Consider the following 72,089-nt stretch of genomic DNA (forward strand, 5'->3'; position numbering starts at 1 on the left):
AGAATTGGACCCACAAACGTATGGCCAACTAATCTTTGACAAAGCAGGAAAGAATATCCAGTGGAATAAAGACAGTCTCTTTAGCAAATGGTGCTGGGAGAACAGGATAGTGACATGCAGAAGAATGAACCTGGACCACTTTCTTACACCAGACACAAAAATCAACTCAAAATGGATGAAAGACCTAAATGTGAGACATGAAACCATCAAAACCCTAGAGGAGAAAACAGGCAATAACCTCTTTGGCCTCAGCCACAGCAACTTGTTACTCAACATGTCTCCGAAGGCAAGGGAAATAAAAGCGAAAATGAACTATTGGGAGCTCATCAAGATAAAAAAGCTTCTGTACAGCAACGAAAACAATCCATAAAACTAAAAGGTAACCAATGGAATAGGAGAAGATATTTGCAAATGACATATCAGATCAAGAGTTAGTATCCAATATCTATAAAGAACTTACCAGACTCGACACCTGAAAAACAACTAATCCAGTGAAGAAATGGGCAGAAGACATAGACACTTTTCCAAAGAAGACATCCAGATGGCCAACAGACACATGAAAAGATGCTCAGCATCACTCATCATCAGAGAAATACAAATCAAGACCACATTGAGATACCACCTCACACTGGTCAGAGTGGCGAAAATGAACAACTCAGGAAACAACAGATGTTCGTGAGGATGTGGAGAAACGGGAACCCTCTTGCACTGTTGGTGGGAATGCAAACTGGAGCACCGCTCTGGAAAATAGTGTGGAGGTTCCTCAAAAAATGAAAAATAGATCTACCCTATGACCCAGCAATACACTGCTAGGAATTTACCCAAGGGATACAGGAGTGCTGATGCATAGGGGCACTTGTACCCCAACGTTTATAGCAGCACTCTCAACAATAGCCAAATTGTGGAAAGAGCCTAAATGTCCATCAACTGATGAATGGATAAAGAAGATGTGGTTTATATATACAATGGAATACTACGTGGCAATGAGAAAGAATGAAATCTTAACATTTGCAACAACATGGATGGAACTGGAGGGTATTATGCTAAGTAAATAAGTCAGTCAGAGAAAGACAGATAAATGTTTTCACTCATATGTGGAACTTGAGAAACTTCATGGAGGACCATGGGGGAAGGGAAGGGGAAAAAATACTTTTAAATGGAGAGGGAGGCAAACCATAAGAGACTCTTAAATATGGAGAACTGAGGGTTGGTGGGGGTGGGGGAGAGGGAAATGGGTGATGGGCATTGAGGAGGGCACTTGTTGGGATGAACTCTGGGTGTTGTATGCAAGCGATGAATCAAAGGAATCTACCCCCAAAACCAAGAGCACACTGTATACACTTATGTTGGCTAACTTGACAATAAATTTTATATATATATATATAAAGAGTTTATCTCCCATTCTCTGCAGTACATGTATCCTAAAGGGAAATCGAGAGTAGTGGCCACTTCCTGCTGACCAGGTCAATTAATGTAATGTCATCAACATGGTGAAGAGTATGATGTTCTTCACAATGTCCAGATGGCCAAAGTCCTTTCAGGCTCTACTGTCAGTGAGGACAAAAAAGTCAACGTTATCTCTAAAACACATATCCAATCTAATTGTCCTTATTGTTGGGTGTTGATAAGAATGCATTCTTATCAAGAAGATCAATGAGTGCATAATAATGGCCAGTGCGTGTGTGTGTGTGTGTGTGTGTGTGTGTGTGTGTGTGTGTATCTGTTTTATTAAAGATGCTCTATCCGACCGCACAGGGATAATGGTGCTGCCATTTGGTGAGTTTGTAGTAAGCCGCTGTCACCCACCGCAATCCATCTGATGTTTGCAGGAGCCAGACTGGTGAATGGAATGGGGATATGATGGAAACCGCTATCCCTATACCTTTAAGTCTTTGAGGGTAGCATTAATCTGCCACTTTAGCCGTAATGTGGTATTGATTCTGATACACTATTGTGGCTGGGAATTCGGGGCAGCTTAATGGGCCTTGTAGCCTTTTAGACAATGGAGCCCAGTCAACAAGTCAGGAGACACTGTGAGAGAGCTTCTCGGTTAATGAATGTGTGGAGATCTGGGGGCATTGGCGCCCCTGGAGAAGGTGTGGAAGCTCCATACCTTTTCCCAGATCCTGCCCTACACCTCTCTTCCACCTGGCCGTTCCTGAGTTATATCCTTTTATAATTAACCAGTAATCTAATAAGAAAAAAAGGGACCAATGTGAAAGCTTTACCAGCTGCCAAGAATATTCTTCTCAGTTTTGCTCTGAGGCATGGCAGGTAATGACCACCACACAATCTGTGGACCCACTGAACTCTGGCAGGCACAATAACAGCTCCTCACAGATGTCACAGAATCTGTGAATGCTCCTTTGTGTGAAACAAGAGATTTCGAAGACATGATTAGGGATATGGAGTTTGAGATGGGGAGGTTACCCTGAATTATCTAGATGGGGCCCAATCATGTCACAGGAGTCCTTAAGAGCAGAGAGTTTGTCCCAGCTGTGATCAGAGACAGTGCAAGAACAGAAGAAAAGTCAGAAGGACAATATGAGAAAAACTCAGCCAGATGGTGGCTTTGCAGATGGAGCGAGAGGACATGAGCCAGAGGGCACAGGCCTCCTCTAGCCGGTGGACCCAGCAGGGACACACATTGTCCGCTGGAGCCTCCAGAAAGAAACAGAGCCTCACCAACACCTCGATTTCAGCCCAGTGACTCCCATGTTGGGCTTCTGACCTCCAGAACTCTCAGTTAATTAATTTGCAGTATTTTAAGCCACCAAGTTTGCAATGATTTGTTAAAGCCACAATACAAAACTAATATAGACCCATTTTGAGATGGACCTGGGCCAGGACTCCATGCATCCATTGGCCTGTATGTGTCTTCACTCTAACAGAGGGCCCACAATGGCATTTTGTGCCTCTTGGTGTCAATGTTGTCTCGGCCCCATAGCCAAAAATCCTTGAAAACTCTTGAGAGTTTCCTTTTGCCCATATTCAGTCAGTCTGGCAGTTACCACTCAGGTAACCCTGCCATTCAAGGAGGGACCTGGGACACTGCTGCTGAACACCAGACAGACCACAGTTGCTACAAATGCCGTGGGGGGCACTGCCTTCCTCAGTGGGAACCCATCTCTTTCTAGTCCCGTGAGCTCCCATTCTGCGTGCTGGGTCGTATCCGCAAACTGGCAACCGATTCGGATTTCACCAAGTGGAGGCAAAGTGCCGCTACCAGTCCCTGGGGGTTAAGGGCCCCTTGCCAAACCAGCTGAGCCCAGAGTTGGGACAAGAGAAGTATGAGTCTGGAATAATTGTGTTAAAATGCAAGAAAGTGTTGGAAGAATGATAGGGACAGGTCAAAAAGACACAGAGTGGTGGTGACGTAAAATTTTAACATTAGTGGAAGCTGGGTGAAGGCACACAAGCTCTGTACTATTATACTGCACCCCTTCTCCAAATCTAAAACTTTCCGGGTAAATGTCTAGGGACGCCTGGGTGGCTCGGTTGGTTGGGCATCCAACTTCGGCTCAGGTCAGGATCTCATGGTTCGTGAGTTCGAGCCGCACGTCAGGCTTTGTGCTGACCGCTCAGAGCCTGGAGCCTGCTTCGGATTGTGTGTCTCCCTCTCTGTGTGCCTCTCTCAGAAAAAAATCAACATTAAAAAAAAAACAACTAAAAAACCAAAGTAAATGTTTAAAATGGACACAGAAGCCAGGCTGGAGGAGTTCCTGCTGTACAAACCTGGGGTAATTTTAGCATTTAAGTAAATAATGACATTAACATGTTGTAACCAATTGAATAAATAGGAGTCTATATTGAATAGAAGAAAGAAAGGGGTGGGGGGGGAGAAAGATGATAGAGAGGGAGGGAAAGAAAGGGGAAAGAAAGACAGAAAGGAATAAAGAATGACTTTTTACCTTAAGTAAAATGTCAGCTCATAACTGTTGAAAGAATAGTGGAATTAGAAAACCATAGTTGTAATTAATTCAGCCAATTATAAGTATTAAGTAATAAAGTAGAGAAAGTAATGAGGAATGGGATATTTACATTTACTGTCCCATAAAATACTTCCTTTATTTATTTAATTTTTTTTTTTTTTTTTTTTTTTTTTTTAGAGAACCTGAGGGAGACGGGCAGAGGAAGAGAGACAGAATCTTCTTAAAATTTTTTTTGGGGCGCCTGGGTGGCTCAGTCGGTTAAGCGTCCGACTTCAGCCAGGTCACGATCTCGCGGTCCGTGAGTTCGAGCCCCGCGTCGGGCTCTGGGCTGATGGCTCAGAGCCTGGAGCCTGCTTCCGATTCTGTGTCTCCCTCTCTCTCTGCCCTTCCCCTGTTCATGCTCTGTCTCTCTCTGTCTCAAAAATAAATAAATGTTAAAAAAAAAAAATTTAAAAAAATTTAAAATTTTTTTTAAATGTCTATTCATTTTTTGAGAGAGAGAGAGAGACAGGGCATGAGGAGGGAAGGGGCAGAGTGAGAGGGAGACACAGAACCCGAAGCAGCCTCCAGGCTCCGAGCTGTCAGCACAGAGCCAAAGTGGGGATCGAACCCATGAACCATGAGATCATGACCTGAGCCAAAACCAAGAGCCAAAACCAAGAGTCAAATATTTCTTTTTTTTAAGTTTATTTATTTATTTGGAGAGACCAGATGCTTCTTAAATTACAGGGAGAAAGAAGTGTGACTTTACGGTGGAGAAACCTTGAACAGACCACCTTAATCAAAGGATCAAAGTTCATACACCTGTTATGAGCCACACTGACACCATGTGCCTTCCTGATAAGATGCGGTGAGAACACAGCATCAGCTCTATGATATTTCTGCCAAAGATGTGTAAACTACCTCATCATAGGAAGTATCAGATAAGTCCAATGTGAGGAATTGGGGTTATTGCAAAAACTAACCTGTGTACTCCTCAAAGGTGTCAAAGCCATAGAAGTCAAGTAAAGACTGAGGAACCTTTCTGGATTGAAGGAGACTGAAGAGAAACAGGAAATAAACGCAATACACGATCCTGGATTGGATCCTTTTGCTACACACACTGCGGTTGGGACAACTGTTAACACTTGGAGTGCGTGAATTAGGTCATCGTAACGTGTAGATGTAAGCTTCATAATTTTGGTGTCTGTATCGTGGTTATGTAGGAGAATGGCCTTGTTTGTGGGAAGTACACGAAGGTTCTCGGGTGTGATGGAGCAAACCACTCTCAAATAATGCCGGAAATAAAGTTATCTACTAATCTTACAACTCTTCGGTAAGTTCGAAATCATGACAAAACTTAAACCTCTAACACCTAAAAGAGCGCTAAATCTTTTGGGATGGTCTCAGGCTTAGTTGGGTCTCTCGACCTCAGAGATGAGCGACAGGAACTTGGGATCTTGCTCAAAGTGAACACAAGGCCCCCTCCCCTCCCTCCCACGCAGAGTCTGAAGGAAGCACAGATGGGAGTTTTCTTACATGTGTCCCACCGGTCTTGCTTTCTGGACAGAACAGCAAACTCGTCTAATTGCTTCAGTGGAACTTGCATTCCCGAAGGCTTTAGTGACGAGAACAAAATATTTTTAGATCTCCAATCTGAGATATCCAGTAAGAATTTAATGTATAAATGGTCTTTATTACTTCAGAAGAGTCCTTTAGGAGTCTGAAGATGTGATCTCAGACTCCTGGCGTGAGACGGACTGAAGCCTCAGGATGGCTTCACAAACGGCAAGGGTACCGATTTAACAGGAATCCTGGAACTGTGTTTGGGCTCAACACAAGTCGAGGGTCAAAGGGACTGAGGTCAGGGTTGTAGATGTAAATTGTACACTTGTCTGGGGCACAGTTGCTGTCTCACGCTGATGTCCTCGTAGAATTCATCTGCAAGTTCAGAAGTTACAAGGCAAAGTCACAAAAGGGCAAATACCTTCAAGAACAGAGCCCAGCAATCAGCTTCCTAGAACTAAAACTGATTTGCAGAAGAGAGAAAAGAATGAGAAGACAAGAATTAGAACAGAAGTAAATCCTGACAATATTTCCTCATGGATGCTATAAGAGGAGGCAGGTAATATTTAAATTATATATTTTCTAACAGTAAATTAACGTTTTTACCCTGATCTACTTTTCTGTTAACCATAAAAATACGATTGGCAGGCACACCTACTGATTTTGTTAATGGTCGTGTTTTCCTTCGACAAACTTGGAAAAAGGAGGGCAGTGTGGATAATCACCAGAGGAAGGAAATGATGGACCTGACTTTCATTACGGTTGATAATGTCAAGAAAACAGATAATCGTAGAAGTAGAATTCATGTAACAAATGAAGGAGTAAAAATTCACGCTTATAAAGTTCCAGACAAAGTTCAGATTTCTGGATTCTGACACAGAACTTCTACTCAAACTTCCAGAATTCTACATACTCATCAGTTGTTAATTATGATGTCAGAGATGTATAGGTCCACTTACTTAAACCCCTTAGCTTTCTTTATTTGTAGGCCATGTTTAGATATTGCTAATAATTTATAAAATTCTATCATTTTTTTTTTATTTTTTTTTCAACATTTATTTATTTTTTTGGGACAGAGAGAGACAGAGCATGAACGGGGGAGGGGCAGAGAGAGAGGGAGACACAGAATCGGAAACAGGCTCCAGGCTCCGAGCCATCAGCCCAGAGCCCGACGCGGGGCTCGAACTCCCGGACCGCGAGATCGTGACCTGGCTGAAGTCGGACGCTTAACCGACTGCGCCACCCAGGCGCCCCATAAAATTCTATCATTTTTATATAACCTGTATGGACAAAATATGTTTCAAAATGTTTCCTTTACCATGGAATACTATTAAAATATTAAAAAACTTCCCATAAATAAACTTCCTATAAATAGATATTTGAAAAATCCTTCACTAATAACCAATTCATCACATTGGATTAAATTTCCATCAGTCTTAAGATTTCACTAATTCAAACTACAGTGGAATCTGTTTCTTACTTGCTACTGGAAAATTCTACTAAATTTCTCGGACCTCATTATTCTTACCTCTCAACATGGGCTGGTATAAGTTTGTCCGTATCAGCCTCAGTTTTGAGAACAAGCTGACTATCTTAAACCTCTTAAATAGATTGATAATTCATGCGCCTCATGTGATCAGTGACTCTAAGCATAAACAAATGCAAAACGAAATGTTAATAAAATAAATGTTTTCCCAAGTCTTTATACCACGTTCTGTGTGCCATATTGCCTTAATTTGTGCCTGGATGGATTAGTCCCTTTAATGTATGCTAAAAACTCTGAAAATTCCCTAGAAGTTTTTTTCCAGATGACACAAAATTGTATGCATTATGTACATATGTATGTATGTATCATATTTGGCAGCAACTGAACGTGAGTGATTCGATAAGGTGGGGAGGTTGCAGATGTCCATCCGCCTGACGGACCAGCTCACTATGAGGTCCCCGAGAAACTTCGCGCTCTCTTAGTCCCCTAATTAAACCCAGATCTCCCAGAAGCGCTTCCTCTCCTTCCGTCCCCCCCGCCACCCCCACCCCAGGCAGGCACAGACTCCGCCCTCCTGTCTCCCGGCTGGATCTCTCAGGCTGGGCCGCTGTCTCTCTCCCCAGAGCGGGTGTCCCACCTGCTTCGTCACCTGCGGCATCTCCGACCCCCCGCCCGCAACCCCCCCCCCAGAGCCCCTCCCTCCCCGCCAATCCTCTGCTCGCAGTTCGGGAGCGCGTCTCCTTTCAATCACTCAGTGCTTCTCCTTTTTGTTGTTTTTGGGTTTGCTTTTACGTAAAGCCGGATCTGGCGCAGGAGCTACAAGGCCGCGCGCACGCCGGTCTCTACTGCACCTGCAGCCCGAGCGCCGGTCCCGCACCCCGCAGTCTGGGGGCTTCCCGGCTCCCCCCACGTGCGCCCCAGTCACCGTAGGGCTCTTCCGTGAGGTGCCACTTCTGGGAACACAGCCCGCGTGCCCCGGGCCCCAGGGAAGCGCCCCGCCCGCGTCTACACGCCTTCCCATCACCCGAGGGTTCCCTCTTGCGGTACACTGTCCCGTGATGACCCTCCACACCCCGCTCTGGCCAGTAAGCTGTGTGAGGGCAAGGGCCTTCCGCACCCCATCTGTCACACTGCCCCCAGAATTTCCCGCCGTGCACCCATTCTTCACACTTTCATTCCGTGCAAGTAGGACACCAGCCGTTGGCGAACCTACCGGAGGCTTTTGAATAAAGACTAGACTGGAGAAAAGTAAGGAATTAGAAAGAGGGACAAGGCTATTGATGAAAAATCAAAAAAGACGAGCAGTATTACCTACTGCAGTGGGGCAGCCAGTTATAGGGAAAGGACTTTGAAGTAGACATTCTCTTCATGTCTCTACTCCCAACATGTGTAGGCCCAAAGTCACCCCCTCTTCGTACAGGGCACCGTGGACCTCACAGCTCTCGTGTCTTCCAGAATGCTGCCTGGATGAAAGAAATAAACCCCACAAAAACCACAGGTAAACACGACAAAGCAAACCTCCTTTAAAGGCCAGCAGTTCCTGAACCACACATGGCCAGGAGCTCCTACAAGGAATACAACCGTTGTGATAATAATAAATCTTTGAGTGAATGATGTTATTAGGCAGAATTATAAACATTTCACAAGTTAGCGTCTTTACCTTGACACCCATATAAGGGATGGTGTTGCTATTGTCACCCCACTGGACAAATAGAGATCCTCATGTGCACCTGACTCGGCTTGGGCCACGGACCTGCACACTAAGCTGAGCCTTCAAGCTCACATCGTTCTGACCAAGGGGGGCTCGCCCATTACTCTGCGCTGCCTTCCGGGAAACCAGAGGCACGTCAGCAGTGGGAGAACATCATCAAGCAGCATCGTCCAACCCACGCTCCCAAATTTCAGACCATATTTAGCCTCCAAATCTTGAAAATTTGTCACCAGTTCTAGGCCTGACAATTTCCCACAGCCGTTACAATCTGTTTGATAACTGAAGCTTTATCGGCCCTGGAATTGGCATGTGTCTGTGCATGTCTAGAGTCAGTCTGCTTGATAGACTAAAAAAGTCCTGGTGAATAATTCAACAAAGTAAAAGTACACATTTATTTTCTTTGGTGTCTGTCTTCTTAACCACATATAAACAAATTAACTCATTTGATCCTTCCGACAGCTCCCTGAAGTGGGAAAGTTATTATGCCCGTTTTACAGATGATAAAGTTGAGGCACACAGTGTTTAACTTGCACAAAGTCTCTTATACTCACTAGGGTTTACTAGGATATGTAACCATGCTCGAGACTGGGCTCCTTGCCACTATGTTGACTCTCAGCTAACTGTTGGTCACTGAAGTCAAGATATTCAGAAGTTGAAGGCACAGATCTGTATGTCAGAATAAAAATTTAAGAGCTAGTGACTTAGTAATCATCAACATATGAATGGCATGTGAGTCAAGTGTAAAGAACGTATCACTCAGAAAAGTGTTTGACGTAAGTGGGGTCCAAATGAAAAGAAGTACTAACACCCACCCGACGCTTGTGTTGGGCAGTATGAGTTGTTGTTGATGCTGTTGTTGTTACTTCTTTTGTGTGACATATTGGCAGCATTTGATGCTTTTGTCCATACCAATCTTGAAATTCTTGGATTCCATTTCACAGTGGAATAGACAAGACTTAACAATGGAGTATAAAGAAAGATAACAATTGAATGAAAGTCATACTAATAATCAGAACAAAACAATAATAGTCTCTATTACATTGTTAAGATATGGTTCAATATGCTATTCAATATAATTACATACATGACTTCATCCTTACAATATTCCTACGAGGCATACGCTTTTCTATTCCTATTTCACGGATAAGAAAACTGAGAACAGCGTGGTTAAAAATCTTGATTAATGTTATGTGACTAGTAAGGGTAAAGCCAGGACTTGAACAATTGTTGTCATATATTGCTTTGAGCTGTATGTTTGGTATTTATATTTTTTAAGTAGTAGATTGTAAGTTTCATTTAAAAAATATATATTTGTATCGAAATAACATACCCAAAAGTTGAAGCGATAAAAAGTACAAAAAGGTCTCTCATAAAGAGCGAAAATAGTTTCACATACTATCTTCCAGCACTAAAGTGCATGGTCCAAGATGGCACTCTTAACTCTTCCTATGTCAGTTTGTTCTAATCATTCTGAACACGTACTTGTATCTTGAATCCTTGATCTACCAATTTTCATATCTGTTGATGGTGCTTTAACTGATATTACTGGATCTCTTGAATCATTATTGTCATTCTTCCATTGACTGGGTGACTTTTAGGAAAAACTCAGACCTCTGTACTTTGTTTCACTACATTTGCAACCATTTCTCGTTCCTCTCGCCTTCCTTCTACCCCTCCTCTATCCTATGCCTCCCAGCTCTTTCCAGCAACTAACTCTTGCCTGTCAAATTTGACTTAAGTTTTCTAACACCTCCAAGCCTGTAATAGGTGAAGGAGGATCAGATTAGCAAGATCACTGAGCTCGGACAGAAAATCACAGACCTTCCCAGGTGTCCAGGCATGTTCCCACCCACCTGACACCTAAAGAAAATTAATGCTCAATAAGTAAGAAAAAACTAAACACATAAAGCACCATATATTTAACGACATAAAATAAAATAATTAAAAATAGAGTATCTGTCAATATAGACATAAAATAATAACTAAAAGTATAGATATAGAGAGATATAATATATATAATATAACATATATAATGTAGATAGATGATAGATGGATAGATAACATAATATATTCTGGCTATAATTATTGATTTAAATATTTGCAAAATGCATCTAAATTTTTTTGCATGTTTAACTTGTTTCTCTGTGATCTCGGGAAAATAAATTGTCACATTGTCCTTCTGATAATTTCAATCATAATCCTTTCTAAAAATTGTTTTAGGTTATATTTGCAAAATCTGGTTTACAAAAAAGGTTATTTTTAACTATTTATATTGGACAATAATACAGTTATGTTTGAATTTATCATTTATTATTTTATTTATTTATTTTTTTTTTAATTTTTTTTTCAACATTTATTTATTTTTTGGGACAGAGAGAGACAGAGCATGAACGGGGGAGGGGCAGACAGAGAGGGAGACACAGAATCGGAAACAGGCTCCAGGCTCCGAGCCATCAGCCCAGAGCCCCACGCGGGGCTCGAACTCCCGGACCGCGAGATCGTGACCTGGCTGAAGTCGGACGCTTAACCGACTGCGCCACCCAGGCGCCCCTATCATTTATTTTTAATTTAAAATCCAGCAACTTGTGAACTAATGAATAAATATGTATTTTTTATTTGTTTAAGAAAACTGAGTTTTGGTGACATTTCCTTAGCTTGATTTGTCTTACATTGACTTCTTTGACATTCTCCTTCAGTTAGGACCAAACTAGTCAATTGCATCAAATGGAAGGTTACTGAGGTCATGGGCTAATGCATTATGTTTCTGTTTCAGTCCCATGGTGTTTAGAAACTTGGCTTGACAGTCAAACAGGCCTGGACCCGAATCCCACATCCATAGCTTCCTAACTCTGCACCCTTGGTAAGTTATTTAGTACCTATATCCTCAAATTCAGGTATGAGGATGAAATAAAACAGTCCCCCCCCCCTCCCAGAAATACTTAGCACAGTGCTTGGCACTAAGTCAATGCTTAATAATACTGTTAGTCATTATACTTTCATTGTGAGTTTTTGATGAATGTCTGTTTCTCCCACTACACTATAAATCAGTGAGGTAAATTGCTATCTAGTTGCTTTTCTTTTTTTTTTTTAATGTTTATTTATTTTTGAGAGAAAGAGAGAGACAGAGCATGAACAGGGGAGGGGCAGAGAGAGAGGGAGACGCAGAATCCGAAGCAGGCTCCAGGCTCTGAGCTGTCAGCACGGAGCCTTATGCGGGGCTTGAACTCACAAACTGCGAGATCATGACCTGGGCTGAAATCAGACGCCTAACCAACTGAGCCACTCAGGCACCTCACTATCTAGTTTCACAAGCAGTGTATCTCTAGGATACAATCCAGTGGGTGGCATATAATAGGGGCTCCATGAATATTTACTGAATGCAGAATTACTTTAGTAATTTTTATTTCACAGATGATAATGTTAACTTCTCTGACTTAAGGTTGTATCAACATACAGATCAGCAGAGCTCTCCTCAAATCACTTAAAATATGACGTCCAGTCAAAAGTTTTTTTCTCAAATCATCTATACAGCTATAATTAAGACTGTTTAGTCTTTGCTGATAATACTGCTAAGATATTCCAAATAGCACGGGAGAAGTTCTCGTCTTGATCGTATATAACACAGACCTGGTTTTTCCTGCTTATAATAGTAATAACTAGTATCTATCACATGGTTTACTAAATGCAAGGCACCTGACAAACGTGATGGTGTGCAAGACATCAGTATGTCTGAGCTACTGGTGCAGAGGTGGAGGCGGAGTTGTGGCTCCTTCACTCTCCCCTGCCTCTCCTGGATCTCCCCGGACCACCGGCTATAGTAGGAACTAGCTGTGTAACTAAGCAGTAACTGGCAGAGTCACAAAGCTCTTTACAAGAGGGTGGCTCACAGGACGACCCACAGAGCACCAAGTCAAGGTCTTCTGACTCCATTTTCTGTAGATCGAGCACCGGAAGCATCTCTAATAATTCCAGGTGCTGAGAAACGTCCCTTACGTGACAGGCCATAAAATCATCTTTGAATGTTTTAAAGTGTGTAATTTCGGCAGTGCCTTTGACACATTAAAATGAACCTAAAACTTTTACTTCTTTAATTATATAATCAAGGGAATCTTTGGGTCCAGGAAGTATTGAAAGGATTTTGAGAATTTTCTTGTGCATAGAAATGTTTTTATAAAGAACCCATTTATGACTTTTGAATTGATCGATCAGTTTGAAATATGAGAAATTGTTTCATTTAGCTTTTTTTCTTCGTTGGCTCTTTCTTGGCTATTAGAAAGAGCTATTAGAATAGCTCTTTCTTGGCTATTAAAAAAAAAGCAGATTTATTTTTAAAACAACATGATAGCATTCTGTGTCAATGTATTAAAATTTCTAAATTGTATAAATAAGCATGTATATAAATTTCTAAATTGTATAAATAGAATTAAATCATTTTGTGTTTATGTCATTCATAGTTTTATCGCATCATTTTAGTGTTATATAAATGTTTTATGTTTATGGAATTATTTTTAATCATTTTCTAATTTATGTCATTTTAGAATTTGATGTGATTAACAACTATAAGTCTGTCTCAATTATATCCAGTTAAAAAGTATAATTTTGAACATCACTCATACAAGGAAGAAATTGTTAAAATGCCATTGACATTGAAAACTTTACATGATTGGGCCCTTCATACAAGGAAACTTTATGAACTATGTGGATATATTTGTAGGTTAGGAAAACCAGAATTTCCTAGAGAGGACACAGTGGAAGAAGGATGTTGTCATCCACAAAGGATGTGATAGGTCGTTACAGATTCAGTTGCCCAGTACAAATGGAAAGGTTGTGCCTCGAATTCCAATGACTAAAAGAGGATCAGCCTTTACTCCTGCTTTCGTTCCAATGCCAAGGGTCATTTTCTAATTCTGTTGGAAATCTTTTCTATGATCCGGACAATGTAGCTCACAGACAAAGAAATGTTTTTGCAAACGTGAAAAGCTCACGAGCATCAAAAAAATGAATCAACTCCATGGCTGATAGCTTCAAATTTAAAAACATATGAGATTTTCGTTTGTTTGTTTTTGAGCAAACAATTGCCAAAGACTTAAGGAAAAACATGTCAGTTAGGGTGCAGTAGAAACAGATGTTTCCACAATCTCTCTCAAGGCCTTAAAAATATTGAAATATCCTTAACGACTAAAGGGAAATGTTTGGGGAAAATGATGACACAGCTATAGGCATATTATGCAGACATTCATGATTAGTTTTTGTAAAATTTTAAAATCTAGGCGGGGCACCTGCGTGGCTCAGTTGGTTGAGCATCTGACTTCAGCTCAGGTCATGATCTCATGGTTGGTGAGTTCGAGCCCTGCATCCTACTCTCTGCTGTCAGCCCAGAGCCCACTTAGGATCCTCTGTCCCCCTCTCACTCTGCCCCTTGCCCACATTGCCTCTTTCTCTCTCTTGCTCTCTCTCTTTCTCAAAAATAAACATTAAAAAAAAAAGTAAGGGGCGCCTGGGTGGCTCAGTTGGTTGGACATCCGACTTCAGCTTAGGCCATGATCTCACGGTCCTTGAGTTAGAGCCCCGTGTCGGGCTCTGTGCTGACAGCTCGGAGCCTAGAGCCTGCTTTGGATACTGTGTCTCCCTCTCTTTCTGCCCCTCCCCCGCTCTCTGCTCGCAAAAATAAATAAAATATAGAAAAGGTAAATAAAAAAGCAAAACTGAGGCAAATTTTCCCAATATAAAATTGAGTGAAAGGCAATCCACAATATAATATTTATAAACATACTGAGATTTAGGTTGTATTCAAGAAAAGGCCGAAAGGAAATAAATCAATATTACAATAGTGGTTGTTTCTGGGGTGTGGGTAACCTTTTCCTATATTTTATATATGTCTGTGTTTTCCAAAAATTCTACAATGATCTGTACTTTTTTTTTTTGATATCCAAAAAGAAATCGAAGAAGCCAATAAAAAGAGATATCCTTCCTAAAACATGCAGTCAGTGTCTGTACAGAATGTTGGAATTTACGTACTTGTTTGCACTTGCTATGACCCAGGTCTCCATCAGTTCCTTAGCCTACTTTACTAAGAGAGCAGCGTGCACCTGTCTGCCTCCTTGCGGGCCTGTACTGATGGTCCGTGGTCATGACCAACCAGAGCTGCCAGGAACAGTTCGTCTTGTTGGGTTTCTCAGACAGACCCCAGCTAGAGCAGACCCTCTTCGTGTTTGTGCTCATCTTCTACCTTGTGACCTTGGTGGGCAACACCGTCATTATCTTGGTGTCCCGCCTGGACCCCTGCCTCCACACACCCATGTATTTCTTCCTAACCAACCTGTCCTTCCTGGATCTCTGCTTCACCACCAGTTCTGTCCCCCAGCTGCTCTTCAACTTGGGTGGTCCAGACAAGACCATCAGTTACACAGGTTGTGCCATCCAGCTCTTCATGTTCCTGGGGCTGGGTGGCACAGAATGCGTCCTCCTGGCAGTCATGGCTTATGACCGCTTCGCCGCCATCTGCAAGCCCCTCCACTACTCCATCGTCATGCACCCTCGGCTCTGTTGGAAGCTGGTATCCGTGACCTGGGGGGTCGGACTCCTCAACTCCCTGGCTATGTCCCCAGTCACCATGAGGCTGCCACGATGCGGGAACTGTGAGGTTAAGCATTTCCTGTGTGAGATGCCGGCTCTGATAAAAATTGCCTGTGTGGACACTGTGGCTGTGGAGACCACTGTTTTCATCTTATCGGTAATGATTGTCCTGGTGCCCCTGGCCCTCACCCTCGTGTCCTACAGCTGTATTGCCATGGCCGTGCTGCACGTGAAGTCAGCCACGGGAAGAAGGAAGGCTTTCAGCACGTGTGGCTCGCACCTCACCGTGGTCTCCTTGTTCTATGGGAATATTATCTATATGTACATGCAACCGGGAAATAATTCTTCTCGGGACCCAGGGAAATTCCTCACCCTCTTCTACAACTTGGTGACCCCCATGTTGAACCCTGTCATCTACACACTGAGAAATAAGGATGTGAAGGGTGCCTTGAGGAGACTTGTGTCCAGAAAGTAAGGTGACGGTGACTTTTCCTGTCTGCTTCTTCTACTTAACAGAAATAAATAATTCTTGTAGTGAAATTTTAAGATTCATTTAAGCATTCCAACCTACCCAATAGAAATGCGCAGGAATGGAGTTTGGGGATAAGTATTATAAAGCCCCAGTAAGATTCTGATGATAAACTAGGTTAGACATAAATTTTAATTTGCATAATATCTTATGTCTACCTTTGAAATCATCCTTCCTTCTCCTTTCCAAACTGGTCACATCTAATTAAAATCCAACAAAACTGTGCATCAATGCTTCAGTACTGTGGATTGGCCGACTGAAGTTATGCACACATAAAATCATCTGATGATTTTTTGCTTACTGGTATTTTGTATAATTGTCATTTTTATCACGGAATTGAGCTGACGGAGTGCCAAATACAATACTTTTGTCTTCTCACATCTTTACATTTCACTGCCTGGAGAAGATAGAGCCATTAGCCTCGACACAGCCTATACCATTTAAGTAATTTGAGCTGAACACTGTTTCACTCAGCTGTATTAAAATCACATGGACACACTTCCAGTTAGGAGAGGGAGTCAGCATGGAGGAGAAGTAGGGGGACCCGAAGTTCTCTCGTCCCTCAAACAGCTACGTTGAGGCCACAAAGCTCGGAATTCCAGGCATCTTGGCTACAGAGTGACAGAGATGTTTCCAGGGACCCATGGGGACAGCCCGGTGGGCCTAGGGGCACGACTGCGAACTAGGGGAGATAAAACAGGCGGTGTAGGCACGGAGGGGAGGGACCTGTTCTGCAGAGAGACACAGGGAAGAGAAAGAGCGGCGGTGGAAGTGTAGGACTGGGTCTGGACGAGAGAAAAAGCACAGGTCTGGGGAACAGAGACTGGGTGGCACCATTCTTCTCCCCATCACCACACGCCGGGGCTTCAGGGATGGGGCAGCAGGGCCACAGAGGAGGTGGGACCCCGTACACCAAACCCTGACCGCACCCCACCTGCTAACTGCAGATCCACAGGAGCGGCATTGACACTGACCGAACCAGACGGCCCCTCCCCCAGGCCAGCGCTGTCACCAGCTCCATGGCGCCATCAGATATCTGTCCAGCACTTTTGCATTTTCTGATTTGATTCTTGATCAATTCTTATTATATATACATTGTTGTTTTCTTCCTTTTCTTGCTCTTATTTCTTCCTTTCTCAATTCCAGCTGTTGGTTTGTTTAAGCAGACATTTTTAATCTGTTCTGTTTACACCTCTTCTGTATTACCTTCTTTATTTTCCTCTCTCCCTGGATTAAGCCATATAGTTTCCCTGATTCTCTGCCGGGTCAATTTTTTTTTTTCTTTTTCTACTTTTCTTTTTCCCCACCCCTGTCATTTCTCTCTTTGTATGGGATAAGGTTTCTTCCACCCCCCCACCCCCCCACCCCCCCACCTTTTAAATTTTTTCCAGGGTTACTTTAATGAACAAATCACACTTGGTGGAAGGTTCAAAACGCCACTACAAGTAGGGACATAAAGCAACCAGAGTCACAACAACAGAGCACACAATACACTCGAAAAACACCTCCTGAAGGGCCAGGCCCTAGAGAGCATTATGACCCCTTTTTAATATAGCAGTGCTCACAGGTGCAGGACACATAACAAACCATTAAAACAAGTAAAAGACAGAAAACTAGCCAATATGAAATGTAAGAATTCTCCTCAAAAGAAATTCCAGGAAGAAATGACACCTAGAGAATTGCTAACAACAGATGTAAAACAATATATCTGATCAAGAATTTAGAATAGTAGCCATAAGATTAGTTGCTGGGCTTGAAGAAAGCATAGGAGACAGCAGAGAATCTATTGCCACAGACATCAAGGAACTAAGAAAGAGTTATGATGAATTAAGAAATCCTGTAAATGACATGTAAAAGAAACTAGAGGCAGTGACAGCAAGGAAGGAGGAAGCAGAGGGGATACTAAGTGAAACAGAAGGTAAAGTTATGGAAAAAGATGAAGCCGAGAAAACCATCGATAAGAAATATGAGACCAGGAGGGGAGAATTAGACAACTAGGTGATTCAATGAATCGTGGTAATATTCCATGTCATCAGAGTTCCAGAGGAGGAGGAAGAGATTGAGAAAGGGGCAGAAGGTTTACCTGAACATATTATAGCTGAGAACCTCCCTAATCTGGGAAGGAAGCAGACATCCACATCCAGGAGGCACAGAGAACTCCCTTCAGATTCAACAAGAATAGGCCTTCTCCATGGCATATAATAGTGAAAATGGCAAAATACAAAGATAAAGAGAGACTTATGAAAGCATCTAGGGACAAACGGGCCTTAACCCACAAGGGTAGACACATAAGGGTAAGTAGCAGACCTGTCCACTGAAACTTGGCAGGCCAGAAGGGAGTGTAAGGAAATATTCAATGTGCTGAATAGGAAAAACATGCAGCCAAGAATCCTTTATCCAGCAAGGGATTCTGTCACTCAGAATGGAAGGAGAGATAAAGGCTTTCCCAGGCAAACAAGAACTGAAGGAGTTCATGACCACTAAACAAACCCTGAAGGAGATCCTATAGGGGATTCTGTGAGTGGAACACTGCGAACACCACAAAGGACTAGAGACATCACCAGAAGCCTGAAACCCACAGATAACACAATGACACTAAATCCATAGCTTTCAATAATAGCTCTAAATGTACATGGTTAAAATGGCCCAATCAAAATACATAGGGTATCAGAATGGATAGAAAACAAAATCCATCTATATGCTGTCTACAAGAGGTCAATTTTAGACCTGAGGACACCTTCAGCTTGAAAGTAAGGGGATGGAGAACCATCTATCATGCTACTGGAAGTCAAAAGAATGCTGGAGTAGCCATCCTTATATCAGACAAACTAGATTGCTAAATAAAGACTGTAACAAGAGGTGAAGACAGGCATTATATCATAATTATGGGGTCTGTCTATCAAGAAGAGTTAAAAATTTTAAATGTTTATGCCCCCAACTTGAAACTCCCAAATATATACATCAGTTAATCATAAACATAGCAATCTTATTGGTAAGAATATGGTAATTGCAGGGGACTTTAATACTCCACTCACAACAATGGACAGATCATGTAGGCAGAAAATCAATAAAGAAACAATGGCCTTGAATGATACACTGGACCAGATGGACTGGACAGATATATTCAGAACTCTTCATCCAAAGGTAGCAGCACACACATTCTTCTTGAGTGCACATGAAACATTCTCCTAGATAGGTCACATACTGGGTCACAAAACAGCCCTCAATGAATATAAAATAATTGAGATCATATCATAATCTCAATGCTAGGAAACTTGAAATCAACCACAAGAAAAAATGTGGAAAGACTCCAAATGTATGGAGATTAAAGAACATCCTACTAAAGAATGAATGGGTCAACCGGGAATTAAATAAGAAATTTAAAAATATATGGAAGCAAATGAAAATGAAAACACGACCGTCCAAACCCTTTGGAATGCAGCAAAGGCAGTACTGGAGGAAAATACATTGCAATCCAGGCCTATCTCAAGAAACAAAAAAATCCCAAATATAAAACCTAACTGTACACCTAAAGGAACTAGGAGCAGAAGAGCAAAGAAATCCCAAAGCATGCAGAAGAAGAGAAATAATAAAGATTAGAGCAGAAATAATAACAATATGGAATCCAAATAAAGCCACTAGACAAATCAATGAGTCTAAGAGTTATTTTGGAAGAAATAAACAAAATTGATAAACCCCTAGTTGGAGTTCTCCAACAGAAAAGAGAGAGAACCCAAAGAGATAAAATCATGATTGAAAGAGGAGAGATCACAACTAACACCACACAAATACAGAAAATTATTAGAGAATACCATGAAAAAGTATATGCCAACAAATTGGACAACCTGGAAAAAATGGAGAAATTCCTAGACACCAACACACTACCAAAACTCAAACGGGAAGAAATAGAAAATTTGAACAGACCCATAATCAGTAAGGAAATTGAATCAGTTATCAAAAATCTCCCAATAAATAAGAGTCCTGGGCCAGATGGCTTTCCTGGGGAATTCTACCAGACATTTAAAACAGAGTTAATAACTATCCTTCTCAGGTGGTTCCAAAATATAGAAATAGAAGGAAAGCTCCCAGCCTGATTCTATGAAACCAGCATGACCTTGATTCCCAAACCAGACAGAGACCCCACTAAAAAGGAGAATTACAGGTCAATATGGCTGATGAACACGGATGCAAAAATTTTCAACAAGATGCTAGCAAATTGAGTTCAACAGTATATTAAAAGAATTATTCACCATGATCAAGTGGGATTCAATCCTGGGCTGCAGGACAGGTTCAATACTTGCCAGTCAATCGGTGTGATACATCAGATCAGTAGGAGAAAGAATAAGAACCATATGATCCTGACAATCGATGCAGAAAAACCACTTGATAAAATACAGCATCCTTTCTTAATAAAAACCCTCAAGAAAGTCGGGATAGAAGGAACATACCTAAACATCATAAAAGCCATATATGAAAAGCCCACAGCTAATATCATCCTCAATGGGGAAAAACTGAGAACTTTCCCCCTAAGATCAGGAACACGACAGGGATGTCCACTCTCATCGCTGCTGTTTAACATAGTGTTGCAAGTCCTAGCCTCAGGAATCAGACAACAAAATGAAATAAAAGGCATCCAAATTAGCAAAGAAGATGTCAAACTTTTACTTTTCACAGTGGACATGATACTCCTCGTGGAAAACCTGCTAGAGCTGATCCATGAATTCAGCAAAGTTGCAGGATATAAAATCAATGTACAGAAATCAGTTGCATTTCTATACACCAATAGTGAGGCAGCAAAAAGAGAAATCAAGAAATCAGTCCCATTTACAACTGCATCAGGAACCATAAAATACCTAGGAATAAACTTAACCAAATTGTAAAATACCTGTATGCTGAAAACTATAGAAAACTTATGAAAGAATCTGAAGGATACTTGAAGGAATGGAACAACATTCCATGCTCATGGATTGGAACAACAAATATTGTTAAAATGTCAACCCCACTCAAAGCAATCTACACATTCGATGCAATCCCAATCAAAATTGCACCAGCATTCTTCTCAGAACAGGAACAAACAATCCTAAAATTTGCACGGAAACACGAAAGACCCCGAATAGCCAAAGTTATGTTGAAAAAAAAAAAACCAAAGGGGGAGGCATCATGATTCCTGACTTTAGCCTCTACTACAAAGCTGTAGTCATCAAGACAGTAGGGTACTGGCACAAAAACAGACACATAGACCAATGGAACAGAATAGAGAACCCAGAATTGGACTCACAAATCTATGGCCAACTAATTTTGACAAAGCAGGATAGAGCATCCTATGGAAAAAAGACAGTCTCTTTAGTAAATGGTGCTGGGAGAACCCGACAGCAACACGCAGAAGAATGGACCTGGAACACTTTCTTATACCATACAAAAGATAAACTCAAAATGGATGAAAGTCCTAAACATAAGATAGGAAGCCATCAAAATCCTAGAGAAGAAAACAGGCAACCTCTTTGACCTAAGCTGCAGCAATTTCTTGCTCAACTTGTCTCTAAAAGCAAGGGAATTAAAAGCAAAAATGAACTATTGGGACCTCATTAAGATAAAAACCTTCTGCACTGCAAAGGAAACAATCAACAAAACTAAAAGACAAGCAATGGAATTGGAGAAGATATTAGGAAATGACATATCGGATTAACGGTTAGTATCCAAAACCTATAAAGAACTTAACACAATCAACACCTCAGAAACAAATAATCCAGTGAAGACAGGGGCAAAACACATCAACAGACACTTTTCCAAAGAAGACACCCAGATGGCCAAGAGACACATAAAAAAATGTTCAACATCATTCATCATCAGGGAAATACAATTCAAAACCATACTAAGATATCACCCCATGCCAGTCAGAGTGGCTAAAATGAACAAATCAGGAGACTATAGAGGCTGGAGAGGTTGTGGAGAAATGGGAACCCTCTTGCACTATTCGTGGGAATGCAAGCTGGTACAGCCACTCTGGAAGACAGTGTGGAGATTTCTCAAAAATTAAAAATAGATCTACCCTATGACCCAGCAATAGCACTGCTAGGAATTTACCCAAGGGATACAGGAGTGCAGATGCACAGGGGCACTTGTACCCGAATGTTTATAGCAGCACTTTCAACAATACCCAAATTATGGAAAGAGCCTAAATGTCCATCAACTGATGAATGGATAAAGAAATTGTGGTTTATATACACAACGGAATACTACTTGGCCATGAGAAAGAATGAAATATGGCCTTTTCTGGCAACGTGGATGGAACTGAGAGTGTTATGCTAAGTGAAATAAGTCATACAGAGAAAGACAGACACCATATGTTTTCACTCCTATGTGGATCCTGAGAAACTTAACAGAAGACCATGGGGGAGGGGAAGGGAAAAAAAAAGTTAAGAGAGGGAGAAGCAAACCATAAGAGACTCTTAAAAACTGAGAATAAACTGAGGGTTGATGGGGAGTGTGAGGGAGGGGAGGCTGGGTGATGGGCATTGAGGAGGGCACCTGTTGGGAGGAGCACTGGGTGTTGTATGGAAACCAGTTTGACAAGAAATTTCATATAAAAAAAAGAACCATTATAGCAAAGTTTACATTTGGGGGATGTGAAATTTTTGCATAATAAAAACCACTTATTAAAAATAACACAGAAAAAGGACATGATCCTTGAGCAACATCTTGAATTAATAATGGAACATGGTGTATGGGAAAATAGGACAAGAGAGTACCTTTCAAATGAAGCAAATTAATAGAAAAATAAATGCATAATAGAATGCTGGCCCCAAGCTGATACGGTGTATCCAGTGATTAATATATTGTGGGTTTGTTCCCACAACTTAGAGGGCCCATAGAACAAATACACCTTCATATGTTAAAGGTGTGCCTTTCATTTAATATTGTAGACAATGGTTGCCAAAAGTATTTTTAAGCAAGGAATGATGTGGTTGTGTTGCTTTGAGGAAAAATAATTCAGATAATGCTGTAGAAGCTTAGAGTTGGTTTGGTTACAAGATCTCTTAAGAGATAAATGGTTTGGCAAGGAGAGAAAGATCTTACGGACACATTGATAACAAATGGAAAATGTGTTCTGGAGAGTGAATGTATTCTAAAAATATGTCAGAGAAAATGAACAAGGCTTAGTTTCCGTGTTAGGATGAAAACGGAGGGAAGAATCAAGAATAATTAAGGGGAGGGCACCTGGATGGCTCAGATGGTTAAGTGTCAGACTCTTTGTTTCAGATCAGGTCATGATCCCATGGTTCACGATCGAGCCCTGCATTGGGTTCCATGCTGATGGAATGGAGCCTGCTTGGAATTCTCTCTCTCCCCCCACCCCCATCTCTGCCCCTTCCTAGCTAATGCTTTATCTCTTTCTCTCAAATTAAATAAATTAATTTCAAAAAATAGTTCAGGGGGTTCTCACTAAGGTTGCTGTCGGTTTGGTATTGAGATTCTGAAATTCTAACCTGTAGAATAGCAACTGTTTTCAGAACATGAAACATCAGAAATTTTAGAGTTCACAAATAATCCATATGTATATAGCCAATATTCCATTTGCTTTAGGATGGAACTCAAGAGGGGGTATAAAATGTGGATGTGGATTGCAGATTTATTGACAAAGATTTCTAGACAGACAGTAGTTCAAGCCATGGAAATTGCAATGTATCTCAGGAACAGTGTAGAGACAGAAGAGAAGAAAGGATAGAGTGTTAGGAAATCAAAACATTGAAGTTTGTGCCCAAGTAGAAAGAAATGAGAATCAAGGGCCCACAAAATAACAGGAAAAGAGAGAGAAGCCAATGGACAGCACAGTTTCATGAAGGAGGGGGATGTGGTTAACGCCATATTACACCAAGTAAGGCAACGGTGAGCTCATCTGCTTTGTGCAATGGAAGAACAGTAAAGGTTTTACAGAAAACCGCTTCAACAGAGTGGTAGGGGGAGAAGGAACAAAGAACATTTGGAAGTGATGACAGAAGGAGAAAAAGCATCAATACTCTGTGTCCGGTCACAAAAAGATGAAATTGATGGAAGAGGACAGCTAGAAGTAAATGGGGCAGAGAGACGGTCTTAAGTCCAATTTTATTTTTCTCATAGGATAGAGGAGCATATGTTTAGATGATGAACAAACAGATAGTGGGATATAAGAAGTTGAAGAACGAAGAGAGATCACAGGGTAAAAAGGTCTCATAAAGTTGGAAGGTAATAGAGTTGATTACACCATTGGAAAATAATTTTCTTCAGTGACTCAGTAACAAAGAAAGGATATGACTAACATGAGGGGGAAAGGCTCAGGAATTTCCTCTTCTAAGTAGGAAAAGATGACAGTTCTGAAAACAAGGGGGGACTCTAAAGACTGGCCCTGGGGATATAATGTACAGTATGGGAGCTATAGTAAATAACACTATCTTGTATACTTGGAAATTGCTAAGAGACCTTAGAAGTTCTCCTCACAAGAAAAAAAGGCCACTATGTGCAGGAACAGATGTTACCCAGACTTCTTGTGGTGATCATTCCACAATATATACCAGGATCGAATCATTACGTTGTATGCCTCAAACTAAAAGTACGTTGTATGAAAATTGTACCTCAACTTGTACCTCAACTTGTACCTCAAAATTGCACCTAACAAAAAGTAGTCTAACCAATAGTATTAAATAGTATTGGTAAATGGAAGTTAAGAAGAGACAGTCGTTTCACTCCTAGTCAATTTGGTGGGAAAAGATTGACTACCTGCTCATCTCCAGAGCCTCCCTTCCTCTTTGGCTGTCCCTGGGGAGCCAAACTCTGTATACTTCGACTGAGGCTAATGAGTTACATTGGGCAGGACCCTCCTGGGGCCACTAAAAATACACACATCCTCAGTCCCTAGAGCACGTACTTTGACTTTGGTGGCTTACCAAAAAATATCCCCCAGATATAATACTAGCCCTTTCATTCATGGGCAGATTCCATAGAGTTCACAGATTCCAAAGTGTGTTTACCTGCAGGCCCCACCGTCCACGCTAAACTACACCTCCTCGCATGTGCCAAAACACTCTGCAATGAGTGGACAATCTTCCAGGTAAACCCTGGGGATGACAGAACCTATGCTAACAGTAATGATGGAGAGAAGCGTTACTACCTTGAACAGAGCCTGAGCAGTGAGTAATTGTGTCTTCCCTTGCCTCTCAGATTCGCCATTTTCAAGGTTTGTCCTGTTGAAAGTTGCCATATTGTAAATTCACGAATCTGTTTTAATTCTAAGGGTTCTGTTCTACCTTTTAGATCCCCTAACACTTTCCTACAGATCAATGACCACACACCACTGGGAAGTGTCTGAGTGTCCTAGCTTTCACGGGGACAGTGGCCATATACTTTCATCTGCAGGACCTTCACTTTCCCATCCATATGCCAATCTCTTCACTTCATACAACTGTAGTGGTTCTTCAAAGACAAGTGGCTGCTTCCAAAAGTTAGGTGGATATCTCTAATCTTTGTTATTCTTCCTTGGAAGGAGAGGCCATGCTCTTACTCTAACACTCATTCAGATGTTACTAAGAAGATGTGAGATTCTTTCCTTTGCTGCTGATTCCTTACACCCAGGAAGTTGATGGTGCTGCCTGCAGAACTGGTGTCTGTGGGTGAGTTGCTCTTTCCTGACAATAACTTCTAGATGGAGGAGCAATGTGACCTCCAGGTTAAGCTGATTACCACTTCACTGGAGAGTGAAAGACTGTAAGTGTTTTCTCTTCCAGCTCAAACCAAATGCTGGGTGGCAGATCCCACAAGCATGGAATCTGTGTTTATGTTTCAGATCTGTGAGTGTAACAAACAGGTCTATAGGACAATTGCCTTCATTGGATATTCAAGCCAGATGCGGGGAGTCAGTGTTTCCTACCACTGTAGGCTTCTGCTGTCGGAATAAGAGAATACGAGAACTTGAAATCAGATAGAACTCATACCTGGATCTTGTCTTAGCCTTGCATGCAGGTATTCATTTATAATAAAGAACTGTTATCATTTCACAGGCATATGCATATTCTACTATTGCAATTCGGTTGAATTGTGACCTTTGCAAACCTCCCCCACCAGAAAAGTGGTTGAAACCCTAAACCTCAGTTCAGATTAATATGGGACTTTATGTGAAAACAAGGTTCCTGCAAACATATTCAAGTTCAGATAAGGTTACACTCAATCAGGGCATGCTCTAACACAAAGTGACTGGTATTTCTGTAAGAAGGGCAGAGTAGACAGGTGAGGGAGAATTCCATCTGCCTACAGAGGCAGTAGTTGAAATCCTGCAGCCACAACTCAACGAAACCCCAGAACTTCCAGCAAAAGAGCCACCAGAGACTAGAAAGGTCCAAAGATGTATATTCTCCCTGACAGGTTTCAGAAGCCCTGCCAGTATCTTCATGTTGGACTTGTGTCCTCCTGACATATGAGACAGTGCATTCCTGCTGTCCTGAGGACAGACCTGGTTAGTGGAGCTTGGTTATCAAGACTAGGAAAATAATACAGCATATGGAAATTCATGTGAAAATGTCTATGTCAACTTAATTCTTCCCTTCTAGGCACAATGCATTTTACACACTTCCTAGCAGAATATATGTTTTCTTGGTTCTGATCACTTTCTCTGCATCACTGAGAAGAACAAAATTATTGAGAATCAAGTTCTTGGCTGAGTGATGAGCTGTTTTGTTGATCTCCCAGAAATATTGTAAACCCTGTGGGAGCCTTCTTCTGGGCACCACGATGGCCTGCAGAAGCCCCTTCTCTCACCCTTACAGCACATGGATAGAGGGAAGCAGCAGAGGTAAGCCCCAAAAACATGTGACAAATTCTACTGACTAGTGCCCTTTGTATGATTCTGGATATTTGGGACCAAGACCTGATCATGTGGAAGATATAGACGTTAAGAGCCAAGCTGTTGCTACAGACAAGCAAGGACTGAGGAGGCTTCTTCAATATGGGACAATGGATCTTTTGGAACATAAATTTCCCAGGGTTCGACAAAGAGCTAAGAATATCTCCTATTTCTTATTGAAAGCTAGAAACATCATGTTGTTTATTTGAAGGGGACAGTTGGGGTGGGAGAGTAGTCTTGAGAATCTCAAAGCTTATTAGTGGTAGACTTATGATCCTGGTATTCTGTTTCTTACTTTACTCATTTTTAAACTTATTTTCTCAAATTCATTTTACCCTTCAGCAACACAGCAACAACAGCCAAACAAGCAGTGAAAGGATTTAGGAATAAAAGGATAAATGGACCAAGAATCCTAAAGGAAGCATAATAGAGAGGTGACCGGAGCTCCTCTTGGCTCGTCATTGATTTTGCTACTAGAAGAGTTACTTTTAAAAATATAGAGTTCTGCAAGGTTCCATACAACCTAGCTTTTGGGCAACAAATCCTAGAATTTGAATAATCAAGACTATGTACTTGTTGTTCCAGATTTCCTTTGCTATGCTATTTTCTCTGAGTGTCTATGAACCCTAGACTCACATTCAATAGCCTGTTCAAGTTCATAATCTTCTTCCCTATTGTGATTCATTCAACAAAGACTGTTTGGGACTCTAGTACATGCCAGATTCTTTTCAATCTCTTCATGAGATATTACTCTTGTCCAGGTTGTATTTACTATTAAACTTGCCTCACATGGCATAGGGGGAAGGGAGGTTATTTCTAAGAGCAGGCCCAGTTATTTTGCTGGAAACAGAATGATTCACATGACGTTGGCATTTATAGGAAGTACAGACTGAGATGCTGTAAAAAGTATTTCCCCACTACACTAAAAAAGTTTGAAAGGGAGCTGTAATGTGAGACAAAAGAAAATGAAACACTGGATTGATGATTTCCTGCTATGTTACTGAAATTGCTGTCAGTGATAATTAGTCAGGATTAGTCATCCTGCAAAGTGAACACTGGGCGTGATGAATTCTTCAGTCATTTCCAAGATGCTTCCCAATCAATAACCATGATTTCAGGCTCCATCCCCAGCGTTCATTAGTTTATGCATCAAAATGTATTGTTCCCCTTGTATAAAATTGGTAATGGTAAATTTCTCTATCTATGCACTTTCAGAAAACACATTTTTTCTCCCCACAAATTAGAAGTAGGGGAGCGCGACGCACGTATTTCAATTCTTGATGGCAAACAAACATAGAGGGAAGGGACAGTACAAATTTGCACCTTACTCAGAATGACTAGATTAATTTTTTTGAGAAACTACAGTTACCTTCAGTGTTCATGCATTCACGAAAAGACAGTGTCCCTGCTGGTCAAAAGCCCAGGTTGTGGAGTCAGTCTGAAGCCTGGTGAGTGCCCCTGGGCAACTTACTGAACCTCCTTCACACTCACTTTGCTCATCTAGTCAACACAGATCAGGAACGTGCCAACCTCAGAAGTCATTGGGAGGCAGTGCACCCACGTCTAGGGCAGTGCCTGAAACACAGAAGATGCTCCCGTTCAGGGGCTGTTTATCACCCCATCGCTCCCCAACAAGGAAGGGTGTGTGCAAACTCTCAGGCCTCCACCCAGACTCCACGCGCCCACTCGGGGAAAACAGGGCTGGATTGAAGGTGCAAGAGAAAACAGGGAGTCCTGCTAACTGTGCAGACTGAGTGCCATGGAAAGAGCGAATGGCAGCACCTCCTCAGGATTCCTCCTCCTGGGCTTCTCCGACAGGCCTCAGCTGGAGACGCCTCTCTTTGTGGTCATCCTGATGGGCTATGTCCTGAGCTGCATAGGCAATGGCACCATTATACTCCTGTCGCTGCGGGACCCTCGCCTGCACACCCCCATGTATTGCTTCCTCTCCAACCTCTCTTTCATGGACCTGTGTCTGACCACCTGCACCGTCCCTCAGACTCTGGCCAACCTCAAGGGGCGGGACAAGACCATCACCTATGGCGGCTGCGTGACCCAGCTCCTCATCGCCCTGGGGCTCGGGGGCGTGGAGTGTGTGCTCTTGTCGGTCATGGCCTATGACCGCTACGCCGCCGTGTGCCGCCCACTGCACTACCTGATCATCATGCACCCGCAGCTCTGCCTGCGCCTGGTGCTAACTGCTTGGCTCACAGGGTTCGGCAGCTCGGTGCTACAGACGGCCCTGACCATGACCCTGCCCCTGTGCGGGAGAAACCAGGTGGACCATTTCTTCTGTGAAGTGCCGGTGATGCTCAAGCTGGCCTGCGCCGACACCTCCATCATCGAAGCTGAAGTCTTCGCGGTCAGTGTCTTCTTCCTCGTGGTGCCTCTGTCGCTCATCTTAGTGTCCTACGGCCACATCACCAGGGCCGTCCTGAAGATCAAATCGGCCCGGGGCAGGCGGAAGGCCTTCGGAACCTGCGGTTCCCACCTGATGGTGGTGGTCATCTTCTTTGGCACACTCATCTCCATGTACCTCCAGCCTCCCTCCAGCTACTCGCAGGATGTCAACAAAAGCATTGCGCTCTTCTACACTCTGGTGACTCCCCTACTGAATCCCCTCATTTACACTCTGAGGAACAAGGAGGTCAAGGGGGCGCTGAGGAGACTGGTGAGAGGAACCACAGGCTCCAGAGGGAGCTAATACAGGGTTTGCAGATTCTGGGTGACTACAACCCGGTTGTCACTGAAGTCAACAAATCCTTATAAAGCACCTCCTCTGTTTAGGGCATTGTTCCACTGACTTCGACTGTGGTCAGCAATCACAACACTCAGCCCTGTCTCCATGGAGCTCAATATTCTAGTGGGGAGAATATGGGTTCAATAAAAGAATCTAAAAATAACTATGAGGTATCCTCTATTGGAATGTATACAATAATGAGAATCAACAAATACTAGCTACATACATCAGCATGAATGCCTCTTGCAAACACACCGCTGAGTGAAGGAAGCCAGCTGCAAAACAGTTCATACTGTTCGAATTGAATGGTATAAAATTTACTTTGAATTCATGTGAAATTCAGAAGCAGGCACAATGAATCTGTGGTATTGGAAGCCAGAATGGTGGTTGCCCAGAAGAGTCACGACTGGAAGGAGAAGTGGGGGAGGAGAATTCGGGGTTCTGCTTATATTCTTTTTTTTTTTTTTTTAATTTTTTTTTTTCAACGTTTATTCATTTTTGGGACAGAGAGAGACAGAGCATGAACGGGGGAGGGGCAGAGAGAGAGGGAGACACAGAATCAGAAACAGGCTCCAGGCTCCGAGCCATCAGCCCAGAGCCAGACGCGGGGCTCGAACTCACGGACCGCGAGATCGTGACCTGGCTGAAGTCGGACGCTTAACCGACTGCGCCACCCAGGCGCCCCTCTGCTTATATTCTGATGATGGATCTGAGCGTGGTTGATAGAAGGTGTACAACATGGGAAATGTCATCAGACTTTACCCTGAAGCTACTTCCACTCTCATGTGCATGATGTACTTCGAATCACTTAATTTTAATGGGTTTGAAGCAAGCCCGATGTGATCCGAATAGTATGATACTAAATAATCACATAAAGATTTGTGTTCCATTCACACGTGATTGGCTTTGTATTGCAAAGGAGCTATGTTACTTCTTTCCGGTGTACTGAACCAGTAGAGTATATAGTGCTTATGATCTAAATAATATTTAGTGTAGTAGAATGAACCTTACCTAACTTTCCTTCGAAGACCTCAATCCAAGGTCATTTGTACAGTGAGTTCTGGTTCTCCCTTCTAAGTTGATTTGCAATTGTTTTATGGTGTCCATTTCATTTATTTCAGCTCGATCTTGGTTATTTCTTTCCTTCTGCTAACTTGGAGCTTATTTTGGTCTTTTCCTAGTTCTTGGAGGAGTAAAGCCAGGTTATTTGTTTAAGAATGTTTTTCTTACTGTAGTCCTTTAAATGCTGTAAACTTTCCTTCAGCATTGCTTTAGCAGCATCGCATAAATTTGGTAAATAGTGTTTTCTTTTCGTTTTTTCAAGATGTTACTTGATTTCCCTTTGATGTCTTTGACACATTGGTTTGGGGGAGGTATGTTATTTAATTTTTACATATTTGCAAAATTGAGCTTTCCTTTTTTTTTTTTTTTTTGGCTTTCCTTTGTTGTTGATTTTCATTTTCATAGGGATATGATCAAAAAAGACACTTGCATGAGGGCAATTTCCCCCAATTTGCAAAGACTTGTTATATACATTATCTTATGGTCTATCCTGGAGAATGTTCCTGGTGTGCTTGGTAAGAATATGCATTTTTGCATTTTGCATTTTGCTTTTGGATGAAAGTTCCATATATGTGTATTAAATGCTTTTAATTATGGCTCAAGTCCAATATTTCCTTGTTGACTTTCAATCAGAATGATTTGTCCATTGTTAATATTAGAATATTGAAGTCCCTACTGTTATATTGTCTATTTCTCTCTTCATAACTGTTAGCATTTGTGTAATTTATTTGGGTGCTCCCATGTTGGTTCCCATATATTTACCCCTGTTATATCTTCTTGATGAATTGACCCCCTTGTATACTGAGGTTTTTATCACTTGTTTTCATTTTTAGCTTAAAGTCTATTTTGTCTGATACAAATATAGTTACCTCTTCCCTCATAAACATTTATAAAACAACTAGCACCAATCCTTCTCAAACTCCTCAAAGAAATTGAAGAGGCAAAACACTTCCAAACACATTTCACAAGATTAGCATTAACCTTGTGTAAAACACAGATAAATCATACAAAGAAAAAAGGAAGGAAACCTATAGACCAGTATCTCTGCAAAATACAGATGCAAAATTTTCAACAAAATATTGATAAATTGAATTCAGCAGCACATTTAAAGTTTCAAACACCATGATCAAGAGGGGTGTAGTAGGGATACAGGACAAAGAAACATACACAAATCAGTCAATGCAATACATCACATGAGTAGAGTGGAATAAAAAACGTATGTTTTTCTCAATAGAAGCAGTAAGGCATTTGAGAAAACATGATATATTTTCATGGTAAACACTCTCAACAAATTAGTTGTAGATGGAATGTGCTTCAACATAAGAAAGGCCATATATGACAAACTCGTGGTAACATACTCAGTGGCAAAAGGTTGAAAGTTTTCCTCTAAGATCAGAACAAGACAAGGATGCCCACCCTCATTACTCTTACAGAACATAGTATGGAAAGTCCAGTCATTTGCTGAAGAGACTCTCTTTTTTCAACTGGATATCTTTCCTGGTAGGTTGAAGATTAATAGGCCATTGATTTGTGGGTCCATTTCTGGATTCTCTAGTCTGGTGCATTGATCTATACGTCTGTGTTGGTGCCAGTACCATACTGTCTTAATGATTACAGCGTTGTAATACAGCTTGAAGTTTGGAATCGTGCTCCCTCCAGCTATATCTATTTTTTTCAACATTACTTTGGCTATCTGGGGTCTTTTCTGGTTTCACACATTTTGGAATTGTTTGTTCTCACTCTGTGAAGAATGCTGGTGTAATTCTGATAGGGATAGCATTGAATGTGTAGATTGCTTTGGGTAGTATCTACAGTTTAACAATATTTGCTCCTGTAATCCACAAGTATGGAATGCTTTTCCATTTCTTTGCATCTTCTTTAATTTCTTTCCTAAGCTTTCCATAGGTTTCCGTGGATTCAATAAAGCAGGAAAGAATACCCAGTGAAAAAAAAAGACAGTCTCTTCAGCACATGGTGTTGGGAGAACTGGACAGTGACATGCAGAAGAATGAACCTGGACCACTTTCTTACACCATACACAAAAATAAACTCACAATGGATGAAAGACCTAAATGTGAGACAGGAAACCATCACAGTACCAGAGGAGAAAGCAGACAACAACCTCTTTAACCTAGGCTGCAGCAACTTCTTACTAGACATGTCTCCAGAAACAAGGGAAACAAAAGTAAACATGAACTACTGGGACCTCATCAAGATAAAAAGCCTCTGCACAGCGAAGGAAAAAAAATCAACAAATCTAAAAGACAACAAACAGAATGGGTGGAGGTATTTGCAAACAACATACCAGATAAAGGGCTAGTATCCAAAATCTATAAAAAACTTATCAAACTCAACACCTAAAATCAAGTCATCCAGTTAAGAAATGGGCAAAAGACATGTACAGACACTTCTCAAAAACAGACATCCAGATGGCTAAAAGACACATGTAAGATGCTCATCATTGCTCATCATCAGGGAAATACAAATGAAAACCACAATGAGATACCACCTCACACCTGTCAGAGTGGCTAAAATTAACAAGACAGGAAACAACAGATGTTGGCAAGGATGTGGAGAAAAGGGAATCTCTTGTACTGCTGGTGGGAATGCAAACTGGTGTAGCTACTCTGGAAAACACTGTGGAGATTTGTCAAAAAATTAGAAATAGAATTACCCTATGACCCAGTAATAGCACTACTAGGAATTTATCCACATGATGCAAGAGTGTTAATTTTAGGGGCATATGTACCCCAATGTTTATAGCAGTGCTATCAACAATAGCCAAATTATGGAAACAGCCCAAATGGCCATAAACATTTGCATGAATAAAGAAGATGAATGAATGGATAAAGACTGTGGTGCTTACACCTGTAAGAACGGCTAACATTAACAACTCAGGCAACAACACATGTTGTTGAGGATGCGGAGAGAGAGGATCTCTTTTGCATTGTTGGTGGGAATGCAAGCTGGTGCAGCCACTCTGGAAAACAGTAAGGAGGTTCCAAAAAAAACTAAAAATAGAACTACCCTACAACCCAGCAATTGAGCTACTGGGCATTTATGCACAGGATACAGGTGTGCTGTTTTGAAGGGACACATGCACCCCCATGTTAATAGCAGCACTATCTACAATAGCCAAAGTATGGAAAGATCCCTAATATCCACTGGTGGATGAATGGATAAAGAAGATGTGGTATATATATACAATGGAGTATTCCTTCACAATCAAAAGGAATGAAATCTTGCTGTTTGTAACTACATGGATGGAACTGGAGGGTATTATGCTAAGTGAAATTAATCAGGCAGAGAAAGACAAAAATCATATGACTTCACTCATATTAGGAATTTAAGAGACAAAACAGATGAACATAAGGGAAAGGAAATAAAAATAGTATAAAAGCAGGGAGGGGGAGAAAACAGAAGAGACTCATAAATATGGAGAACAAACTGAGGGTTGCTGGAGGGGTTGTTGGTGGGGGAATGGGCTAAATGGGTAAGGGGCATTAAGGAATCTACTCCTGAAATCATTGTTTGCCTATACACTAACTAATTTGGATGTAAAGTTAAAAAAAATGAAATTAAATTAAAAAAAAAGAAACTGTTGTGTACACACACACACACACACACACACACACACACACACAATGGAATAGTAGTCAGCAATAAAAAGAATTAAGTCTTGCCATTTCCAAAAACGTGAAAAGATTTTTTTCATCCCACATTCACAATAGCATCAAAAATGATAAAATACGTAGGATTAAATTTAACCAAGGAGGCAAAATAACTCTACACTTAAAACTACATAAGTTGATGAAACAAATAGAAGAGAATTAAGATATCCCTGTATTCATGAATTGGGCATTGAGAAGGGCACTTGTTGGGATGAGCACTGGGTGTTGTGTGTAAGCGATGAATCATGGGAATCTACCCCTGAAACCAAGAGCACACTGTATACACTGTATGTTAGCCAACTTGAAAATAAATTATATTTTAAAATACTAATACTGAACAATTTTCACAGTATTCAAAATCATCTCTAGATTCATTGCAATCCCTATCAAAATTTGAGCAGCATATTTCACAGATAGAGTAAAAACCAATCCTGAAATCTGTATGGAGCCACAAAATCCCAATTGGCAAAGCCACTCCAACAAATAAGAACAGAGCTGGAGGCAGCCTACTTCCTGATTCAAACCATATTATAAATATCTAGGAATCAAACAGCATGTTACTAGCTCAAGAAGTGGACACATACACCAATTAAGAGCACAGAAATAAACCCATCCATGTACGGACTACTAATATTTGAAAAAGGAGTCAGGAATATTCATGAGGAAACACGAGGAAACATGAGGTCTCTTTAATAAATCGTCACGAGAAGGTGGGTAAATACATTCTGAGAAATGAAATTGGAGCCCTATAGCACAACGCTCAAAAAATTAACTTGAAATGGATTAACATGTAAACTAAGACCTGAAATTGTAAAGCTCCTAGAAGACAACGTAGAGAAAACAATTCTTGACATTGGACACATTGACAGTTACCAAATGAGGCTGTTCTAGTGTTGTCCTATCCACTAACACAGCTACTCTTTATGATGCAAATTTCAATGTAAAGACTGAAAGACTGTGACTTCTAAGTTTTTTAGCTAATTGTGTCTATAGTGGTATAGTTTGTTCCATGGAGCTCTTGAGTGGTACCAGATTCTACCAACAGCCATTGCTCCCTCCACCTCCTGGAAAGAGTTTTTTTTTTTTCTCCATTCAATGTGACCTGCAGGGATAAACTGTTACCACATACACTAGGATGTATTTGTATTTCAGAACCTATTGGAAATACATCATGTATGAGCCTGGCACTTCTAAGTAGGATAAGCTAAGGGAAACATATTTTCTTGTAGTGATCATCTTCACAAGAGGGATCAGAGATTGGCCTACAGGAGATTGGACATAGAGCACATTTTGTGCACGAGCATGTCTGTGGGTGTGTGTGTCTAATAATATATGAATATATATGCTGCTTGCACCTAAATGCAAACGAAAATGTAACACGTTGTGGCAGACTGTGAGGAGACTCATTCTGCGGGAATAGAGGTGGTTTTTCTAAGAGGGAGGGTGAAACCTGGGAGAGGTTCATTTCATGTTAGAAAGAACACATTGTTAGCCAACATGCTTCCTTTAAATACATTAAAACCGAGTTCTCATTAGAGATAAGTTACTAAAGAAGCTTTCCAAAGAGAGTCTTTCAAAACCATTTCATGTTTCCAAGTGCTTGAAATGGGGACTTACAAATGTGAGAAAGCATTATGTGTGACCTGCTACCACAGATTCGGGGGGACGGGGCCCTGTCAAAGGCTTTGACCACTGATCAAGACAGGCCATTGATCATGGAGATCCCAAATAACCCAATCACTAGAAACGTCCACGATGCTTCTCTGAGACTCAACACACAAGTACACCTGAACAGCCTCATCCTGAAAAGGGGTTGAAACCATTCTCAGAAAAGGCTCACGAATCAGAAGAACTTACACTTCCTAGAGACCTCATAGATTTCATTCCCTCCAGTGGTTAAAATAAATCCCCCCAACAATGTCAATGAATAGAATTAAATCTTTTAAACGGAGCAAGCGTGGGAACCCAGGGAGGCCCCCCAACGTGGACCTCAACAACATATTGATCACCGTGAATAGAAGCTACTGGGGAAAGAGCAGGTGGGAGGACATCACACCCTCCTCTGTCCCCGGGAAGCAGGAAATATCTCCCGAATGAAATGACTGTGAACTAAAAATGACCACTTGTCACCACAGGTAGGGACCTTAGAGCTGAGAAGGCTGTAGAAATAAACCTGCTACTTTTTACTAACCCACTACCTCAGCCCACATTCCACTTCCCATTCCCTGCTAACTGCAGCTCCAAACCCCGGTTTTCTTTCTCCTGTCAATTCCACGCTCATCTATTGTCTCTCTATAATGGGGTACAAACCACCTACTTTGCTCATTTCTTTGGGTCTCAACGTCCAGATTGGGCCTCCGTGTGCAGATAATAAAACTTTGGGTGTTTTCTCCAGTTACTGTGTCTCATGTCAACTTAATTCCAAAACAGCGGGAAAGAAGGAAATGTCTCCTCCCAGAAGCCAGTGTCCTGTGGCTAAGGCCACCTAGGGGAGCCCTTCCCTGGATGCCACTCATCTCCAGTCATTGATCCTCTCCTTTCTGCATCTACACGCAGCCCCCCTTTCCCCTGCAAACCACGAGTCCACACACAGTGGTTCCCAGTCTGCACCATCAGGGCTCAAACATGCCACAACACCACTGTGGTGAAAGAGAGCTCTCACCCGTGTCACAAAGCAAGCATCCAAAAAGCAGTCATCTGTGAAGGGAGGCATTGGCAGGGGTCTGTGACCTGTTCCTGCCTCCTCCTTGAGCCCGGTCATAGTGGGACTCTGGCAAACAGTAGCTGCGAAATGTGCAGACTAGGAGGTACTGGAGGGTCTCACAGGGGTGACTGCACTCTGATGACTGATCCAGGAGTGAGTTTAGCAGGACGCAGAGGGCGTGTCCAGAGTGCAGTCACCTACACTGCACACCCTGCCGTTATGGTAACATGTGACAATTCTAAGGCCAGGCCAGGACTACGAAGGTAGGGACGCATGAAACTGAGAATCTCCCTTCCCTTCTCTGGGCTCACTGGTGCCACAGGGGAGGGCCTGGGGGATGGGTTAAAAAGGTGACAGAGATTAAACAGAGTACATGTGATGATGGAAATGTGGAATCACTATATTGTACACCGGAAAGAATATAAAACTGTAGGTTAACTCTAATGGAATGACCATAAAAATTGAATTAAACACTAAACTAATAAAAATGAATTCTAAAGAAAAAATTTTTTTGAAAAACAAAGACGTGTGTTTCAAAATGAAAACAGTATCACAATGGCAACATGATACCATGGCCTGATATCTGAACAGCTTTACCAGGATGGATGTTAGCAACTTTTGTCCAAGCTAAGGTTTGTTTTTCCTACACTTGCCCTCCTACTTCTGGGAAAAAGTTGTGATCCAGTCAGGCTACAGCCATTGTCACAGAGCCGTGAGCTACTTGGGAGAATCAGCAATAGCCTCCAGCAATTGTGAGAAAATGCTACAGTATTAATATTTATTACAGTGTTCTAGTGGTTTTTATTCTTATTTTGCTATGTATTATGGTGTCTTGTAACCGTCCTTTGCAATTAGCAATGGCATAGTGTTCTCTAAAAGGAGGTGATATGAGAAAATCCTGTGAAACTTTTTACAATATTAATATGATGCAGATGGTTTAGGAACACTAACTCCGCATCTCTGGAGGCTGCCATGCGTCCATGAACTTAGAGTTTGAACACTCACTTGCATGAAAGAAGGAATTAAGGAAGCTCCCTTCAGAGTTGTCAGGGGAAATGTGGAGGACACAGAAATCTTAAAGATTCTGGCATTCGAAGTCTCCATGAAAGGGTCTTTCCCCAGTCATCTGGAGTCATAGCCCCTACACAACACCTTCCTCATTGCTCCCGTCACATCCTTGTTCCGCAGGGTATATATGAAGGGGTTGGCCATGGGGGTGATGATGGTGTAGAAGAGAGAAATGAACTTGCCCTGATCCTGGGAGTAGTTGTTGCTGGGCTGGAGGTAAGCATAGATGGCCGAGCCATAGAACAGGGAGACCAGCGTGAGGTGGGACCCACATGTCCCAAACGTTTTCCTCTGCCCTGTGGCTGACTGTATTCTTAACACTGCCCTGACGATTCGACCATAGGAGAACGTGATTAATGCCACAGGTATGAGGAGAATGATCACACTGGCAAAGAAGATCTCATCCTCATTCCCAGTGGTGTCAACACAGGCAAGTTTGAGCAGTGGGGCGACATCACAAAAGAAGTGGTCTATTTTATTTCTCCCACAAAGTGGTACAAGAAAGATGAGCACCGTCTGCAACGAGGCGTTGGCAAAACCAGTGAACCACGATGCAGAAGCCATCAGGGCACAGAGACGGGGGTGCATGATCACTGTGTAGTGCAGGGGCCTGCAGACGGCTGCGTAGCGGTCAAATGCCATCACCCCTAACAGAATGCATTCTGTGCCCCCCAACCCTAGAGCGATGAACAGCTGAGCTACGCAGCCAGCGAAGGAGATGGACTTGTCTGGTCCCCTGAGATGAACCAGCAGCTGAGGAACAGTGCTGGTCGTGTAACACAGGTCCAGAAAGCTTAGGTTGGACAGGAAAAAGTACATGGGAGTCTGCAGGTGTGGGTCCAGGCGGGACAACGCAATGATGCTTGTGTTTCCCAGCAGGGTGAGCAGATAGAAGATCAGAAGAACCACAAAGAGGACTCGCTCCAGCTGAGGCCGGTCAGAGAAACCCAGCAGGATAAAGCCCGTGAAAGAACTTCCATTTTTCGGGTCCATCCTTTCATACCACATATATATCCTCTTAAGACCAAGTAATTAGCAATTTTTACGAGAAACCTTCAAAAAGAGAAAAAGGTGGCAGGGGGTTGAATTGATTGTATGAGAGGACAACGTCATGGACTTTATCAGTAATAATCTGAATAATGACATACTCATGGAAATTGACATAACTTATACCAATACAGTTCACATTATCACAATAAGTAAATCATTAGTATTTAATGTAAGAAATATCAAATAAGGACCTTGTGTTTGCCTCAGTCATAGGAATAAGATCTTACAGTCCACACTTACTAGAACTTAAAGTACTATAAAAAGGTATGTATGTTGCAGATTTAAGTTATGTAAAAATGTGTAAGGGAAAAGAAGAAGGGCTATCAGAAAGAATCAGAAATTCAGAGAGGAGAGATGTTATTATAAATATGTGTCTCATGATTCTATACAACTGGATTTGCACACACCACACATGCATTAAAACAATATGGTGACACCCGTGTGGCTCAGTGGGTAAGCACCCGACTCTTGGTTTCAGCTGGGGCCATGACCTCATGCGTCGTGGGTTCAAGCCCTGTGTTGGACTCTTCACTGACAGCACTGAGCCTTCCTGGGATTCCGTGTCTCTCCCTCTCTCTCTGCACCTCCCCTGCTCCCTCATTGTCTCTCTCTCAAAATAAAATAAAGAAATAAACATTAAAAAATACATATATATATATATATATATATATATATATATGAGCACTTACTGTGGAAAAAGCATTCTGATATAGGAACTTATGACCTAGAATGTACTTATATGAAGAATTCAATTACATTCAAAATCTCACTGCTATTTCTGCATAAACAGTCGGCAGTATTGCCTAACTAATGTATTATATTTGGAAAGACACAGGTTTTTTTGTTTTTTGTTTTTGGTAAGGTAGTAAAAAACTTAAACAATCAGAGAAAACCGGAAAACCACCATTCAGTTAAAATTCTTAACTTTTGCCTGAAAAATGTGTCAAATTATCATACCAATTTAACGGGAACTCTGAAAATTCATTGACCGTGCAGAACCAGCTGGAATCAGAACTCTAAAATCCATTGACCAACACTTTCCTCTTCCTTCTGGAGATTTCCATCTCACACGTTACCAATTAAAGTTCATAAAATTCCTGAAAGAGGTAGGATTATTCCTTATCGACATCCTAATCAGAATAAACATTTTAAAAGTTTAGCCAACCATGTAAATATGTACAATCTGTAATGTTTTACATCACTCCTTATGATAAAATAAATAAAGAGATAAACACACAGAGATAAAGACAGATACATTCTCAAAGCAATGATGGGTCAAAGAACTATAAAGCAAAACTTAAAGTAGTATAAAGAAAGATATAAAGAAACCAATATTTTGGTATTATACAAAATCTCTGACATCTGTCCACATTACGTCAATGATCACCTTTCTGGGAGCTACCTTTCAGAGTTAGTGACAATGGACCAAACACATTGCCAGATATGAGGTTGGGTGATGACCATTTTCATCCAATGCTTACTGTAACTGAAGAAGATGAATAGTTATACACTGACCAAAGAGGCATCAGAAAATGAGTCCTTCAGTTGTATCATATTCAAATGGTAGGGCATACCGTGCATTTTTAATTCTTCTAAGAGTTTTGCAACCTGAATCAGGTTTGGGGCAGGACCCATTGATGTGTAAAAGAAACAGGTACAAAATGGGCATAAAATATTCATAATATTTGGAGAGAGGATACGGTATTTCACACTATTTTATACCTCGTTTGATTTCATATAAACATATGATCAGTGGTCTCCACACAAAAAAACTATGCAGAAAATTTTTCTTAAAAGTAATAATTATACAGTTATTTGTGACAGTCTAAATGTGCAACAACAAAACGTGTCCTCTGACTAACATCTGCTCAGAAGAACAAATAAAAACAAACCATGCTTGAGTCTCATAGGCACACACACAGAGATTGATACGTTTACTTGAAATAATTGCCCACAAACTTTTTAATGTGCCTGATAAAGGAAGCACTACCAAAGTGAAGAAGGGCAAAAATAAAATGTAAACTCATCCCAAGAAAACACCGATATGCTACTGCACCTCTAGAATAAACTAATGATACATGTTAACAATATCATGTCAATCAGGACAAAGAAGACAGTTGAGAAAAGGTAAAATCCTGGTGAGATGAACTTGTACATATGATTTGCTGCTTTCCAGGATCATGTGTGTGTGCATGTGTGTGTGTGTGTGTGTGTGTGTGTGTGAAAGAATACATAATGGCTATCTATCTGACAGGTACAAAAATGATTATGATTTTCAGTTGAAAAATAAAATATCAGACAAAGGAGATGCGCTCTGAAGCAGACACAAGAATGTCATTGTCCCTGAGTGGTACAATTGCTCCCAGTGTCGTGGGGAGAGCACGCGGGGAGGGAACTACAGGACTCATATCATAGTCTACCGTTTTCTTCTATTCTTTTTCTCATTACAATTCAGGAAAATTATTATCCATTAGTGACACCAGACATGGGGCAGATCAGGCTGGGAAGTGCGTTCTCCCATCGAGTCTCACGAGTATGTTCCGCTGATCTGGGTCACTCTGTTCCTTCCTCGTCCCCTTCTCCACATCCACCCCTCTTAAAGCTTGTGCACCACACAGAGCAATCTTCCAAGAGAAAGGACATGTGTCCACTGAGGATAATGGGAAATTGCATTTCATTTCCTTCTCACCCCATTTAAAAAATGTTGTAATTGGGGGCACCCGGGTGGCTCAGTCGGTTAAGCGCCCACGTCAGCTCAGGTCATGATCTTGCGGTTCGTGGGTTCAAACCCCATGTTGGGCTTCATGCTGACAGCTTGGAGCCTGGAACCTGCTTCAGATTCTGTGTCTCCTTCTCTCTCTGCCCCTCCCCTGCAAGCACTCAGTCTTTCTCTCAAAAACAAATAAATATTTAAAAAAATTTGAAAGATGGTGTAATTAGACAAAGAACCATCATCTATGTTTGGTAGCATGAAATAACTAAATGCAGTAAGATGGATTGATTCATCTGAGACAAACTATATAAATAAAACTGGCTGGAAATAGTGAACATGCCCTTCCCGGGCACAGGAGCAAAGTATGTGTCCCTAGTAACTATCATAATATGACACGGTACAGGAAAGCCCAGTGATAGGTTACACCTATATTATTAATTTGCATATGAAAGATAAATACTTGAAAAAACCCAAAGATTATACATGGAGAGAAAGAAAAGTTATTAGTGAAAATAAAAACTAACCGAAGCTACAAAACAAAGACACTGCCAATCTATGTAATAATTCACATCAGAAAAGTATATAATTCAAATGGCATCTCAATGTTACAATAATAACTAAGATAATTGTTTCAAATGTGAGAGGTTAAATTCTTAGTACTGACACACGTAAGGTGATAGAGCAGCAATTTCCATTACCATAATAGCTCAATGCTGACATACAGTTCTAAGTTTTAGTGCAAGAATACATAGTTTCACAAAAGTAGATGCTCAGTATGCAAACTACACATTTTAAAGAGAAAGTATCTTAAGTATGTGTCTCTATTTAAGACATTTCAAATATATAACATTCACTGATATATTTGACATACACACGCTGCCCTATCCGGTTCCTGAATGAATCCTGAAAAAGTGCGGGCAAGATTTCCACAGCCTCAATGCTATGAATGAATCACTGTTGCTTTCATGATGCTTCTGTCCCATGGGTCTGAGCTGACTTCAGACATATGAGAACAGGCCCCCGATGACGAGGGAGGATAAGCAAATGAGGGGATACAGCCATCACTACATAGAAAATGACAGATGTGATGAACACTGACAGGGCTGTAGGGCAGGTTCTCTGGAAGAAGACGATGAAGTAGGATTTCCAGGGCATGTTGTTTATTCAGGGAATGCTCTCGGGATGAACGGGGTGAGGGAAGGAAAACAGCAGAGAATGTTGCTAAGCAAGGATGTGGTCTCCAGTGGAACAGAGCAGGAGCCTGATCCCATGAGAAGCTGGCCAGAACTCTCCAGTAGAAGCATCCAACTGTGATGGTAGAAATACTCTGTCCTCACTGTCCAATACTATGCCTACTCTCTACCTGTCATACCTGAGCATTTAAAATGTCCTAGCTAAGAATTTGAATTTTATATTTTATTTAATTTAATGAATTTAAATGTAAGTGGCTAACGTGGCTACTTACTAAGATATTGGACAGCACAGCTCTGGAGCATGAATTGCAGTCCTGCCTTGGCATTGGCACCTTTTGTCCATCTCATAGTCTGTCACTGGCTGTGAGCTGCCCCCACCAGTTTCCCCAGACCTCCTGGTAATGTGACTCCCTTTCAGCTGAGGGAAATTGTCTCATGAATGGAACGGCTGTGAACTCTGGAGCCCATACTCATACCAAGTAGGGTTTGGATTGGAGCCCTAGCAAGTAAAGAGCATCTGGGCAGGTCACCAACAGTGTTCATACAAGAGTCCACTCATGATTGTGTGTAAGGATAGAAGGACAGGACCTGGTCTACTTTACACATCACCTCAGTGCAATCACACACACACACATTCACATACACACATACACATGGACACAAGTTGTCATTTGGCAATGTGGTCTCAAGTGGCAATGATAAATGAATGAACATTCAACTATCTTCATAACTTTGTCTCTTTCATATTGGTATTTGTATTCCCATGAGTGATCATCATACCTTGTTAACAATAAAGTCAACATAAAGATGCACTGAGATAATATTCACAATATGGAATTTCCCTGTTGTAATTTTCAACATACCATTTAAAATCTCCATGTATACTTTAGATATTGTGGTAACCCATAAGGGAGAAAATGAGCATTTAGAAAATATAAATACTCATAATGAGTTTTTGCATAGGGAACAAATATTATCCCATTTCACACATAGTAAGGAACCAAAGAGAAAGCATGGGAGCATGTAATCTAATACTTGTACACTTATGCAGAAAGGCACATTTTATTATCACTAAACGTGAATATTTAATAATTTTCCACACGTGCATCTGAAGGTATAATGAATGTACTGAAATAGAATGAAAAGTCTAGGGATGACTTAGTGGCATTTCTAATGAACAATTAAATTTAGTTATATTATTTGACAACTTTCCATAGTCGGTTCCTTTAGACAACTGACCATACATGCAAACCATTTAGCATTTTTGTTTCAAGAACATTTGCATCTGAAAATAAACTAATTTGCCAATTCCTAGAGCAACACAGAGACTTCGTTCCATTTTACTCACCTTCTCTCACCTCCTCTGTTGGATCTAAGCTATTTCCCTACCTCATTCCAAGTTATTGCCTAAATTCACTTCTGGGAACAGGAACGCAGACATGTAGAATCAGTGCCTGCAGGAAACGCAAAGCTTGACTCTACCAGCACTGGGGCATCCGTACGTTTTTCTGAAGCAAAAGGACACTTTCTCAGGATGACTTCACACGTCCTCATGTGACACCAGAGATCTGCACTTTGCCTCTCGGAGGTAGAAGATGAAGGCAGTCACAAACTCTCAGTATGGTTTCCCGAATACAATGACCTGCCTCTGTGACTCTGAGACCCTTACGAGCAGGCGAGAGGGTGCCGTGACTCTGAGCTGTGGCTGGGCTGGCACACAGAACCAAGTCCCTTCCTCCACTGATGTCTCCTGGAAAAGGATGTCCCACACTCTTAATGAGCCCTGTCACTGAGATGCCCAGACATGGCAATCCTCAGGGACAATGACTGTGGAGGACAATGCCAGCCAGACCTAATCTGTCTCTTCTATTAGTTCACGTATCTCTTAGAGGACAAGTAACTCCCTAGACCTCCCCAGATACCTTAGCTCCCATCTGTGAATGACCTACATGTTTTATAGAACACTAAAGATTTTTTCCTCATAACTGACCAAAATATTTACATATAAATATGTAAGGAAGAATCCATTCCCTTACTTAATTTTAATTTTAAATATGTGAATAAATTCTTCATTCAATCTCATTCATAATGACCTTATATTGGATCACAGAGCTAATAATGAAGCACATTCTAATCTTTAGCATGAATATAAAGGAGGGCAACCAAATTCTACCAAACTTCCAATATAGTTATGGGGAAAAAGTCTTAAATCCTCTAAAACACTGTTCAGTTTGTACCCGAGGGTTTTAACGATTAACTGAAATAAATTTTTACAGTAGCTATTTTTTAAATACAACGTCCATGGGTTTTGAAACTCAGCTAGTCTCTGCAATCAAATTCCAAATCTTTTTAAAATAAATATATATATTTTAATTTACATCCACATTGTGAGCCTATAGTGCAACAGTGATTTCAGGAATTGAAGCCAGTGATTCATCCCCTACACATGACTCCCAGTGCTCGTCACAAGTGTCTTCCTTAATGCCCCTCGCCCATTTAGCCCATCCCCCCTCCCACAACCTTTCAGCAACCTCAGTTTGTTCTCTGTATTTACCAGTCTCTTATGTTTTGCCCTCCTCCCTGTTTTTACATTACTTTTGCTTCCCTTCCTTTATGTTCATCTGTTTTGCATCTTAAACTCCTCATATGAGTGAAGACATTTTGTCTTTCTCTGACTTATTTCACTTAGCGTAATACCCTCATCCACGTTGCTGCACATGGCAAGATTTCATTCTTTTTGATTATTGAGTAATACTCCATTGCATATATCTTCTTTATCCATTCATCTGTTGATGGATATTTGGGCTCTTTCTATAATTTGGCTATTGTTGATGGTGCTGCAATAAACATTGGGGTGCATGTGCCCCTTTGAACCAGCACACTTGTATCCCTTGGATAAATACCTAGCAGCGCAATTGCTGTATTTTAGGGCAGTTCTATTTTTAACTTTTTGTGGACCCTCCATACTGTTTTCCAGAGAGGCTGCACCAGTTTGCATTCCCACCAGCAGTGCAAGAGAGATCCTCTTTCTCCAAATCCTTGCCAACATCTGTTGTTGCCTGAGGTGTTAACTTTAGCCATTCTCACAGTCATGAGGGGATATCTCATTGTGGTTTTACTTTCTATTTCCTTGATGATGGGTGATATGGAGCATTTTTTCATGTGTCTGTGGGCCATTTGGATGTCTTCTTTGGAAAAGTGTCTATTCATGTCTTTTTCCCATTTCTTCACTGATTATTTGTTTTTTGGGGTGTTACATTTGATAAGTTCTTTATAGATTGTGGATGCTATCCCTTTATCTGATACGTCATTTGCAAAAATATTCTCCCATTCCATTGGTTGCCTTTTAGTTTTGCTGATTGCTTCCTTCGCTGTGCAGAAGCTGTTTATCTCGAGTTCATTATGAATCAATAGTTGATTTTTGCTTTTTTTTCCTTTGCCTCCGGAGATGGCTCAGGTCTTGTTTCAAGGTCCATGAGTCCGAGACCCATGTCAGGCTCTATGGTGACAGCTCAGCTCCTACAGCCTGTTTCAGAGTCTGTGTCACCCTATCTGTCTCTCTGCCCCTTCTCCCTCTCTAATAAATAAATATTTAAAAAACCTTTTTAAAAAGAAAAAAGAAGGAAACAGGCAAAAGAGCATGATCCAAGAATGAGAGAACTGATATTGGCGAGAGTACAAAGAGGAACCTTCCTGCACTGCTGGTGCGAATGCAAACTGGTGCGGCCACTCTGGAAAACGGTATGTAGGTTCCTCAAAAAATTAAAAACAGAAATACCCTATGACCCAGCAGCAGTGCTACCAGGTATTTATCCCAAGGATACAGTAGTGCTGATTCAAAGGGGCACATGCACCCCAATGTGGATAGCAGCACCATCGACAAAGCCAAAGTATGGAAAGAGTGTAGATGTCCACTGAGCAACGAATGGATAAAGAAGATATGCAATATATATACGATAGAATATTACTCGGCATTCAAAAAATGAAATCTTGACATTTGCAACAACGTGGATTGAACTAGAGTATGTCATCCTAAGCAAAATTAGTCAAAGAAAAACAAATATCATATGACTTCACTCATATGTTCAATTGAAGACAGAAAACAGGTGAACATAAGGTAGGGAAGCAAAAATAATATGAAAATGGGGAGGGCAATGAAACGTAAGAGACTCTTAAATACACAGAACAAACTGAGGTTGCTGCAGGGGTTTTGGGTAGGGGAATGGGCTAATTGGGCAAGGGTCTTTAAGGAGGACACGTGCCGGCATGAGCATTGGGTGTCCCATCTGTGGGATGAATTACTGGAATCTACTCCCGAAATCATTACTGCACCATACCTTAAGTAACTTGGATGCAATTTAAAAGATTAATAAAGTAAAAAATAAAAGGAAGACTACAATGTCACATTCACTTGTTATGGGATGTTTCTATTTCTTACTCATCACTCAGAATTGTATAACAGTTATTTCATAATGAGATGGCTACTTGTAAAGATAAGACATATGGCGATTTTTTTTACAATTAACATACAATCCTATTTTGTTTAAGTTTCCTCCTGGGGAATCTGAGCAATCTGCACAGAACATGGGATTTTCTGGGAAGTAGTATTCATTTCCCATATTTTCATAGTATGTCACCGCATTCAAATATATGGAGCCCTTGGAGGATGTGAGATATAAAAGCCTTGATCACTTGAAGCCTGGATAAAAGAATTTGAAAATGGTATGAAAAGAGGATCTAAATATCTTTTACCCTTTAAAACTTTTCCTGCATTACTATAGGTAAAACATGTAGCATATGAAATAGGACTTGGGTCATGTATTGTTCCTCCATGATAATGTCCCCAAAAGTCATTTCTAATGAACGGGTTGGATCACACACTGAATCTCACCAACATGCACACCGCACATTGGTGCTTCTCCGACTTTGCACATAATGACACGTGAGCACCACCTGGCATGTTACCAGCTCACGTTCTCAGTGTCACTGGCAGGTATGCATCCCACCCTCCCCCTCCGTGACATGAAGGCTACATAAAACCATTGTCATACCTGTGAGGTCACACGAGGGCCTGATATCTGAATGGCTTTATCAGGATTGATGTTAGTAGGTTTTTCTTTGACCTAAAAGTTTTTTACACTGTTGCCCCACCTACTTGTGTCAAAGATCTGTGATACAGTCAACTTATGGACCTTCTATCAGAGCCATGATCAAAAAGCAAGAAAAAGGGATATGCCTCCAGCAATTGTTAGAAAATACTAAAATATTAATATTTCTGGTGTGCTTGGGTGGCTCAGTCAGTTAGGCATCCAAATCTTGATTTTGGCTTGGGTCATGTTGTCACAGTTTGTGAGTTCCAGCCCCTAATCATACTCTGGGCTAGCTGCTCAGATCCTACTTGGTATTGTCCCTCTCTTTGGCTCTCTCTGCCTGTCGCTCACTTCTGTTCTCTGTCTCTCTCTCTCTCTCTCAAAATAAATAAACATTAAAACAAATTTAATACATAATTGTTTCTGACACTGTATTGGTGTTACATATTCTTATTGGCTGTGTTTTTATCATATGTGTGTAGATGTCTGTTTGCAATTAGGAAAGAAATAGTGCTCCCAAAAGGGAGTGAAATAACAAAATCTTGTGGAGGTTTTTGAAAAAATAATATGACACAGATGCTCTAAATCAGAATCTCTGGAGGCTGCAATGAATCCATGAACTCAGAGTTTGAACACTCACTTGCACGAAAGAAGGAGATAAGAAAATCCCCTTGAGAGTCGTCAGGGGAAATGTTGGATGACACGTGCAGGACAAAAAGCAGAAAGACTCTGAACTCAAATTCTTCCATCAGAGGGTCTTGCCCCCCAGTCATCTGGAGTCATAGCCCCCACAGAACACCTTCCTCATTGCTCCCGTCACATCCCTGTTCCGCAGAGTATATATGAAGGGGTTGACCATGGGGGTGACAATGGTGTAGAAGAGAGAAATGAACTTGCCCTGATCTTGGGAGTAGTTGTTGCTGGGCTGCAGGTAAGCATAGATGGCCGTGCCGTAGAACAGGGACACCACCGTGAGGTGGGACCCACATGTCCCAAAAGCTTTCCTCTGTCCAGCAGCTGACTTTATTCTTAACACTGCCCTGACGATTCGACCATAGGACAACGTGATTAATGCCACAGGTATGAGAAGAATGATCACACTGACAAAGAAGAGCTCAGACTCATTCACATTGGTGTCAACACAGGCAAGCTTGAGCAGTGGGGGGACCTCACAAAAGAAGTGATCTATTTTATTTCTCCCACAAAGTGGTACATAGAAGGTGAGCACCGTCTGCAACGAGGAGTTGGCAAAACCAATGAACCACGATGCAGAAGCCATCAGGGCACAGAGACGGGGGTGCATGATCACTGTGTAGTGCAGGGGCCTGCAGACGGCTGCATAGCGGTCAAATGCCATCACCCCTAACAGAATGCATTCTGTGGATCCCAACCCTAGAGAGACGAAGAGCTGAGCTACACAGCCGCCGAAGGAGATAGACTTGTCTGGTCCCCTGAGATGAACCAGCAGCTGAGGAACAGTGCTGGTCGTGTAACACAGGTCCAGAAAGCTTAGGTTGGACAGGAAAAAGTACATGGGAGTCTGCAGGTGTGGGTCCAGGCGGGACAACGCAATGATGCTTGTGTTTCCCAGCAGGGTGAGCAGATAGAAGATCAGAAGAACCACAAAGAGGACTCGCTCCAGCTGAGGCCGGTCAGAGAAACCCAGCAGGATAAAGCCCGTGAAAGAACTCCCATTTTTCGGGTCCATCCTTTCTTACCACATGTTTCCTGTCAAGATCAAGTATTTAGCAATTTTTAAAAGAAATCTTCAAAAAGAAAACAACTTGGTAGGGGGTTGAAATGATCTTATGAAAAGACAAGGGCATGGAATTTATCAGCAATAACGTGAATAAATGATGTACTCCCTGACATTGACATAGCTTATACCAATATAGTTTCACATTATCACCAAAAGTTAATTATTAATATTTAATATGAGAAAAGTGAAATAATGGACATTTTGTTTGCATCAGTCAAAGGAATATAAGGTATTCCTTATATTGTATATATGATATGTATCAGTCTGCACTTACTAGAACTTGAAGTACTGTAAAAATGTGTGTACATTCCAAACTTAAAGTTCTATAAAATGTATAAGGGAAAAGAGAAAGAGCTCAGAAAGAATCAGAAAGAGATGCAGAGCGAAGGAGAGATGTTATTATAAATATGTGTCTCCTGATTCTACACAACTGGATTTGCACACACCTCGCATGTAGTGAAATATAATAATGGGGGCATGTAAGTGGCTCAGTGGGTTAAGCAGTCGACTGTTGATTTCACCTGAGGCCATGATCTCATGCAGCATGGGTTTGATCCCCGTGTCGGGCTCCTTGATGACAGCCCTGAGCCTGCTTGAGATTCCGTCTCTCTCCGTCTCTCTGCACCTTCCCTGCTCCCCCACTCTCTCTCTCCAAAATAAATAAATAAACATTAAGATAAAATAAATATTAATAAACATAAATAAACAATAAAATAAACATTAAAATACATAAAATATGTATTTTATCTACATACGTATGTAGATATGTATGTATATATAACTTAATGTGTACAAGCATTCTGACATAGGAACTTATGACGTAGGATGTACTTATACGAAGAATTCAATTACATTCAAAATCTCACCACTATTTCTGTATAAATATTTTGGCAGTATTGCCTGTCTAACTAATGTATTATATTTTGGAAAGACACAGTTGTTTGTTTGTTTTGTGGGTTTTTTTTTGTATTACTAAAACAATTAAACAATCAGAGAGAACCCGAAAAACCACCATTCAATTACAGTGCTCAACTTTTGCCTGAAAACTGCTTCAATGAACATACGAATTTAACAGAAACTCTGAAAATTCATTGGCCATGCAGAGCCAGCTGGAATCAGAACTCTAAAATCCATTGACCAATGTTTTCTTCTTCCTTCTGCAGATTTCCATTTCACATATTACCAATTATATTTCTTAAAATTCCTGAAACAGTTAGGATTATTCCTTACCGACATCTTAATCAGAATAAACATTTTAGAAAGTTATCCAACCATGTAATTATGTATAACCTGTCATGTTTTACATCAGTCCCTGTGATAAAATAAATAAAGAGATAAAGACACAGAGATAAAGACAGATACATTCTCAAAACAATGATGGGTCATAGAACTATAATGCAACACTTATAGTAGAATAAGAAAAGATATAAAGAAACCAATATTTTGGTATTATACAAAATCTCAGACATCTGTCCACATTACATCAATCATCACCTTTCTGGGAACTACCTTGCAGAGTTAGTGACACTGGACCAAACACATTCCCAGGTACGAGCCTGGGTGTTGACCATTTTCATCCAATGCTTACTGTAACGGAAGAAGATGAATAGTTCTGACCTAAGAGGCATCAGAAAATGAGTCCTTCAGTTGTATCATATTCAAATGGTTGGGCATACCGTGCATTTTTAATTCTTCTAAGACTTTAAAATCTGATTCAGGTTTCGGGGAGGACCCATTGATGTGTGAAAGAAACAGGTACAAAAAGGGCATAAAACATTCATAATATTTGGAGGGAGGATTTGGTATTTGACACTATATTATACCTTCTTTAATTTCATATAAACGTATGATCAGTGGTCTCCACACAAAAAAATCTATGCAGAAAAATTTTCTTAAAAGTAATAATTATACAGTTATTTGTGACAGTCTAAATGTGCAACAACAAAACGTGTCCTCTAACATCTGCTCAGAAGAACAAATAAAAACAAACCATGCTTGAGTCTCATAGGCACACACACAGAGATTGATACATTTACTTGAAATAATTGCCCACAAACTTTTAATGTGCCTGATAAAGGAAGCACAACCAAAGTGAAGAAGGGCAAAAATAAAATGTAAACTCATCCCAAGAAAACACCAATATGCTACTGCAGCTTTAGAATAAACTAATGATATATGTTAACAATATTATGTCAATCAGGACAAAGAAGACAGTTGAGAAAAGATAAAATCCTGGTGAGATGAACATGTACATATGATTTGCTGCTTTCCAGGATTGTGTGTGTGTGTGTGTGTGTGTGTGTGTGTGTGTGAAAGAATACATAATGGCTATCTATCTGACAGGTACAAAAATGATTATGATTTTCAGTTGAAAAATAAAATATCAGACAAAGGAGATGCTCACTGAAGCAGACACAAGAATGTCATTGTCTCTGTGTGGTACAATTGCTCCCAGTGTCGTGGGGAGAGCACGCGGGGAGGGAACTACAGGACTCATATCATAGTCTACCATTTTCTCCTATTCTTTTTCTCAATAAAATTCAGGAAAATTAATATCCTTTAGTAACTCCAGACATGGGGCAGATCAGGCTGTGAAATGCGTTCTCCCATCGAGTCTCACGAGTATGTTCTGTTGATCTGGGTCACTCTGTTCCTTCCTCTTTCCCTTCTCCTCATCCACCCCTCTTAGAGCTTGTGCACCACACAGAGGCAATCTTCCAAGAGAAAGGACATGTGTCCCCTGCGGTTAATGGGAAATTGCATTTCATTTCCTTCTTACCATATTTAAAGACTGGTGAAATTAGACTAGGAACCATCATCTATGTTTGGTACCATCAAATGACTGATTGCAGTAAGAGGGATGGATTCATCTGGAAAACTACGTAATTGAAACTGGCTGGAAATATTGAACACGTCCTCCCGGGGCACAGGAGCAAAGTATGGGTCCCTAGCAACTATCATGATACGACATGGTACATGAAAACCCAGTAATAGATTACACCTATATTATGACTTTGCATATGAGAGATAAATACTTGAAAAAAGCACAGATTATATATGGAGAGAAAGAAAGGTTATTAGTGAAAATAAAATTACACAGAACCTACAAAACAAAGACATTGCCATTCTATGTAATAATTCACATCAAAAAGTATATAATTTAAATGACATGTCAGAAGAACACAATGTTCCAATAATAATTAAGAGAACTGAATCAAATGTGAGAGGTTAAATACTTAGTACTAACACACATAAGGTGATAGAGTAGGAATTTCCAATTACCCTAATAGCTCAATGCTGACATAAAATTCTAAGTTTTAGTAGAAGAATACATGTGTCCACAAGACTAGATACTAGTCTATGCACACTACATATCTTAAAGGATCACAGGATAATGTCTCTATTTAAGGCATTTCAAATATATAACATTCACTGATATATTTGACATGAACAAGCTGCCTTATCTGGTTCCTGAATGAATCCTGAAAAAGCGGGGGCAAGATTTCCGCAGCCTCAGTGCTACGACTGAATCGCTGTTGTTTTCTTGATGCTTCTGTCTCATGGGTCTGAGCTGACCTCAGATATATGAGAAGAGACCCCGGATGATGATGGGGGACAAGCAAATGAGGGGAATGCAGCCATAACTACATAGGAAATGACAGATGTGATGAACACTGATAGGGCAGTAGGGCAAGGTTCTATGGAAGAAGACGATGAAGTAGGATTTCCACTGCAGGTTGATTATTCAGGGAATGCTCTCGGGATAAACAGGGTGAGGGATGGAAAACAGCAGAGAATGTTGCTAAGAAAGGATGTGGTCTCTAATGGAACTGAGCAGGAGCCTGATCCCATGAGAAGATGGCCAGAACTCTCCAGAAGAACCATCCATCTGTGATGGTAGAAATACTCTGTCTTCACTGTCCAATGCTATGCCCAGTCTCTACCTGTCATACCTGAGCATTTAAAATGTCCTAGCTTAGAAATTGAATTTTATGTTTTATTCAATTCTAATGAATTTAAATTTAAATAGCTTATGTGTCTACTTACTAAACTATTGGGCAGCACAGCTCTGGAGCATGGATGGCATCAGATTCAGGCCTGCCTTGGCATTGGCACCTTTTGTACCTCCCATAGTCTGTCACTGGCTGTGAGCTGCCCCCACCATGTCCCCCAGACTGCCTGGTACCATAGCTCCCTTCAGCTGAGGGCAATTCTCTCAAAAAGGGAATGGCTCTGAACCTTGGAGCCCACACTCATAACAAATAGGGTTTGGATTGGAGCCCACACTCATAACAAATACGGTTGTGATTGGAGCCCTAGTAGGTAAAGAGCGTCTGGGCAGGTCACCAACAGCATTCATACAAGAGTCTATTCATGATCGTGTGCAAGGATAGAAGGATGGGAACTAGTGTACTTTACACATCACCCTAGTGCAATCACACACACACATGCACACACACATACACACCACGTCATTTCTCTAATTCATCAATATGTAAACGTTTAGGTTTGTTATTACTTTTTTCTTCTCCAAATGGTGTTTTTAAAATTTATTTTCAGAGCGGGAGAGAGAGCGCAAGTGGGGGAGGGGCAGAGAGAGAGGAATAGAGAGAATCTGAAGCAGGCATTGTACTCTCAGCACAGAGACAGATGTGGGTCTCGAACCCACAAGCCATGAGATCATGACCTGGCTGAAATCAAGAGTCAGATGCTTGACTGATTGAGCCACCCAACCACCCGTTCAAATCGGTACTTAAGCTCATTTGAAGGATCACCACTTCTTGTTAAAATAAAGTCAAAATAATTTTCCCCGACACAATATACATAAAGTGGAACTTTCCCGTTGTAATTTTCAACACATATTTTTAAAATTCCATGAACACTTTAGATATTTGGGAAGAAAATACATATTTAATAATGATAGTGACTGCCAATAAGTTTTAAGCATAGAGAAGAAATAGTATCTAAATTCACACACAATAAGGAACCAAAGGGAAAATATGAAAGCCTATAGTGTAATACTCTAGTATTCCAATACTGAAGGCCATATGTTATTCCCAGAAACCAGGCATATTTAATTATTTTCCACATGTACACAGAGCGGTGCAATGCATGTACTACATTAATCAAAAGTCTAGGAATTACCTGGTGGCATCAGTAAAGAACAATTACACTCATTTCTTGTATTTCATGAACTTTCAGAGTCTGTTACTTTACACAATTCACCATGTAAGCATACAAATAAACCACTTTGTTTGTGAACAATTGCAACTGAAAATAGTAATCTATTCCTAGAGCAACACAGAGACTTAGTGCCATTTTACTCACCTTTATTCACCTTCTCAGTGGGATCTAAGCCACTTCCCTACCTCGTTCCAAGTTACAGCTCTGGGGATAGGAGCAGGGACATGTAGCATCAGTGTCTCCAGGAAATACAAAGGCTGACTATACCAGAACTGGGTCATCCATGCATTTTTCTTAAGCAAAAGGACACTTTCTCAGGATGACTTCACAGATCTTCATGTTGCCCAGAGATCTGCCCTTTGCTTCTCGGAGGTAGAAGATGAAGGCAGTCACAAACTCTCAGTATCGTTCCCCGTGTATGGTGACCTGCTGGTGTGACAGTGAGACCCTTACGAGCAGGCGAGAGGGTGCCGTGACTCTGAGCTGGGGCTGGGCTGGCACAGAGAACCAAATCCCTTCCCCTGCTGACATCTCTGGGGAACAGGTGCCCCACACTCTTAATGAGCCCTGTCACTGAGCTGCCCAGACATGGCAATCCTCAGGGACAATGACCATGGAGGACAATGACAGAGGAGATGTAATCTGTCTCTTCTATTGGTTCACAGAACTGACAGAGGACACGTAACCCCCTAGACCACACCAGCTACACTAGCTTTCATCTGTGCTTACCTAGAGGTTTTACAAAACAGTTAAGATTGTCTTCAGAATTGCCCAAATATTTACATATACATCTATAAGGAGGAACCATTCAGTTACTTAATTTTAAATGTGAATGAATTCTGGCTGGGGGATGGGGCACTGACCGGGACTGGGCTGTGGAGCAGGATTCTTCCAGACATCAGGGTTAGAATCCCAGTGGAGCGCCTGGGAGGCGCCGGATGGGCAGAGTGGGACACACGTGGGCATTCGCACCCCTGCAACACTGCGAGGATGGCCTCAACAGAGTGGCTTGTGATACCAGGTCTGGGGAGCAGACTGGGGTGGCACCATTGTTCTCCCCGTTACCACATGGTGGGGCTTCAGGGATGGGACAGCAGGGCCACAGGGGATCAGGACCCCATTCCCCAAACCCTGACCGCACCCCACCTGCTAACTGCAGATCCACAGGAGCGGCATTGACACTGACTGAACCGACGGCCCCTCCCCCAGGTCCATGGCGCCATCAGATATGGGTCCAGCGCTTTTTTGCATTTTCATTTGATTGTTAGAAAATTCTTATTATACATATATTATTTTTTTTCCTTTCCTTCCTCTTATTTCTTCCCTTCTTGATCCTAGTTGTTAGTTTCTCTAAGCAGACATTTTTAATCTATTATGTTTATATCTTTTGTGTCTCACATTTTTATTTTCCTCTCTCTCTGGATTAAGCTATAAAGTTTCTCTGATTCTCTCCTGGGTCAATTTTTTTTCCTTTTTTTCCTTTACGTTTTCCCCTCTCCTGTCATTTCTCTCTTTTGTGGGATAAGGTTTCTACCACCACCACTGCCCCCCCCTTTTTTAATTTTTCCAGGGTTACTTAAATGAACAAATCAAAGCACACCTGGTGGAAGGTCCAAACCACCACTACAACTAGGGACATAAAGGAACCAGACTCACAACAACAGAGAGCAAGCAACACGCTCAAAAACACCTTCTGAAGTGCCAGACCCTAGACAGCATTATGACCCCTTTATACAATAGTAGTGCTCACTGGTGCAGGACACATAACAAGTTGTTCAAATACATAAAGGACAGAAAACTAGCCAGAATGACAAATGGAAGAATTATCCTCAAAAGAAATTCCAGGAAAAATGACACCTAGAGAATTGCACACAACAGATATAAACAATATACCTGATCGAGAGTTTAACATAATAATCATAAGATTACTCGCCAGGCTTGAAAAAAGCATAGGAGACAGCAGAGAATCTATTGCTGCAGACATCAAGGAACTAAGAAAGAGTTATGATGAGTCAAGAAATGTTGTAAATGACTGTAAAATAAACTAGAGGCAGTGACAGCAAGGAAGGAGGAAGCAGAGGGGAAAATAAGTGAAAAGGTAGTTAAAGTTATGGAAAAAGAGGAAGCTACAAAAAAGAGGTGTGAAAATGGGAGCCCATGAAGGGATCATTAGAGAAATAAGTGATTCAAAGAAACGTAGTAATAGTCCATATTATCAGAGTTCCAGAAGAAGAGGAAGAGATTGAGAAAGGGGCAGAAGATTTATCTGAACAAATTACAGCTGAGAACTTCCCTCATCTGGGGAAGGAAGCAGACATCCACATCCAGGAGGCACAGAGAACTCCCTTCAGATTCAACACAAATAGGCCTTCTCCATGGCATATCATTGTGAAAATGGCAAAACACAAAGATAAAGAGAGCCTTCTGAAAGCAGCTAGGGACAAACAGGCCTTAGCCCACAAGGGTAGATGCATAAGGGTACTACACACCTGACCCTGTCCATTGAAACTCAGCAGGCCAGAAGGGAGTGGCAGGAAGTATTCAATGCACTGAATAGGAAAAACATGCAGCCAAGAATCCTTTAGCCAGCAAGACAGTCCATCACTCAGAATGGAAAGAGAGATAAAGGCTTTCCCAGACAAACAAAAGCTGAAGGAGTTCATGACCACTAAACAAACCCTGCAAGAGATCCTGAAGGGCATTCTGTGAGTGGAACACTGAAAAGACTACAAAGGACTAGAGACATCTCCAGAAACGTGAAACCTACAGATAACACAATGACACTAAATCCATAGCTTTCAATAATAACTCTGAATGTACACAGACTAAATGCCCCAATGAAAATACATAGGATACCAGAATGGATAAAAAAACTAGACCCATCTATATGTTGTCTACAAGAGGTCAATTTTAGACCTGAGGACACCTTCAACTTGAAAGCCAGGGGATGGAGAACCATCTATCATGCTACTGGAAGTCAAAAGATTGCCGGAGTAGCCATCGTTATCCGACAAACTAGGTTTTAAACTAAAGACTGAAACAAGAGGTGAAGATGGGCATTATATCATAATTACGGGGTCTATCCAAAAAGAAGAGCTAACATTTGTAAATGTTTATGCCCCCAACGTGAGAGCACCCGAATATATAAACCCATTAATGATAAACATACATGAACTGATTGGTAAGAATATGGTAATTACAAGAAATTTTAACACTCCACTTACAACAATGGAGAGATCATGTAGGCAGAAACTCAATAAAGAAGCAATCAACGAAGAATTTAAAGACCCAATGGGCTGGACAGATATATTCAGAAATTTTCATCAAAAGAAGCAGAACACACATTCTTCTTTAGTAAACATGGAACATTCTCCAAGATTGATCACATGCTGGCTCACAAAACAGCCCTCAATAAATATAAAATAATTGAGCTCATACCATAATCTCAAAGCTAGGAAAATTGAAATCAACCACAAGAAAAAATTTGGAAAGCCTCCAAATGTAGGGAGGTTAAAGAACATCCTACTAAAGAATGAATGGGTCAACCAGGCAACTAAGGAAGAAATTTAAAAAATACATGGAAGCAAATGAAAATGAAAACATGACAGTCGTACCTCTTTGGAATGCAGCAAAGGCTGTCCTAGAGGAAAATTCATTGCAATCCAGGCCTATCTCAAGAAACTAGAAAAATCCGAAATATAAAACCTAACTGCACACCTACAGGAAGTAGAAACAGAAGAGCAAAGAAATCCCATTGCATGCAGAAGAAGAGAAATAATAAAGATGAGAGCAGAAATAAACAATATGGAATCCAAATAAACACAGTAGAACAGATCAATGAGTCTAAGAGTTGTTTTGGAAGAAATAAACAAAATTGATAAGCCCCTAGCCAGAGTGCTCAAACTGAAAAGAGAGAGAACCCAAAGAGATAAAATCATGATTGAAAAAGGTAAGATCAAATCTAACACCACAGAAACGCAGACAATTATTAGAGAATACTATGAAAAGTATATGCCAAAAAATTGGACAACCTGGAAGAAATGGACAAATTCTTAAGCACCCACACACTTCCAAAACTCATATGGGAAGAAATAGAAAATTTGAACACACCCATAATCAGTGAAGAAATTGAGGCAGTTATCAAAAATCTCCCAACAAATAAGAGTCCTGGGCCAGTTGGCTTCCCTGGGGAATTCTACCAGACATTTGAAGCATAGTTAATAACTATCCTTCTCAGGTGGTTCCAAAAAATATAAATAGAAGGAAAGCTCCCAGACTGATTCTATGAAACCAGCATGACCTTGATTCCCACACCAGACAGAGACCCCACTAAAAGGAGAATTACAGGGATGCAAAAATTCTCAACAAGATACTACCAAATCGAGTTCAATGGTGTATTAAAAGAATTATTCACCATGATCAAGTGGGATTCATTCCTGGGCTGCAGGGCTGGTTCAATACTTGCAAGTCAATCGGTGTGATACATCACATCAATAGAAGCAAGGATAAGAAACATATGATCCTGTCAAATGATGCAGAAAAACCATTTGACAAAATACAGCATTCTTTCTTCATAAATACCCTCAAGAAGGTGGGGATAGAAGGAGCATAACTTACCATCATAAAAGCCATATATGGAAAGCCCACAGCTAATATCATCCTCAATGGGGAAAAACGAGAGCTTTCCCCTTGAGATCAGGAACAATACAGGGATGTCCACTCTTACCACTGTTGTTTAACATAGTGTTGGAAGTCCTAGCCTAAGAAATCATATAACAAAAAGGGATAAAAGGCATCCAAATTAGCAAAGAAGATGTCAAACTTTCACTTTTCACAGAGGACATGATACTCTACATGGAAAACCTGAAAGACTCCACCAAAAATCTGGTAGAGGTGATCCATGAAGTTTCAGGATATAAAACCAATGTACAGAAATCAGTTGCATTTCTATACACCAATAGTGAGGCAGCAGAAAGAGAAATCAAGAGATCAATCCCATTTACAATTGCATCAGGAACCATAAAATACCTAGGAATAAACTTAACCAAAGATGTAAAATACCTGTATGCTGAAAACTATAGAAAACTTATGAAAGAATATGAAGGATACATGAAGGAATGGAACAACATTCCACACTCATGGATTGGAACAAGAAATATCGTTAAAATGTCAGCACAACCCAAACCAATCTACACATTCAATGCAATCCCAATCAAAATTGCACCGGCATTCTTCTCAGAACAGGAACAAACAATCCTCAAATTTGTAGGGAAACACGAAAGACCCCGAATAGCCAAAGTTATGTTGAAAAAGAAAACCAATGGGGGAGGCATCACGATTCCTGACTTTACCTCTACTACAAAGCCGTAATCATCCAGAAAGTAGGGTACTGGCACAAAAACAGACACATAGGCCAATGGCACAGAAGAGAGAACCCAGAACTGGACTCACAAATCTATGGCCAACTAATATCCACAAAGCAGGATAGACCATCCTATGGAAAAAAGACAGCCTCTTTAGCAAATGGTGCTGGCAGAACTGGACAGCAACACACAGAAGAATGAAACTAGAGCACTTCCTTACACCATGCAAAAAATAAACTCAAAATGGATGAAAGACCTAACTGTGAGACAGGAAACAGTCAAAACCCTAGAGGAGAAAGTAGGCAACAACCTCTTTGACCTCACCCACAGCAATTTCTTGCTCAACTTGTCTCTAAAAGCAAGGAATTAAAAGCAAAAATGAACTCCTGAGACTTCATCAAGATAAAAAGCTTCTGCACTGCAAAGAAAACAATCAACAAAACTAAAAGACAGCAATGGAATGGGAGAAGACATTTGCAAATGACCTATCAGATAAACGGTTAGTATCCAAAAACTATAAAAAACTTTCAACACTCAACACCCCAAACACAAATAATCCAGTGAAGACATGGGCAAAACACATGAATAGACACTTTGACAAAGACATCCAGATGCCAACAGACACATAACAAAAATGCTCACCATCACTCATCATCAGGGAAAGACAAATAAAACCACACTGAGATACCACCTCACACCAGTCAGAGTGGCTAAAATTAAGAACTCAGGCAAAAACAGGTGTTGGTGAGGATGTGGACAATGGGAACTCTTGCACTGTTGGTGGGAATGCAAACTGGTGCAGCCACTCTGGAAAACAGGATGGAGTTTCTTCAAAAAATTAAAAACAGAACTACCCAACGACCCAGCAATTGCACTACTGGTTATTTTCTAAAGAATGCAAACCTGCTGACTCAAAGGGGGCACGTGCACCCCAATGTTTAAAGCAGTACTATCAATAATAGCCAAATTATGGAAAGAACCCCAGTGTCAATTGACCGATGAACAGAGAAAGAAGATGTGGTATATACACACACTGTGTCTAATAGCTTTTTAAAACATAATTCTCAGGGTGCCTGCATGGCGTGGTCAGTTAAGTGTCCACCTCTTGATTTAGGCTCAGGTCATGATCTCACAGTTGAGTCCCATGTTGGGCTCTGTGTTGACAGCATGGAGCCTGCTTGGGATTCTCTCTCTTTCCCTCTCTCTCTGCCCCTCCCCTACTTGTGCTCTGTCTCTCTCAAAACAAATAAATAAACGTTAAAAAATATTCTCTTGTTGGAGTGACTGGGTGGTTCAGTTGGTTGAGTGTCCCACTCTTGATTTCAACTCAGGTCATGGGTCCCCAGGAGCATTGGGCTCCATTTTCATCATGGAACCTTTTTAAAATTCTCTCTCTCTCTTTCTACTTCTGCCCTTCTCCCCCACTTGTACTCTGTCTCTTTCCAAAATAAAAATTAATAAATAAATAAAAAGAAATTAAAAAAATAATTTTCTTGCTTTTGAATTGAGATACAATTAGCATAACATCATATTAGTTTCAGGGGTACAATATGATTCGATATTTGTGTAGATTGCAAAATGATCACCACAATAAACATAATTAACATCCATCACCATAAACACCTAATAAATTATTTTTTTGATGAGAGATTTTCACATTACTCTCTTAGCAACTTTCACATAGGCAATACAATATTATTAACTCTTGTCACCATGATGTACATTATACCTTTATGACATTGGTTTTGTAACTGGAGGTTGGTAGATTTTGATGCCTTTTACCCATGATGCTCACCCCCACCCTCCTACCTGGCAACGAGCAATCCGTTAAATCTCTTCCCTGTACCTATTGGCACTGTTTTTTAAAAGTTCCTTAGATAAGTGAGAATATACAGTACTTGTCTCCATTTCTCTGTTTTATTTGTTTTACTTGGTGTAGTGCATTCAAGATTCACCGATCGTGCAGCAGATGGCAAAATGTTCTTTTTTAAGGTTAAATAATATCCCATTGTATATACATACCACATCTTTGTTTCTTTTTAGTTTAAATTGTAGTTAGCTAACTTACAGTGCAATATTAGTTTCAGGAGTAGAATTCAGTGAATCATCACTTACATAGAACACCCAGTACTCATCACAACAAGTGCTCTCCTGATACCCATCTCTCTAGCCCCAACCACCCACCTTCCCTCCATCAATGCTCAGTTTGTTCTCTATGGTGAAAAGTCTCTTGTGGTTTGTCTCCCTTTATTCTCTTCCCACCCCTTCCCATATGTTCATCCGTTTTCTCTCTTAAATTCCACTTCTGAGTGAAATCATATGGTACTTCTCTTTTTCCGATTTATTCCACTGAGTGTAAAACATTCTAGTTCCATCCACATCATTGCAAATGGCAAGATATCATTATTTTTGATGGCTGAGTGATATTCCATTGTGTGTGTGTGTGTGTATATATATATATATATATATATATATATATATATATACACATCATGTCTTCTTTATCCACTCACCTATCAATGGACACACCTGTTAGAATGGCTAGAATCAAAAAGACAAGAGACAAATAGTGGTGGCCAGGATGTGGAGAAAGGAACCCTTGGGCACTGTTGGTGGGAACATAAATTGGTGCAGCCCCTGTGGAAACAGTAGGCTGGGTCTTCAAAGAATTAAAAACAGAACTACCATATAATCCAGCAATCCCACTCCTGGGCTTTTATCCAAAGGAAATGACTCATTATCTGAAAGAGATGTCTGCACTCCCATATTCATAGCAGTATTATTCACTATCCCAAAGTATGGAAACAACCTAAGTGTCCACCGGGGAATGAATGCATAAAGAAATTGTGGTGTGTATATACAATGGAATATCATTCAGCTTTTAACAAAGAGGAAATCCGGTCATTTATGACAATATAGATGTACCTGGAGGACATTAAGCTAAGAGAAATAAGCCAGACAGAGAAAGACAAATACCACGTGGTATCCTTCACATGTAGGAGGGAAAAAGTACAACTCATAGAAACAGAATAATAAAAAAGTGTCTGCCAGGGGCTGGGGAATGGGAGGGGGGAATAAAGAGAAGTTGATAAAATGGTACAGACTTTCAGTTATAAGACGAAAAAGGTCTGGTGATCTAACATGTAGCACGGTGACCATCGTTGGTACCACTGTATTGTATAGAGAATAGAACTTAAATGTTCTCACACAGAAGCAAAAAGATAAACATAAAGATGGATGTGTTAATTAACTCAATGGGGCAAATCCTTTCACAAGGTATATGTGTAACATGCCGTACACGTTAAAAATCTTAGTTTTATTTGTCAATTATGCCTCCTTAAAGGTGAGGGGGGAAAGACGAATGTTTTCGTTAACAAACAGCAGGTTTTAAACAGCACATTTAAGAACCATTATAGCAAAAGGTTATGTATTGGGGCTATGAAAATTTTTGCATAATAAAAACCACTTATTAAAAATTAAACAGAAAAAGAACGTGATCCTTGAGCAACGTCTTGAATTAGTAATGGAACATGGTGTATGGGAAAATAGGACAAGAGAGTACCTACAAATGAAGCAAAGCAATAGAATCATAAATGCATAATAGAATGCTGGCCCCAAGCTGATATGGTGTATCCACTGGTTAATACATTGTGAGTTTCTTCCCACAACTAGAGGGTACATAGAATAAATACTACTTCATATGTTAAAGGTGTGCCTTTTATTTAATCTTGCAGACAATGGTTGCCATAACGATTTTTAAGCAAGGATTGATGTGGTTGTGTTGTTTGAGGAAAAATAATTCAGATAATGCTGTAGAAGCTTAGAGTTGGTTTGGTTCAAAGATTGCTTAAGAAATAAATGGTTTGGGCAAGGATACAAAGATCTTACTGACACATGGATAACAACTGACAAATGTGTGCTGGAGAGTGAATGTATTCTAAAAATATGTCGGAGAGAATGAATAAGGCTTAGGTTCAGTGTTAGGATGAAAATGGAGGGAAGAATCAAGAATACTTAAGGGGAGGGGTGCTTCAGTGGCTCAGTTGGTTAAGTGTCCGACTCTTTGTTTTGGCTCAGGTCATGATCCCATGGTTCATGAGATCAAGCCCTGCATTGGGTTCTGTGCTGACGGCATGGAGCCTACTTGGAATTCTCCTGCTCTCCCCCCTCTTCCCCTTCCTAGCTAATGCTTTATCTCTTTCAATCAAAATTAATAATTTAATTAAAAAAATAATAGTTCAGGGTGATCTCACTGAGGTTACTGAGAGTTTGGTATTGAGATTCTGAAATCCTAACCTGTAGAAAAGCATTGTTTTCAGTACCTGAAACATCAGAAATTTTAGAGTTCACAAATAATCCACAAGTATATAGCCAAGATTCCATTTGCTTTACGATGGAACTCAAGAGGGGGTGTATACTGTGGATGTGGATTGCAGATTTATTGACAAAGATTTCTAAATAGATGGTAGTTCAAGCCATGGAAATGGCAATGTATCTCAGGAACAGTGTAGAGACAGAAGAGAAGAAAGGATAGAACGTTAGGAAATTAAAACATTGAAGTTTGTGCCCAGGGAGAAAGAAATGAGAATCAAGGGCCCACGAAATAACAGGAAAAGAGAGAGAAGCCAATGGACAGCACAGTTTCATGAAGGAGGGGGATGTGGTTAACGCCATATTACATCAAGTAAGGCAACGGTGAGCTCATCTGCTTTGTGCAATGGAAGAACAGTAAAGGTTTTACAGAAAACCGCTTCAACAGAGTGGTAGGGGGAGAAGGAACAAAGAACATTTGGAAGTGATGACAGAAGGAGAAAAAGCATCAATACTCTGTGTCCGGTCACAAAAAGATGAAATTGATGGAAGAGGACAGCTAGAAGTAAATGGGGCAGAGAGACGGTCTTAAGTCCAATTTTATTTTTCTCATAGGATAGAGGAGCATATGTTTAGATGATGAACAAACAGATAGTGGGATATAAGAAGTTGAAGAACGAAGAGAGATCACAGGGTAAAAAGGTCTCATAAAGTTGGAAGGTAATAGAGTTGATTACACCATTGGAAAATAATTTTCTTCAGTGACTCAGTAACAAAGAAAGGATATGACTAACATGAGGGGGAAAGGCTCAGGAATTTCCTCTTCTAAGTGGGAAAAGATGACAGTTCTGAAAACAAGGGGGGGACTCTAAAGACTGGCCCTGGGGATATAATGTACAGTATGGGAGCTACAGTAAATAACACTATCTTGTATACTTGGAAATTGCTAAGAGAAGAGATCTTAGGAGTTCTCCTCACAAGAAAAAAAGGGCACTATGTGCAGGAACAGATGTTACCCAGACTTCTTGTGGTGATCATTCCACAATATATACCAGGATCGAATCATTACGTTGTATGCCTCAAACTAAAAGTACATTGTATGAAAATTGTACCTCAACTTGTGCCTTGTACCTCAACTTGTACCTCAAAATTGTACCTAACAAAAAGTAGTCTAACCAATAGTATTAAATAGTAATGGTAAATGGAAGTTAAGAAGAGACAGTCGTTTCACTCCTAGTCAATTTGGTGGGACAAGATTGACTACCTGCTCATCTCCAGAGCCTCCCTTCCTCTTTGGCTGTCCCTGGGGAGCCAAACTCTGTATACTTCGACTGAGGCTAATGAGTTACATTGGGCAGGACCCTCCTGGGGCCACTAAAAATACACACATCCTCAGTCCCGAGGGCACGTACTTTGACTTTGGTGGCTTACAAAAAAACATCCCTCAGACATAATACTAGCCCTTTCATTCATGGGCAGATTCCATAGAGTTCACAGATTCCAAAGTGTGTTTAGCTGCAGGCCCCACCGTCCACGCTAAACTACACCTCCTCGCATGTGCCAAAACACTCTGCAATGAGTGGACAATCTTCCAGGTAAACCCTGGGGATGACAGAACCTATGCTAACAGTAATGATGGAGAGAAGCGTTACTACCTTGAACAGAGCCTGAGCAGTGAGTAATTGTGTCTTCCCTTGCCTCTCAGATTCGCCATTTTCAAGGTTTGTCCTGTTGAAAGTTGCCATATTGTAAATTCACGAATCTGTTTTAATTCTAAGGGTTCTGTTCTACCTTTTAGATCCCCTAACACTTTCCTACAGATCAATGACCACACACCACTGGGAAGTGTCTGAGTGTCCTAGCTTTCACGGGGACAGTGGCCATATACTTTCATCTGCAGGACCTTCACTTTCCCATCCATATGCCAATCTCTTCACTTCATACAACTGTAGTGGTTCTTCAAAGACCAGTGGCTGCTTCCAAAAGTTAGGTGGATATCTGTAATCTTTGTTATTCTTCCTTGGAAGAAGAGGCCATGCTCTTACTCTAACACTCATTCAAATGTTACGAAGAAGATGTGAGATTCTTTCCTTTGCTGCTGATTCCTTACACCCAGGAAGTTGATGGTGCTGCCTGCAGAACTGGTGTCTGTGGGTGAGTTGCTCTTTCCTGACAGTAACTTCTAGATGGGGGAGCAATGTGACCTCCAGGTTAGCTGATTACCACTTCACTGGAGAGTGAAAGACTGTAAGTGTTTTCTCTTCCAGCTCAAACCAAATGCTCGGTGGCAGATCCCACAAGCATGGAATCTGTGTTTATGTTTCAGATCTGTGAGTGTAACAAACAGGTCTATAGGACAATTGCCTTCATTGGATATTCATGCCAGATGCGGGAAGTCAGTTTTTCCTATTACTGTAGGCTTCTGCTCTAGGAATAAGAGAATACGAGAACTTGAAATCAGATAGAACTCATAGCTGCATCTTGGTCTTACCACTGCATGCAGGTATTTATTTATAATAAAGAACTGTTATCATTTCACAGGCATATGTGTATTCTACTATTGCAATTCAGTTGAATTGTGACCCTTGCAAACCTCCCCTACCAGAAAAGTGGTTGAAACACTAAACCTCAGTTCAGGTTAATGGGAATTTATGTGAAAACAATTTTCTGCAAACATATTCAAGTTCAGGTGAGGTTACACTCAATCAGGGCATGCTCTAACACAAAGTGACTGGTATTTCTATAAGAAGGACAGAGTAGACAGGTGAGGGAGAACGCCATCTGCCTACAGAGGCAGTAGTTGAAATCCTGCAGCCACAACTCAAGGAAATCCCAAAACTGCCAGAAAACAAGCCACCAGAGACTAGAAGGGTCCAAAGATGTATATTCTCCCCGACAGGTTTCAGAGGTCCCGCCAATATCTTCGTGTTGGACTTGTGTCCTCCTGACATATGAGACAGTGCATTCCTGCTGTCCTGAGGACAGACCTGGTTAGTGGAGCTTGGTTATCAAGACTAGGAAAATAATACAGCATATGGAAATTCATGTGAAAATGTCTATGTCAACTTAATTCTTCCCTTCTAGGCACAATGCATTTTACACGCTTCTTAGCAGAATCTATGGTTTCTTGGTTCCGATCACTTTCTCTGCATCACTGAGAAGAACAAAATCATTGAGAATCAAGTTCTTGGCTGAGTGATGAGCTGTTTTGTTGATCTCCCAGAAATAACAGCCTATTGTAAACCCTGTGGGAGCCTTCTTCTGGGCACCACGATGGCCTGCAGAAGCCCCTTCTCTCACCCTTACAGCACATGGCTAGAGGGAAGCAGCAGAGGTAAGCCCCAAAAACATGTGACAAATTCTACTGACTAGTGCCCTTTGTATGATTCTGGATATTTGGGACCAAGACCTGATCATGTGGAAGATATAGACGTTAAGAGCCAAGCTGTTACTACAGACAAGCAAGGACTGAGGAGGCTTCTTCAATATGGGACAATGGATCTATTGGAACATAAATCTCCCAGGGTTCAACAAAGAGCTACAATCATCATATCTCCTATTTCCTATTGAAAGCTAGAAACATCATGTCGTTTATTTGAAGGGGACAGTTGGGGTGGGAGAGTAGTCTTGAGAATCTCAAAGCTTATTACTGGTAGACTTATACTTATGATCCTGGTATTCTGTTTCTTACTTTATTGCATTTTTAAACTTATTTTCTCAAATTCATTATACCCTTCAGCAACACAGCAACAAGAGCCAAAGAAACAGTGAAAAGATTTAGGAATAAAAGGATAAATGGACCAAGAATCCTAAAGGAAGCATAATAGAGAGGTGACCGGAGCTCCTCTTGGCTCATCATTGATTTTGCTATTAGAAAAGTTACTTTTAAAAATATAGAGTTCTGCAAGTTTCCATACAACTTAGCATTTGGGGAAAAATCCTAGAATTTGAATAATCAAGACTATCTACTTGTTGTTCAGGATTTCCTTTGCTTTGCTAAGGTCTCTGAGTGTCTATAAACCCTAGACTCATTTTCAATAACGTGTTCAAGTTCATAATCTTCTTGACTATTCTGATTCATTCAACAAAGACTGTTTGTGACTCTAGTAAATGCCAGATTCTTTTCCATCACTTTATGAGTTATAACTCTTCTCCAGGTTGTATTTATTATTAAGCTTGCCTCACGGTGCGAAGGGTGAAGGGAGGTTATTTCTAAGAGCAAGCCCAATGATTTTGGTAAAAAACAGAATGATTCCTACGAGGTTGACCTTTACAGGAAGTACAGACTGAGATGCTGATAAAATATTTCTCCACTATACTAAAAAAGTTTGAAAGGGAGCTGTAATGTGAGACAAAAGAAAATGAAACATTGGATTGATGATTTCCTGCTACGTTACTGAAATTGCTGTCAGTGATAATTAGTCAGGATTAGTCATCCTGCAAAGTGAACACTGGGCACGATGAATTCTTCAATCATTTCCAATAGATGCTTCCCAATCATAACCACGATTTCAGGCTCCATCCCCAGAGTTCATTAGTTTATGCATCAAAATATATTGTTCCCCTTGTATAAAATTGGTAATGGTAAATTTCTCTATGCACTTTCAGAAAACACATTTTTTCTCCCCACAAATTAGAAGTAGGGGAGCGCGACGCACGTATTTCAATTCTTGATGGCAAACAAACATAGAGGGAAGGGACAGTGCAAATTTGCACCTTACTCAGAATGACTAGATTAATTTTTTTGAGAAACTACAGTTACCTTCAGTGTTCATGCATTCACGAAAAGACAGTGTCCCTGCTGGTCAAGAACCCAGGTTGTGGAGTCAGTCTGAAGCCTGGTGAGTGCCCCTGGGAAACTTACTGAACCTCCTTCACTCCCACTTCACTCATCTAGTCAACACAGATCAGGAACGTGCCAACCTCAGAAGTCATTGGGAGGCAGTGCACCCACGTCTAGGGCAGTGCCTGAAACACAGAAGATGCTCCCGTTCAGGGGCTGTTTATCACCCCATCGCTCCCCAACAAGGAAGGGTGTGTGCAAACTCTCAGGCCTCCACTCAGACTCCACGCGCCCGCTCTGGGAAAACAGGGCTGGATTGAAGGTGTAAGAGAAAACAGGGGAGTCCTGCTAACTGTGCAGACTGAGTGCCATGGAAAGAGCGAATGGCAGCACCTCCTCAGGATTCCTCCTCCTGGGCTTCTCCGACAGGCCTCAGCTGGAGACGCCTCTCTTTGTGGTCATCCTGATGGGCTATGTCCTGAGCTGCATAGGCAATGGCACCATTATACTCCTGTCGCTGCGGGACCCTCGCCTGCACACCCCCATGTATTGCTTCCTCTCCAACCTCTCTTTCATGGACCTGTGTCTGACCACCTGCACCGTCCCTCAGACTCTGGCCAACCTCAAGGGGCGGGACAAGACCATCACCTATGGCGGCTGCGTGACCCAGCTCCTCATCGCCCTGGGGCTCGGGGGCGTGGAGTGTGTGCTCTTGTCGGTCATGGCCTATGACCGCTACGCCGCCGTGTGCCGCCCACTGCACTACCTGATCATCATGCACCCGCAGCTCTGCCTGCGCCTGGTGCTAACTGCTTGGCTCACAGGGTTCGGCAGCTCGGTGCTACAGACGGCCCTGACCATGACCCTGCCCCTGTGCGGGAGAAACCGGGTGGACCATTTCTTCTGTGAAGTGCCGGTGATGCTCAAGCTGGCCTGTGCTGACACCTCCATCATCGAAGCTGAAGTCTTCGCGGTCAGTGTCTTCTTCCTCGTGGTGCCTCTGTCGCTCATCTTAGTGTCCTACGGCCACATCACCAGGGCCGTCCTGAAGATCAAATCGGCCCAGGGCAGGCGGAAGGCCTTCGGAACCTGCGGTTCCCACCTGATGGTGGTGGTCATCTTCTTTGGCACACTCATCTCCATGTACCTCCAGCCTCCCTCCAGCTACTCGCAGGATGTCAACAAAAGCATTGCGCTCTTCTACACTCTGGTGACTCCCCTACTGAATCCCCTCATTTACACTCTGAGGAACAAGGAGGTCAAGGGGGCGCTGAGGAGACTGGTGAGAGGAACCACAGGCTCCAGAGGGAGCTAATACAGGGTTTGCAGATTCTGGGTGACTACAACCCGGTTGTCACTGAAGTCAACAAATCCTTATAAAGCACCTCCTCTGTTTAGGGCATTGTTCCACTGATTTCGACTGTGATCAGCAATCACAACACTCAGCCCTGTCTCCATGGAGCTCAATATTCTAGTGGGGAGAATATGGGTTCAATAAAAGAATCTAAAAATAACTATGATGTATCCTCCTTTGGAATGTATACAATAATGAGAATCAACAAATACTAGCTACATACATCAGCATGAATGCCTCTTGCAAACACACCGCTGAGTGAAGGAAGCCAGCTGCAAAACAGTTCATACTGTTCGAATTGAATGGTATAAAATTTACTTTGAATTCATGTGAAATTCAGAAGCAGGCACAATGAATCTGTGGTATTGGAAGCCAGAATGGTGGTTGCCCAGAAGAGTCACTACTGGAAGGAGAAGTGGGGGAGGAGAATTCGGGGCTCTGCTTATATTCTGATGATGGATCTGAGCGCGGTTGATAGAAAGTGTACAACATGGGAAATGTCATCAGACTTTACCCTGAAGCTACTTCCACTCTCGTGTGCATGATGTACTTCGAATCACTTAATTTTAATCAGTTTGAAGCAAGCCTGATATGATCAGAATACTATGATACTAAATAATCCCATAAAGATTTGTGTTCCTTTCACACGTGATTGGCTTTGTGTTGCAAATGAGCTATGTTACTTCTTTCCGGTGTACTGAACCAGTAGACTATTAGTGCTTATGATCTAAATAATATTTAGTCTAGTAGAATGAACCTCACCTAACTTTCCTTCGAAGACCTCAATCCAAGATCATCTGTACAGTGAGTTCTGGTTCTCTTCTTCCTTCTAAGTTGATTTGCAATTGTTTTATGGTGTCCATTTCATTTATTTCAGCTCTGATCTTTGTGATTTCTTTCCTTCTGCCAACTTGGAGCTTATTTTGGTCTTTTCCTAGTTATTGGAGGAGTAAAGCTAGGTCATTGATTTAAGAATATTTTGTCTTACTGTAGTGCTTTAAATGCTGTAAACTTTCCCTTTAGCATTGCTTTAGCAGCATCCTATAATTTAGTACGTAGTGTTTTCTTTTCGTTTTTTCAAGATGTTTCTTGATTTCCCTTTGATGTCTTGTTTGACCCATTAGTTTCAGGGAGGTATGTTATTTAATTTTTACATCTTTGCAAAATTGAGCTTTCCTTTTTTTTTTTTTTTTTGGCTTTTCTTTGTTGTCGATGTTCATTTTCATCGGAGTGTGATCAAAAAAGACACTTGCAAGAGGGCAATTTTCCCCAATTTGCACAGACTTGTTCTATAAATTATCTTATGGTCTATCCTGCAGAATGCTCCTGGTGTGCTTGGTAAGAATATGCATTGCGTTGCTGTTGGATGAAAGTTCCATATATGTGTATTGAATG

General features: G+C 41.1%; 5 protein-coding genes across 5 annotated transcripts; 3 read left to right on the forward strand and 2 right to left on the reverse strand.

The window, feature by feature from the left end:
* The first annotated feature begins 14,789 nt into the window (after nt 1–14,789).
* Nucleotides 14,790–15,725, forward strand: LOC124528501 (olfactory receptor 2W3-like). Its single transcript, XM_047102136.1, has one exon. It carries the CDS (start codon nt 14,805–14,807, stop codon nt 15,723–15,725), a length of 921 nt encoding a protein of 306 aa, XP_046958092.1. The 5' UTR covers nt 14,790–14,804.
* Nucleotides 15,726–28,408: 12,683 nt separating this feature from the next.
* LOC124528435 (putative olfactory receptor 2B8) lies at nt 28,409–29,353 on the forward strand. Its single transcript, XM_047102057.1, has one exon. It carries the CDS (start codon nt 28,409–28,411, stop codon nt 29,351–29,353), a length of 945 nt encoding a protein of 314 aa, XP_046958013.1.
* Nucleotides 29,354–37,948: 8,595 nt separating this feature from the next.
* Nucleotides 37,949–38,902, reverse strand: LOC124528431 (putative olfactory receptor 2B8). The gene has a single exon (XM_047102052.1). It carries the CDS (start codon nt 38,900–38,902, stop codon nt 37,949–37,951), a length of 954 nt encoding a protein of 317 aa, XP_046958008.1.
* Nucleotides 38,903–48,709: 9,807 nt separating this feature from the next.
* On the reverse strand, nt 48,710–49,663 carry LOC124528432 (putative olfactory receptor 2B8). The gene is given in 1 exon segment (XM_047102053.1): nt 48,710–49,663. A coding segment is annotated over 1 exon segment (954 nt).
* Nucleotides 49,664–69,710: 20,047 nt separating this feature from the next.
* LOC124528434 (putative olfactory receptor 2B8) lies at nt 69,711–70,655 on the forward strand. Its single transcript, XM_047102056.1, has one exon. The coding sequence runs from the start codon at nt 69,711–69,713 to the stop codon at nt 70,653–70,655; it is 945 nt and encodes a 314-aa protein (XP_046958012.1).
* Nucleotides 70,656–72,089: the final 1,434 nt, after the last annotated feature.

The sequence above is a fragment of the Lynx rufus genome, unplaced genomic scaffold (assembly GCF_022079265.1).
Source record: "Lynx rufus isolate CCGP_SWC_20201006 ecotype Redwood Valley unplaced genomic scaffold, mLynRuf1.p SCAF_6, whole genome shotgun sequence".
NCBI lineage: Eukaryota > Metazoa > Chordata > Mammalia > Carnivora > Felidae > Lynx > Lynx rufus.

Excerpts from the sequence above, each read along its gene's own strand:
- LOC124528501 (XM_047102136.1), top strand. The coding sequence starts at position 14,805 with ATGACCAACCAGAGCTGCCAGGAACAGTTCGTCTTGTTGGGTTTCTCA.
- LOC124528435 (XM_047102057.1), top strand. The coding sequence starts at position 28,409 with ATGGAAAGAGCGAATGGCAGCACCTCCTCAGGATTCCTCCTCCTGGGC.
- LOC124528431 (XM_047102052.1), bottom strand. The coding sequence starts at position 38,902 with ATGTGGTATGAAAGGATGGACCCGAAAAATGGAAGTTCTTTCACGGGC.
- LOC124528434 (XM_047102056.1), top strand. The coding sequence starts at position 69,711 with ATGGAAAGAGCGAATGGCAGCACCTCCTCAGGATTCCTCCTCCTGGGC.